Source organism: Drosophila grimshawi, unplaced genomic scaffold, assembly GCF_018153295.1.
Source record: "Drosophila grimshawi isolate 15287-2541.00 unplaced genomic scaffold, ASM1815329v1 contig_311, whole genome shotgun sequence".
NCBI classification, from domain to species: Eukaryota; Metazoa; Arthropoda; class Insecta; order Diptera; family Drosophilidae; genus Drosophila; species Drosophila grimshawi.
In genome coordinates, this window is record NW_025063098.1 from 21279416 (window position 1) to 21350231 (window position 70816).

A 70816-nucleotide genomic window follows, 5' to 3' on the forward strand; every position below is an offset into this window, starting at 1 on the left:
CGCAGTATCCGCAAGGATGTTTAATTAATTTGTGTGCTTAGAGTTTCTAGCGCATTAATAGTGGAAAGTTTATATTAAAACCGATACATTTATAAACATTTTGCTAGAATGACCTAATTTTAAAATGGTTGTTTGTGTTATTTGCATTATTTATTATAAGCTGCCATCCAATTAGTCTTTAGTTCCATTTTAATTCATGCCACAATGAATAAAAGTAAGCTTTAATGTTTTATACCAAATAAGTTGAAATAACCAAATTTTGTATTCAATTAATTTCACGCAACATTCTTATTTTTGTTAAACCTTGCTGATAATTATTTATTTTATAGTTCGAAATATTATGTTATTGCAGGTCACAACTTAAGTCCGCTTGAAATAGATGTATCTTTCTGATACAATATAAATACACAAATGTGAAAATTATTAGAAAACTATTTGTGTAAAACTAAAAAAATTTTAATAAATATTTGTAACAAAAATAAAATGTTAAATGACTTCCCAAGCGTGTTTAAAATGTTGAAAAATACAATAATATTTCAAACTAAGAATAAAAATTTATATGTCAGCAGATTAACTCCAGCATACAAAGCCTTAGATAAAAATTCTTTATTGTTTTTGTGTTATATATAGTTTAAATAAAACATTTTTAGTCCTCGCAACCCGTAGCTCCTTGCAGCTTTTGTATTCCTATTCATATGCATCTGTATCCTTTACTAGGCAATAAAGCAATAAATTTACAGTTACATCTGCAGCTGATGCTGATTTGATTATGCATTGATCAAAACAGAAATTCACCTAAACGCACCCACACACACACACACACAGAGAGAGCACTCCTACACACACACACATAGATTCTGTGTTCTGTTGATATTTGTGCGTGGCCTCTGCATATTAAGTAGATGTTTCATCGTTTATTGCGCACACAAAAAAGTATAAACGTATATTGCTTACATAATTTAACAAACATTTTCATTTTGTCGGCTTTGTGTGTCTTCCGAGCACTGCTCAAGTCCAACGATACAAACACACACACATGAATACCCACATGGCCACCAATGAGCCATGTTTAATGATTATTGCATTTGTTATTTTTATTTATATTTATTTATCTTGACGATGGCCGTGGGCGCATAAAAATTTCGCTGACCGCCGTTGGCTCAGCTTGTTTTTGGCCACTGCTTTTATTGCCCTGAAGGAGTCGAGGCCCAGCAGAAGGTATAGTTGATGTAGTTGTTCTTCTTCTTGTTATGTGTTGTGCGCAAATTCCATTTGTTTCTTTTTATTTTTTTTGTTGTTATTTAAACGACAGTGGGCATATTTTTGTTAGCAAGCGGCTTAACTTGTATCGGGAGAGTTACACACAGCCCAACATACTGTCCTAAGCAGTATCCGTATTTATGGTCGCCTAATGTTGTGTTGCCATTTGTTCTACACTTAAGTCAACACACATACATACATACGTACATACGTACATATGTATGTGTGTTGACATGTACATATGTACGTATGTATGTATGTGTCTGGTTGGTCCGGGAATTGATGGCCTCATCCGTTGAAGCTCTGTTTTGTGGCACAATGAACCACATGGATATAAACTGTTTGACCCAACTGAACGAACTTGGAGTGCATGTTGCTTCAGCATCATCTCCAGTTTGTAGCTTCAGCTTCAGTAAATGAGCAAAAACTGCACTTACATAAATGGCCAAACTTCCGCTTGAACATCAAAGACAGTGCCGGAAAGAGCAAGCACTGGCAACTTGGTCTGCCCAAACATGTCGCCAGCATGCTGGCACTCAAAAAACAAATGCCAAACAAAAAGTGTGCACAGTCATATATTGCTTTCACTCGCTCAATCCAATTTTCTATCTATAAGTAACAAACACACAAACAGAATGCACACAATTTACAGAATGTAGAAGATGTGGGGGATTTTAATAAACCGCCTGCTGTTGGAGTTCTTGTTGCCTCTGGTTTTCATCTCCTCTAAATATAATACATGTGCACTTTTTAATTAACATAAACCACACAGCATCCATACTCTTAATACTACTGATTAATAGTACTCCTAGTCTTTCTGTCTGCAATTAAGATATAACATATTATAATTTTATCGCATTCTTTTCTTAACGAGTAGCCCTCAGATCGTGTTTTCCATACACGCTAACCTTTTTCTCCCAATTTCTGATCTCATTCAATAAACACACTTTCTTAGTGTTTATTTATAATCTAAAATGAAAGTTCTGTACAAATTAAATTGTTCTAGCCCTTACAACTAAAGCTAGGCTTTGTTCAAAAGATTAGTTTTATTTTGCAATCAATCGTTAAAAATATGTTTTTAAAGAGTATGTACAATTCGATGTCTTTTTTAGCATCGTGTTTTGTGTTTTTCTTCTCTGTCATTCCCAGTCAAAATTGGCTTAAACTATTCAAGTTCATAAAACAAACAGCAAAATTTGAGAAGTTGCAAGTGGCAGCAGCAGCAAAAACTTTGCCATTGTCTGCAATGACGTTGCATGAACTTGAAATTTACGTTAGTTAAATTATCAACTTTAGCGCCGTGATGACTTACCCCAAAGTTTTCAAACAGAATGCAGTTTTCTTTTTTTCCGCCGAAGCTTCTAATGTTGGCCGAACGACTCCAATCATAAGACTCGAAATGTGGTGCACATCATGTTGTAAAGAAATCAATTTTTATGCCAATCAAGTAGTTGCAATTTTCCAAATCTTTCTTGCCGATTTAAATGTGACTCATTCGAATATATTACAATAGAAAATTACAATTCACCAAAAGCTGTCAGCAATAGATTTAAATGTTGAATATTTTCGATTATATATAAATAACTATATATATATATATGTATATATATATATGTACGTTCTTGCTCCTTTTTATTAATTTACAAACATATTAATTTACTTGTTTCAATATCTTGTTTATCATTGTTATGACTATCGGCTAGTTTATAATATTAATGAATACATAACAAAACAAATTATCAATTAATTTGAATTCGCGAGTTTGATGTGTTCTATGATGCCAATAAATTTGTTGACCAACTTCGATTAAGGACGGGGACGTCAATCGGGGAAAGCAGTGTCGGCAAATACTTTTTAAGCTGTGCACTAGTTATGGTTTGAGCCCTTGTTTTGGGTTGGGCCGAAGGGGTCAGGGGGGTTGGTGGTTGGCTTCAAGGATTTGAACGTACATTTGTACGGTAGACGACAACTGCGAGCAGAGCGAAAAGTTACTAATTTTAAATAAACTATATTAAATATACATACGCATATACATCATACTCATATATAAATATATAGAGGCTATTTAGTACTGATTGCTTACAATTTAATTCTATTCCTGATTCAGGTTCTTGATCACGTAATTAACAATGAGCGCAAATATTGCAAAACAGATTATAATCACTAGATTCGAATAGATCGACTGCCAATTTAAATAGGAATTACGTGCGCTATTCTTAAGCGCTGCTGCACCGCTTCCGCTACCACCGTTGGCCAGATCCGCACCAGAGCCAGCGCCATCCACCACCAGCCCATCGTTGCTGCCACCATCCGCTGGCAAGTGCAGCTGCCCATTGGCACTACTGGCATTTAAATGATGAGTGTCTGTGGCAACGGCACTGCCGTTAGCCACACCATTGGAGCGCTTTGAAGAGCTGGAGCCGGACTTGGCATCGTTTGCCGCCGCTTGGCTACCCAAGCGCAGATTGATCTCGCTCACAATATCGGGAAACAGCTCGCAGAAGTTGGCATTGCGCAGGTTAAATGCAAGCGATTTCTGGGCATAGAGCTGCTTGTCATAGTTTGACGATTCAATGGAGCCCAGTGTGGGTGTGCTTTCCAGCTACAAAAAAAGGAAACAAAGAAATCTCAGTTAAACATCCAACAGAAGACAGTTGTAAGTGGAAGCCTTACCATAAAACTCAAGAGGCCTGTGAGTATCGTGCCCACGCACCAAGTCGGATTCCATGTGTCTGGATGAAAATCTGCAGTATATAAATACAATGAGTATAACAAATGGAAATGGAAAGAGAGCTAAGGTCCAATTGGAATTGTGCAAATATTCCGATTCAAATCAGAACTAGTGGAGATGATTTTAAAAAACTATATTTTCAATGCATTTAAATCGTGACAAATGCATTGAGAACGATCATTCTTATTAGTTTAGTTTGGGGGCTACCTGAAATGCTTAAACACAGTCTGGTATTTGTTTTGAAGCGTCCATTCGGCGTCAGCATGTATATGGATGGCGGCTTGAAGGGGAACTCGCGGGGAAAGAGCAATGTGCCGTGATAGTAGCCTCCGTAGTATGGCGAATCTTCGGGTCCCTTCACACAATAATGCCATTCCAGAATGTTATTGGGCAGTGGCTCCGCCGTAATGTACGGCAATGGATCACGCTTGAGTCGCATATAATCCTGTTTCATGCGCGAAACAGCCGTGGGCTGTTTACGGGCGGCGGACCCTGACGCCGTCGACGAGGACATTTTTGTTAAAACAATTGTTGAACAGGCTGCTGCTGCTGCTGCTGTTGAACGAAATGATACTGTTAAAATACAAACGAAAACAAAATTGTAATTTATACATTGACATTTATCACACACGTATGCTGATAAACATTTCAAAATATAACTAACTGATAAGCGTTGTGTATATTGGTGCCAAGAAACAATTACACGTGGCCAAATGCCATTTGGGGGTTGAGAGTGGGTCTCCCCTCCTGAAAGCTCTGACGAGTAACTCAACCCACGCCAAATTGGCAAATATTAAAAAGTACATTGTTAGTTGTCTGTTTTTCGATTGTTTACTGTATGATTTGGGGCTACGTTTGAGCGTCGTCAGTTTGTTTAGCTTACGAACCTTGAAAATTTGTTGTTGCTTGTTTGTTGCTGTTGCTGTGGTTGCTATTTGCTGCAAGTGGCAATTTACAGCTAGGTCACAGCTGCCCAGCGAAAATGTGTGTGTGGAAACAACACAAACACAAACACAGCCAGCAAATGCAAATTGCATTCGACTTTGTTCTGCCTTGGCTGCTGCTGCTATCAACCCTCTGATATTCGTTAGTGTGTGTGTGCTGTCGTTTGTGCTTTGGTCGAACGTGTATTTGGCTTAATTATCAATTAGACGAATGGAAGTTAATTTGAAGTGCGTAAGACTGCAATTTGTATTGTAAAAAATTTCTCTCGACGACGTTCTAAGTGAATAATGTTGTAAAGCGCTGAAAAATAGTGTCTATTAAATGTCGCTGCGTTGCTTTTCGATAAAACGTTTCTCTTTCTTTTTTGGTATTTATTTTTCGTATTTTGTGGCGCTGCCAACTGGTTGACAAATTTAAAATTTAAGCGCATTTATTTAAAATGGTTTAACGTATTTGTTATTGTTTAACAAAACAAATGAGTCTGATTTGTGAGACAAAGGTGCACAGATTACAATTACGTCAATTAAACAGCTGTCATTAAAAGTAAATTCATGTAGTTCAACGACGTTGTTGGTGTTGTCCCTCTTTCATCATTGCCAACTGATAAGTCTGTGAAAAATACAAGCACACAAATGATAAGAACCTAATGCGAACGACATCAAACTGTAAATGGTTAGAAAGAGGGGAAGGGTGCAGGGGAGTGGCAGTGGGCGATTACGACGCATTTGGGAAAGAACAGATTGCTTATCGTCAGACGAATTTAAAACAGTTGCTGCTACAACAGCGAACGATTGAGTTGTAATTCTTTCATATGGGGTCCATTGGCAAAATTGGTTTCCTTGGCGGTGGCAATATAGGCAAAGCCTTGGCCAATGGCTTCATTTCTGCAGGTGAACTCAGTGCACAATATTCGTATTTCCATTTCTTAACACACTCAAAGGTCTGACCAAGCCCAGCGGCATCATTGCCAGCGTTCATCCGGCCGATAAGCAATCACTGCAATCCTTTCAAGCGTTGGGCATTGAAACGCTCGTGGAGAACGCACCCGTTGTGCAGAAATCGGATATTGTGTTTGTGTCCGTTAAGCCACAAGTGGTGCCAAAAGTGCTGGCTGAGATCAAACCGTTGAGCGACAATAAGCTCTTCCTTTCCGTAGCCATGGGCGTCACTTTGAAGAGCCTTGAATCGAGTTTATCGCCACAGTCGCGAGTAATCCGCGTCATGCCCAATACACCGGCTCTGGTCCGTTCCGGCTGTTCGGTTTATGTGCGCGGCAGCAAGGCTAACGATTCGGATGCACAGATTACCCAGAGACTGCTCGAGGCCGTCGGCACCTGCGAGATGTGTGACGAGTCCCAGCTGGACATTGTGACAGCACTGAGTGGTAGTGGACCCGCCTATGTGTTTGTCATGATCGAAGCACTGGCCGATGGCGCCGTTCACATGGGCATGCCCCGAGATCTGGCCTATCGCCTCGCCGCCCAGACAGTCCTCGGCGCTGGACAAATGGTGCGCGACACCGCTACACATCCCGGCCTGCTAAAAGACAGAGTCACCAGTCCGGCTGGCTCAACGGCAGCGGCCTTAAGGCATCTGGAGCAATCAGGTATGTTGCAGATGACGTCGCACATCGATCAAAGACCAAAACCAGCTTATCTCTGTGAACTTTGCAGGTTTTCGTTCAGCCGTCGCTGGAGCTGTCGAGACGGCAACGCTGCGCTGTCGTCAGATCTCCGACAATCAGACATAAACATTATATATTATAAGACATACATATATAAATAGACAGCCGTTAATACATTTTATGTTTTTGTTTATATTTTCGTGATTATTAAAGTTTTCTACACAAGTCGTTTTAACACTTTTTGCACACAGCTGCGAGGTTTTAGAACTTTTTGCGCTTCTTGGCGCGCGCCAATTCATTGAGCTCGCCCTGCTGCATGGAGGCCTCCTGGTAGATGCGTTTGACCTTCTCGTGGCGCTCCTTATCACTGTAATGGAAAATTTCACAAATTGAGCAAACATTACATTGCTTTGCGCATACAAATATTGACTGTCAGCATTCTAAATTGTTGCGTGAGGGGATATTTAAAAATTTAATTTGTGAAGCGCTTTAAAAATGAGTTGAAGCCGATCAGACAATAAGTAAACTATTGAAATATAGATCTCTAAATATGCTCAATAGTAGTAAAAATTAATTTTGAATCATTTGTTCCATTTTAGTCACAAAAAAGCTTGCATTCAACCGATATTCACCCAACCAACAAACTGTTTACTTTTTCTTTTGGACAGTTATAGTAACTAATAAATCAGGTTCCTCGCATTAAAAATGCCCATCAATCAGTCAGTCAATCAATCAATATCACTCACCTTTGTATCTGTTGCTTGAGCTTGAGGTCCTGCACAAAGGCCGTGTCGCGGCGTATTTCCCGTATGGCGCCCTTCTTCTCGCGCTTAATCTTGTGCAGCAGCTTGGCCCGCTCCTCCTTCTGCTTGGACATCTTGGGCCGCCGCTTGTCGTCGTAGACCACTTCGAAGCGGGGCTCAAGCAGACGCAAAGCCTTCGGCTTCTTGTCAGCAGGCGCCAGCCGTTTCATTTTCTGTGCCGACACTTGCTGCAGAGCTGACTTTGCTGCTGCATGGTGTTCTTGCACGTGCTCGGGATAATGCTTGAGGGGGAGGCGTTCGAGCAGCGGTAGAAAGGGATTGGCTAAGTAGCAGGCACCAATATGCTCGCCGACGAGCTCCTCAAAGATATTCTTGATCAGACGCAGCGTCGCGTCCACAGCTCGCACCTTGAAATCCAATGTAAACGTATGCGTCACCAGATCAGCAGCCTGCAGTTGCTGCGGCTCAAGCGCCTGGCTCTCCTTCGTGGCTGGAATGGCGAGCAGTTTGCTGAAGGGTCCATCTCGCTCAAAGGGTGGCACAATATCATACTGATCCTCCGTCTGTCGCTTGGGTATGACCATATGAAGGATGCCCAACAGAAAGTTGAAAACGGCAGGCAACAGACGCTTGGAACGCGATCCAAACTCCATGGCGATGTTGACTAAGAACAGACCCATTGCAATGTCTTGGCGTGTGCGGATGCGCGCCCTCGACAGAATGTGCTGCATAAAGATGTAAGTGGGCGTGGCCACAGGATGACGAAAGTCCGATGTGGAGTACAGATTTGAGACGAGCTTAAAGTAGATGAGTGTGTCCAGCGATGGATAAACCTTGTGGTTCTTGCGATACTCGGCATACTTTTCCTTGATCACGTCCAGCAACGTGTTGGACATGCGCTCCGGATTTAGCTGGGTCAGATCATACATATGCGGCATTAGCTGCGCCAGCAGCTGGAAATGTGAGAGAATATCCTGCTCGCTGGCATCCTCGAACATGTCCTTAATGAACTGCAACAGGAACGCATACAGCTTGACAACATTCTCACGATTGACGCCCTCCAGCTTGGGATGATTGCACTTGATGATGCGCTCCACAACAGTGGCCTGCTGTGCTGGCGAATACTTGGAGAGCAGCTCGCCGAAATCCTCATATGTCTTGGGCATCTTGATAGTGAAGGGTATACTGGTGTCCATGGATGCAGTAGTTTGTTGCTGCTTTTGCCGTTTGGATTTTACTTGAGTTTGTTGCGCAGTTTCTTCAGCCTCTGACTCGCTGTCCGACTCCTTGAGATCACTCAAGTTATCCAACTCTGAGTCGGACTCCTCTTCTTCTTCGTCTTCATCATCATCATCCTCATCCTCATTACCTTCCTCATCCAATTTGGTATTGCTCTGTTCAGTTTCCTTTTTGCTGCTCAGATGTGTGCCCAGATTGCCATCCAAATCGTAAGCAAGCACATCATCGCCTTCCTCTTCTTCGTTGCCAGCCACAAAGTAGCCGTCATCCAAGTCATCAGCCGAACGATGTGGGATATGTACATTGGTCTCCTGCTCTTCGCCATCAAATTTCATGCGACGCAATCTTTCGTTCTCCAGCTTTTCCAGGCGAGCGGCTTCCTGTTTGGCCAACTCTTCAGGCTTTATCAGCTTGTCTGTGACACTGCCGCGCGGCTCGAAGATCATCTCCTTGAGCAACTTGTCGTATGCGTCCGCCGGTGGCTTCTCGTGCTGCTCATCCTTGGTTGCCTGCGCCACCAGCGACAACAGCTGCTTGTAGTTGGCATCCAGTTTCTCAGTCAGATCGTTGACTTCGTCTTTATCCTTTGCTATTTCATTTTTACGACGTTTCTGCTCAGTGATCATTTCCTCAATTGCCGTCTGGCGATCCTGGGGTGCGTCGCCATCGCCACCGAAATGAGCCGCAGACGTGAACTCAGCTGTAAGGTTCACATTTATATAAATTGTGGACAAGAATAAGTATATGTGAATACTCACCATCTAGACCCTCATCGTCCAGGTCCTCGTCATCAGATCGCTCGTCTCTGTACTGTTCAATCTCTTCGAGTGTTTGACCCCTGTGCGTGAGCAGCTCGTCGTCATTCAGATTGAACTTCTCGGCCTTGTTGGATGCACGCACCTGGGACAGTTTCTCGGCCAGGTAGCGAGCATTCATCACAGATTCGGTCAGCTGGTCGCCGCTGAGATGTTTCCCAATGCGCTTGTCCACGAATGTGTTCGTCTTGTTCTTGACGGCGTATTGTTTGCCAATTGTTTGGGCGCGCTTCTCCAGTGCCTTGGCCCGGGAAACACCCGGCATGCCTCGGTCATGTTTGCAGATGCGTCCCAGAATCTTAAATTTCTCCTTGTTCACATGCACATCGAATGGATTTAATCGCTTGGCCGTTTGAGCTATAGCATTGTCGAAGGGATTGCTGCTCTTTGTTGATTTCTTAGTGTATACTGCATCGGCACTTGACTTTTTATTCTTCGCACCCATTTTGCTGGACTACAAATGAAAACAAATGCAACACACGTGCGCCTTTGGTATCGATACTGACAAATGTGATAAAGCGATAAGTTTCAAAATATCGATATTATTATTGCTTTTAAATTTCCGTTACGCGGTTAATGTTTTCTAAGTCTCTGGTGCTGGTGCAGTTATGAAATGTGCAAGTTATTAAATTTGGTATGAAGCAGCCGCAATATTTATAGTTTAGTTTGTTTAGTTTTTTTGTGCGCTATAAATATGTCGAGTGAAGCACTCCTCGATTCATCGTTATAGTTTTCACAACCCTAACGCTAATAACAACCCTGTTTTAATATGTACGTCTGTGCGTAAGATTTTCGCCGAAAACCAACTTCCACAATTATTGGTTTTTGTTTGTAATAACGCGCTTCATATGTGGAATTTGTGAAAAATACTTGACCAAAACAAGTAACATTGCAAACAAGTAAACGTTAGCATAAGTTTGCAGCTAAACGTTGCATTCAACTGTCAAAGTTTGCCACGAAATTGTACTTTGCAAGTGTATTGGTGGCATTGGTATTGGTGAGCGTGTCTTTGTGGCATGGTGATAATTTGTAATTTTATGTAAACCGTACATAAAACTGTGTCACATTGTCTAACTAACAATATAAATAGTCGCATCACAATGAGTGCAACGCCACCAGAGTTGCTGCAACTATCGGTGCCCGATGGGGCAGGCAGAGAGAAAGAAGCCAACGGCGGCAACGACAACGATTATCGAAGTCGTGGCGCCGACAAGGAACGTTCCCGTTCCAGGGATCGAGGCAGGGACAAGGACAAGGATAGGGAACGCGAGAAGAAGCGCAGGTGAGTGTATTAAAGAGAAACAAGTAATTCCCCGTTGCCAATCAAGTAATTCATTTATTAATTTCCAGAGATCGTGATCGTGGCAGCAAGGATCGCGAGAGTCGTCGCCGCGACAGTCGCGAGCGTGACAGGGATAGAGATCGTGACCGCGACCGGGAGCGTGAACGGGATCGGGATTCCCGTTCGCATCGCAGTCGCTCGCGCAACCACGATGACCCGGACAGGCGTAAGAAACGCTCGCGCAGCAAGGATCGGGATCGCAGACGCGATCGGGATCGCGACTCGCGGTCCAGACGCAGTGGTTCGCGTGGCGGCGGAGGAGCTCGTGGGGATGATTACGATCGCAGTAGTCGCAGGCGTCGCTCGAACAGTCGCAGCTATGACAGGCGTCGCAATGAACGCAGCAACGAATCGCATCGGAATAGCCGCGAACGGAGCAGTCGGGAGCGCAGCAGTCGGGAACGCGCCTATGTGAATCCATTTGACACGAGCAATCGGAACTCTCTGCATGAGCCGGAGTCACGCATACCGTCGCTTTTTGAGCGTCACCATCAGCAGCCGCAGCTGGAGTCCATTCGGGAGGAGAATAATTCACGTTTTGATCTCTCACAGACCATACAGGATCTGATGAGCAATGTGGGCGGCAACAAGAGTTTTGCAGCACTATTCAGCAGTCAGAACAGCAATGATTCAATAAGCAATGGTTTTTACGAGAACTCAAGTATGTGTTTTATTGATTCACAAGTAATTAATATTATTATTATCATTAATATTAATATTATTATTATTATTAATATTAATATTAATATTAATATTAATATTATTATTATTATTATTTTCTCTCAGTGGATGCGGCTGAGCGCAAGCGAAAGCGAAAGTCTCGTTGGGGCGGCACCGAAAAGGACAAGACATTTATACCGGGCATGCCGACAATTTTACCGTCAACACTGGATCCGGCCCAGCAGGAGGCCTACTTAGGTATTTCAGTTGAATCCTTAGTAATTAGTAGTTAGTATGTAACTAAGTTAGAGTTAAGCCTAGCCATAAGTCTAATGACAACTAATGAGCAAAACGAACACAGCCACAAAATAGTCGCGGGGAGATCACAGAGATCCCAAAGAGATCACAGTAAGCGTTACAGTTACACCCATCCACAGTTTAGACGTCCAATTCAGACGGCCGGGACGTGTGCGAGCACAAGCGTAAACCAACAACAAAATTGCATTGAGCAAACAATAATAATTTCTCGTTCTCTTTTTGAAGGGATTCCGGCGTGTGACACTAAACGACACGAGTTCCAAGCAGGCTTTGATAATATAACCTTATCGTATAGCCCAAGAGAAATCCATGAACCAAACTAATCAACAACCAAATCAATCGAACAATAATCAATCTTAATTAATTGTAACGCTCACAAATTTTCAGTTAGTTTAGGCACGCGTCGGCGCTGTCGTCTGTAAAATGGAAACACAAATAGAGAAAATATGTTACGGTCTCCCCATAGCCCCATCACTTAATGATATATATCAATACATATATATATATATATATATATAAATATATATATATATATATATATATGCAACATATATAACTGTTTCTCCAATTCTCTCTTTCTCTCGTACAGCAATTAGCATTTAACATTTACTAATATCGAGGTTGCGCTCGATTTTCTTTCTTCTTCTCTAACGACTTCTAATTACAGTTCAATTTCAAATCGAGGAGATTAGCCGCAAGCTGCGCACAGGCGATTTGGGCATCACGCAGACACCGGAAGAAAGGTTTGAAACTGTTTATTCTCACACCACACTCTCATAATCTTCCCCCAAGAAACCAAAGTGAGCTTGATTCCGGATATGGATTCCGGATTTATGATCTGTGGAATCACACAACACGTTCAACGTCATGGTGATATGTGTACACGTTTACTGCAGCAGCCTGCCTGCTCACTCAAGACAAGAAACAAAAATACTTGTTTTTATTTTTAACTTTATATCAATTCCAAATCCTTGCTTATGTATTGAAATATTTTTAATTTTATTTTGAACACAGTGGTCGCTCGCATTTAATGAAGAGTATGTTTATGTTATCTTCATTATATGCATAATTAAATATACTAGTTAATAATAATTTATCTTTGTAAAAAGTAAGTTCTAAAAATTAGAATCATTTTCAAATTCGAAAAGAGCGGCCACTGTTTATTTTTTGTTTACCATCTTTTCATCATTTAATGTTCGCGATTGTAAATGCTTTTAAATTTCGGTAAAAATAATTTGTAGTTTAACGACCTTGCTCCACGGTTCAAAGGTCATTCACACAATCTGCTGATTGCACCTGTCGGTTGTCGGTAATGAAATAATGAAGGGGGCTATTTGAAGGGGAAAACTTAACGTATGGTGTTCTCTTTGTAGGCAACATTCTTATTTATTAATTTCGTTTATTAACTAATGCTAGTCTTAATTAATAATGTTAAACTTTTGAAGGGTTATCGTTTGGTGCGAGACTGCGTTTTAGATTCGGCGACCGAGAAGTGTAAGCGTCTGGCTGGCAATAATCAAATCAGATTTTACATTATAATAATGCCATTTCTTCTCTTCCACAAAGCCGTGAGCGTCCCATACTTAAATGCACGCTTTTGCAGAAATATGAGGCACTTTTACAGAAGGGTGCTCCCAAGCAACAGCAGACCCAGCCACAAACTGAAATCCAATCAAATTATTGAATGAATTAATCAAAATTCTTCTTTTCTTAATTCACCAGCGAATTTTTCTAATTAAAACTTGCTAATGATGCTAATGATTAATGAATGACAATTTGCAAATTATTACAGGATCTATGACATAATCGATATTAAATACAATACAATAATGTAGTACATACAATAAGATTTCATTAAGTTTAGCCAGTTGTATACCGTGCCTCACTGAACACATCCATTTCAAAGCCGCCATCTTCTCGTTTGTTTCATTCATTCCCAGATCACCCTCACCGGAGCCCATTTACAGTTCTGATGGCAAGCGTTTGAATACGCGCGAGTTTCGCTATCGCAAGCGCCTGGAGGAGCAGCGTCATCAGCTGATTGTCAAGATGCAAGCTGTTAATCCTGAATTCAAGCCTCCAGCTGATTATAAGTAAGTCGCTAGCCGACAACTATATGCATTCCAATGCTAATCTCTTTCTATTGTAGGCCTCCGGTTACGCGCGTCAGCGACAAGGTGCTGATTCCGCAGGAGCAACATCCAGACATTAACTTTGTCGGCCTGCTGATTGGACCACGTGGCAATACGCTGAAGGCCATGGAGAAAGACACCGGGGCCAAGATCATTATTCGCGGCAAGGGATCGGTGAAGGAGGGCAAAGTCGGCCGCAAAGATGGTCAGCCGTTGCCTGGTGAAGATGAGCCGCTGCACGCGTTCATCACAGCTCCCAATCCCGAGGCGGTTCGCAAGGCCGTCGACAAGATCAAGGACGTCATTCGGCAGGGCATTGAGGTGCCCGAGGGCCACAACGATCTGCGGCGCATGCAGCTCCGCGAACTTGCTCAGCTCAATGGCACGTTGCGCGAGAATGACATTCAGCGCTGCACCTGCGGCTCAACGGACCACAAGTCCTGGCAGTGTCCCGATAAGCCGATCATCACCAACACCATTGTGTGCACCTCATGCGGCGGCACTGGTCACTTGACCAAGGATTGTCGAAACAAGCGTCCGGGCTCCGGTGCACCGGGCATGGCCTGTGAGGATTCCCAGAACAAGATCGATGAGGAGTACATGAGTTTGATGGCAGAGCTGGGTGAGGGCCCCCCGCCGTCAGCCTCCAAGCCCGAGGCACCAGTTGCCCCACAGCTGCATCGCGCCACCTACAGCATCTTCGATAAGAAGCCATCCCAGATGCAGGCCATACAATCGCCGACAAGCGCCTCGCCGCGGGATCATCAGCGTGAGATGGGCGGTAGTAGTAATGGTGGTGGTAATAGTGGTGGTGGCGGCGGCGTTGGTGGCGGTGGCTGGGGAGGACCACCGCATGAGCATCAAATGGGCATGGATCACGGCATGGGCATGGATCATGGCATGGGCATGTCGCCATATGTCCCAGCACCGTCAGTGACGCAGGCACCGCCACCGATGCCGCCACCATTGATGCCCTGGATGAGTGCACCGCAGCCGCCACCGCCGGCCGCCGAGTCCATGAATCCGCCCATACCGGGTACATTGCCGCCGCTAATACCGCCGCCGCCTGGTACCAGTGCACCACCAATGCCACCGTGGGCCAGTGGCTATCCAGGCTGGGGCACAGGCTATGCACCGCCGCCACCACCGCCGTGTGCGCCACCACCTTCACTGGGCTTGTCACAGCCGCCACCGCCTCCGCCGCCATCCAATTGATCTTTACTGCATGGTCCACACAATACTTACTTTTAGTCTCTGACACTTCTATAATCCTAAAATCCAAAACCTCAATTAACCATGTAACTACGTAATTTGTATTTTATGCTTTAAAGGATTGACAAAATAATTTGTGGCGTTTTTTTGTTGGGGTCTCTGTTTGAGTTGAATGTTGAAGGTTTTTAATGGCAGTCTTAGCCATGCTTGCTGAAGTATTGCTTGGATTCATCCACATCGGGCTTGATGGTAGCCGGGTTAGTCTTTGGATTCCAGTTGGCTGGGCACACCTCGCCGTGCTCTTCGACAAACTGGAAGGCCTTGATTAGACGCAACACCTCATCGACGGATCGGCCCACGGGCAAATCGTTGATCGAGTACTGACGCAAGACACCTTTCGGATCAATGATGAATGTGCCGCGCAGCGAGATGCCTTCGTTGTCGAGCAGCACATCATAATCAGCGGATATCTTCTTGGTAATGTCCGAAAGCAATGGATATTTCAGCTTGCCAACGCCGCCATTCTTGCGATCTACATTGCACCAGGTCAGATGGCTAAAATGCGAGTCCACCGAGACGCCGACAACTTCGGCATTGATGTCCTGGAACTCGTTAATGCGTTCGCTAAATGCAACTATTTCCGTTGGACAAACAAAGGTGCTGTACGAATAGATTCCAAAAAAATATATATATTAAAGCAACTGTTACTAATCAGTGTACGATGATAGTGGCTTACAAGTCTAACGGGTAGAAAAACAGCACCAGATATTTGCCTCTGTAGTCTTCCAGTTTGATCTCCTGGAAGTCATTGCCGATCACAGCCAATCCCTTGAAATCTGGAGCCGGCTGTTGAACGCGCACCGCGCACAGTGGAGCAGCTGCCGAGTGGAAGGACGGAAAACTTGTGTTGAAGAATACACAAATTTGCATGCATACTTACTCTGATGCAACAGACGCGTCGTTGTCTGTTTGTATTGACCACAAACAATACCTTTGCCCTGCAATGAATGCAAATTAATCGTGTCACCACAATTACGTAATCACAATGTGCATGTTTTCGAATCTGTGCTGCACCCTTAACAAATACTTACATTACGCAGCAATGCACGTCCAATAAACGACATATTTAAGCTAATATATTTTTTTAAATGTAAGTTATGGGCAAATTAGTAACCGATTATCTGTCGTTGACCTAAGGCGAACGATGAATGACAACGAACCGGCAAGGCAGCTCATAAAATGGCAAATACAAAAACAAAACTAACGACAAAGCTTTTCGCTGGGTTGGCATCTCCACCAAAGCTATCGTCGACATATTCTTATCGAAAGCAGCATCGATAGACTGAGAATATTGAGCTCAAATTTTGATTGTGATTACCAAAAGTTTTAATCATGGTTGTAATAGAAATAAATATGTGCATATGTATGAATATTTAATTTGTGCATAAATGAGCAATGGGATTATTCTTATCGAGTTCAAAGTATATGCCGCGTGTCTTAATGCCAAGATCCGCTAAGAGATAGTTGCTTCGAATACTGCATATACTGCAAACAAAGACCTATTTTTCAAGCAAAACATAATGGAAATTGTAGCAAAATATTTATCACGCACTCCGCACCCCATACAATGGTAATGAGCCATAAAACGTTGGACAGTACACATACTTCATACATATACATATACATATATTGTTGTTGCCGCTTTGTTTCTTAATCTAGTAATGCCCAAATAGCTGATGCCTGAGCCTGAGCCTCAGCCGTATCAGCAAAAATAACAAAAGCGGTCCACACATGAACACGGCTAACAAAGCAAATCGCAGTGCAGAAGAGCATTGAGATGCTTGGCTTTGGTCTTTGGTTTGTGGTAAGAACGGTGCCAACTGGCAGAATAACAATGTTGGCCTCACTCATTCCTAATCTTGATACATTTCCATACTCGATGAAAACAATGGCAGCTGTCAAGCAACGCACTATTTTTGCATATGGAAAATGTTGGCAAAACATTTGCAGCACTTTCCAGTTGAGCAACCATTTACTGTAATTTTGCATGTACCCAAAATGGGGCCTGGAGCATTGATGACAGGTGTTCCCAATATCTGATCCTCAATTAATCAGTACCAATTGCGAAAAGTACACTGCCAAGCTTTAAAAATAAGTTTGATGGCAATCCAGAAAAATGGAATTAGCTGCATAGAGGGAATAATAATGATGCACCAGTAAATTAAGCGCTCAGTGAAGATTTTGTTTTTTGTTGTATGCATACTTAAACCTAGTTATAATTAAACAACAAAAATTTCTACCCTAGTGGGAAATTATGTGCATGAACCAGTGACATAAATGTAGGTTAATGCATTGGCTAAATGGCCAAAAGCAAACAAAGCATACTTTTAGGGGCAGAAAATAAACTTTTTCTTAGTGAATCGAGGATCCATAAGTAAAACGCTTAGTTTACTGCTATAATTTTGTTAAGTTAGTAGTTCTTGACATCATAAGTAAAGCTAAGCAATTGTATTCTGCGTGATATAAGACTTCAGGGCATGCCTTGGAGCAGCAGCCATATCCCTAGGAGACAACAGAAAGCAGTTGGGCCAATAATGCGGGAGATATCCGCACCAAGGTCGAAATTGCCAATGATGAAAGAACTAACGCAGGATGAATCTGGTTTAATGACGCTGCTATATAATATATAGAATAGATAAAGAAACTTTTAAGATACTGTTTAAATATTATAGCTACTTATGATACACAATGCGACTGTTGAATTTTTCGGACAGATTAAAATACTAAAAGATCATATTTAATGTTAAACAAAAACTTAAGTAATATTATTTAATGCTTAGGCAAAAAAAAGATCTATTTTAAAATTTGTATTCGTTAAGAAAGTTTAAGGCTTTTACTATATTAGGTTTTATTGTTCATCTGTATTACTAGTGGGAGGCTAAATAGTTTTGTGCAACTATTCGTGTAAAAGGTCATATTAGCTGTCCTTAGATTTTTTCTGCGAATTTCTTACGTACGCATACCAAACTCTGAGCCCTGCACTTATTCTGGCTGTTGAGCCTGTTGTTGAGCATACATACGTTTACCAATTAAAATGTACGTCGCTTTGTCTGCGAAGTTCGATGATCGGCGCACGCCAAAGTCTGCTCCTATCGTTTGCAATCCCCGAATGCCCGTTGGATTTGGCAGAGATTTGCATAATTTGAACAAACAGCACTTGAAGCTTAGGCATTAGCCTGCCATCTTCGCATTTGTGTTGTGTGTGTGTTTTGTTTACCTTGCGAATAAGGATCGCGTTCAGGGCTCAAGGACTGTATTGAGGCGTTGTCAACGTTCACACGCACCGGGCGGACTCAGGTGCCGCTCTGTCTCAGACCCTGCTTGCCTGCGGCCCATTGTTGAACAGATGCCGTCATATTAGCACAAATCTGCTTACCTTTTGTTGACGCTCGAGTGCCGAGATTGGCCTAGATTTCGAGGCCGGCGTGCTCTTGATTCGTGACAATTGTCACAGCACCATCGGGATTTTGGGCAGAGAGGTGAGAGAGGGCCTCGTTTTGCACCTACTTCTGCCGCAACGCGTAATCCCGATGCAAATCTAGCTAATGTGATTCATATCGTTCCAAGATATAGCTGTGTATTTCATTTTTTGTTTGCTGTTCTTTTAACACTTTGTACTGAAACTTGAGCACACTGCCAGTTAATTAAGAACAAATTTGCGGCGATCCTTTGTGGATATATTACATCTGCCTTAAGGTATCGCATTATGGCCCATTTTCCCTTTTTGCGTGAGAATCCATTTTCATTAAATGGCCCCTCCACCGGAATTCATTGTGTTCTGTTCAGAAAACAATCACTCGATAAATTCCACTGTTGCTATTTTCCATTTATTTGATTGCAAATACCTGTTAAGCTTTTAAGCAATTATTGCGTCGCATTCATTTGCACAAAGTGTGTAATAACAGTAACTGAATGCCAATTAAAGGCCTAAAGGCCGCATTAGCTTCCAAATTCAACTGTATTGCAATGATCAACTGAAATGCTCGCTTAATTGGTAAATCTGATAGACTCCAAGGTGTCCATACCACACCTGAGAATCCACTCAATCATCGGATTTATTGTGAGCTCTATAAGAAGCCTGTAAGATATGCATGTATGTATGTATATTCCCACATTTTATCCTCATTGCGCAGCTATATCATAAAGCTTTTTGCTCTTTGACAGAGCATAAAAAATGAGAATATATATATATAATATATATGTTTGTCTCAAATGCGCCATTGTGTCGTTTTTTCCTCTTTCTTTGCAGAGTTGTTGTTGAACATTAAAATGGCGTGAAAATTATTGCCATTGATTTATGTTTGCTTTACCAATTAGCATTGTTGGTTTGAATGGCTTTTGTTGTATTTGTTGTCGAGGGCCATTGCACAATTTGCGCAACAATTTGCGTACATTTATAAAAAGCGCTTTCGACCATTAATAATAATTGCTGTGATTTAAATTTTAATGGCAATCGCTGGCAAACAATTGCTCACCCAACATCATACATTGTGTTCTATGGGCGTGAAAAGACTGTGGCAAATGTATTGTATATTTGTTGTTTATATTTGTTTTATATATATGTACATCATTTTTATTTATGACAATTGGAAATTGTTTGCCTTCGATTTGCGTGCAAACAATAAACAAATGCATATGAATAATAATCCCAAATAAATGAGTGAATGTATTTCTGAAGACGAACAAAGAAAACCAACTGCAAATTGCTTTTTTTAAGCATAGTCTATAAATGCTCTAATGCTGCAGCTTATATTCAACTGCCGGCAATTTTAATTTAATTTCAATTCAATTCAAATTGCTTTCAGACATTGCACACTTTTCTGAAAGCAATCGCAACAATTCAATCACTTTGATGTTTTGATGCCCACAAAAAAGCGTCAACACCGCCGCCCATACACCATGCTATGACACGCCTCTCTACCCCCTCCCCTTAAATACGCCCAACACGACAGTTAAGCGCTATAGTCGGTACTTTTTTTTTTTTTTTTTATTTTTTCAACATCAATGCGATTGCATTCAGTGTCCCGCGCACCACACTCGACACTCGCAATGGGAGTCAGGAGCGAGCAGCATGTAATTTCTTTAATGGTTTTCCACACCTCGCCCACAGCCCAACGAGAATGCCAAAAATCATGAAAGCCAAATAAGGTGCAAAATTTATATATGTGTGCACAAAAGGTTGTTCATAGAATGTTGCGTGTGACGAAAAAGTTTCAACACTGTTCTAGTTGTTCTTTCCGGCTTGTCTATTGGAGATGCTTCACCTACGTATGAATTATCTATAGTTTTTCGACTTGGAGTATTAATTAGTTCTCAATATTCAGGATATATGAAAACAGAAATATATCTTAGAAATAAATATGCTTCCTCTAACTATGAGTTGCTTACAGTTTGTGTTGGCAAAGCAATACGAAGTTTTAGTATTTACCATTGCTCATTATCCTTATATGGTTCAAGAATCCAAAATCATAATAATCGAATACAGAAATAGCTCTTAAAAATGGTTTTTTATTTTGTCTTCTGAATATGAAGAAGACATAATGTAAATAGATGTGAAAAATGTGAGAGATGGATTTAGTTAAGCTTATTTGTGATCGTACAAAAGCAAATCAATTGATTTCCATCAATATATCGATTAACAAGGTGAAAGTACAAGATGTGTGTTAACATAGATTGCTTCCACTTGTCATAGATGTGCATACCCATCAGACCACGTCTCTGACAAACGATCTATTTTGCTAAAAGCATTTGAAATAAGTTTTTTTGTTTTTAAATTTTAGTAGAGGTACTTTGGATAAGAAGAATATGTAACTCAAATATGGGTTCACTTCATATAATATCCTCATCTCATTTAAGTTGAAAATTAACAGCAACTTGTACACATTTTAATTACATTTAGCTGGAGGGCTTTTTATTGGGCAACTTGCGTAACTACTACTACTTCAGCTACCGGTGTGCCGTGTGCTTATAATATTTGTGTGTATGGCCTAAACGCATTAAAACACTTCATTATGCCTAATCCTATGTGATAACAAAAGCCACACACACACGCATGCTCGCCCCAGCAGAACATATGGCAATGAAATACACTTGAGCAACTTTATTACCAGAGTGAATCCGGGCATGGGCTGATGAGGAGGCATTGAAAGCAATGTTGGGCGACTGCCGCCACTGAGAAGGGCTCGCTTTAATGGAACGGGCTGCATTTGCATTAGGGAATGGGAGTGGGTATGGGAATGGGAATGGGAATGGGAACGGGGTTCGCTTAACAAGTTTTATACAAATCACGGCACGTCAGAAACCATAAAGTGTATAAATACCAGACATAAACTATTTACCCTCGCCCATACCATTTATGTGCTCGTATCCTTGACATTAGGAGTGCGTGCACGTGACGGAAGGCTTTCAACCACTTTGATTTCGCGTTGTTTGCTGTAAATTTTACGCCTGATTACAGCTAGAGACCGCCTCTGATTGATAAAAATCTCACGGCCAAAATTAGGGGCGGTCTCATGCTGCTCACAAACATTTGGCATTTACATTTGTTACAGTTTGCCATGGCTGCACTTTGGCAAAGTGCACAGCTCTGATGTTTGATGTTTGGCCAACACAACGCAAACCTTCAATTGGCCACTTGGTCGGCACAACTGGGTTCATCGCGATCGGTAGCGATCTATAGCCAAATCTGAGCACATAATTATTTGGCCGGTAGTTGCATGGTTTTGATCATGATCTTGGCTTAAACCGGCGCCAGGCGACTCAGACTTGCCATAGGCACGTATTTTTAGACAGTAATAATTGTTGCCTTGCATGGAAGGGTAAACGTTAGTCTAATCTTAAGCCGATCTAATGCGCCCCAGGTAGGTATCAGAGGCATTGCTACCGGCGGACGGCCGCCGCATGGTTGCTTATTGTGTGTGTATGTGTCTGTTTTGACTACAAATTGGATTACAATTAAATTGCATTTACATACGCCGCTCCGCATGCCGCATTGTTTGGTAGCGTTGCCTCAATTAAAAATTGCCATGTTTTCAGTTTGATAAGTCTTGTCCCGTCCCGATGTCCAGCTGGGCACGTTTTGTATTGCCAGTTGAGATTCACCAGATAATTGGAACCAAGATATGCCAAACTTTAAATATGAAAAATGAACTAAACAGATGGAATAGATCAAAAATGGCTGCCTTTTCAAAACGCATCTTAAATAAATTTGAGTGTTTTGTAATTGTAATAGTAATTCGAAGCAATCCAACTTGATACACGTTCGCAGATGTTGCTGTCAAAATAGGGATATACAGAACCAACATCTTCTATAGGATGATAAAGCTAAAAAATTGACAAAAGTAGATCTGAAGGAGTGTTCGTGATTGGCTTAAAACCTGGAATCGTTTTATGCTTTATGTGACTGTTGTAATTGCTATACTCGCTAAATATTTCTGCAAGGAGGCATTTGTTAACGATGGCATGATTCCATTTCAATTCCAAAATGCCAGCCACATTACCATAGCAATAGCAGCAGTTGGGAGCTGAGCCGAGTGATTGATGATGCGATTGAACTGTGGGACGAAGACAACGCTCAGCCAGTCGGGATCGCTGCATAGCATGTTGAAGACGGACCCTCGAGGGAGATCTCCTGTTTGTGATCGGTGTAGCAAATCTTATACAAATACTGTATCGAGGGCGACAATCCGTCATATACGCAGAATATCGTGCCATTGATGATGGGTAACAGCCGTACTTGCGCATAGTTGAACCGATACACCTGAAGGATCTGGTGCAAATCGTGAATTGGATTGTGCACCTTAAGCGCTAGTAGCTGCAAGAATATCTTGGAGCTGTAATAGCCACAATACACAAAATCAACCATAAACAGATAGTTCCTCTGAGGGAACAGCTCCTTGATGTCATTGTGTCTATGGATGACGGGGCTGCAAATTGCCCTACTCGACGAGCATCGCGCACAGGTCTTCCGTGATGATCCGATTCAGCTGCTCAATCTGGCTATCACATTGCTGAATTCAGAAGGTAACCAATTAACCAGTCGATTAAAGTTTCGATGGGTTTCAGTTTACATGAAACTCGATTCACTAACTTTAAGGGCATAAACGTGTGCAATGTAACTAGTGAATGAGGCTAGAGACCTGTGTGGATATATATATTCAGCCATAATGCATCATCATTAGCCAGTAGCAATTCATGTGCTCTCTGTGATTGTGATTGTGTTGGTCTGGCTTTTAACACTCGCCCAAAAAATAATTGAATTGTTCTTCATTATTTATTTTATTATTTTGCTTGTCTCTTATTATCGGTCAGCTTATGCCGGCATTGTGGCAAGCTATTGCTGGAACTCACTATCATCGGGTCTGGGCCCATTGTTTCAATGTGCTCAGTGCTGGGTGGATGTGAAGCACTTTTGCGCCATCGCAGTCGCCATTGCCATCAACGTGGAGCGTCATAAAATACGCGAATTGCATTTGCCATTTACGATATGTACTTCTTCTTTGTTTCTGTTTTCTTTTTTTTTTCAGTCCAGCCCAGCTTTGTTATTGTGCTTCTTGGCCGGGATTTCTGTGGGTGGTGCCGCGAACCGGACGAGCTGATTCCTTTGGGGATTTTGCGCACAAAGCAGTGCCAAATTGAATGTGGGATTTGACAAAGATATAGACGCAACCCCAACTGGGTAGAGGCAAGATGGGTGTAATTTTATTGCGCTGCCTTTTATGATGTGGCGACAAATTGATATTTCCTTCAGCAGGGACTCAACGCGTCTGCAAAGGCAATTTAGATATACTCGTACCCACACTCTGGTTCACACACACACACACACACACATAAGCAGTAAGAAGTAACCGCAAATCGGCAGGACGCGCTCACTGGGCGGTCCACATCCCGCCCGCTGCGCTGTTGTTGTTATTGTTGCTGTTGCTGTTGTTGGTGTGCCTTATAAAATAATTAAGTCTTAGCTGCTGTTTGTTGTCTGTCGGCTGTTTGTTTGTTGTCTTTGTGCCTATGCGACTACGCGCATCCTAGCGGCATTAAGGACTTTAGCACGATTTTCGCAGGGTTGCTTTTGTGCGAGCCGCCGTCTCTTATCGCAAAGGATCCCTTTGCAGTTGAATTTGAAACTTTTCCTACTTATTTTCATTTTCATTCAATGCTTCATTTCTTCGTGCTCCCTTTATGCTGAAATCAACTGTAAGTTAATCGCATTAATCCGCGATCGATTTTCAAGTGGAACCTTGCTCTGCATAGTAGCTTGTGATCCTTTTGCTGCGACGCATTCAGTTGCAAAATTAGGCGGCACACAAAGGATCGCACCAAGTAGGGGTATACGATTAAGGGTAGGGTTCATTTTGGGACGAGGAGTGGCTCAAATCAATAAATTAAAATCACACAATGAGCCAAATTTCAAATACTTAAATGCTTCTACAAATCCAAGTCAACATGACGTATGTGTCATATTTATGCCAGTCCAATGTATTTTGTCTGACTATTTTTATATACAACAGTTTTAACTACAGTAATCAACACATTAGCTTTGGAAAAGGACAAAGTCATTAAGCCTCAAAATAATTTATGTATTCTCTTTTTTAATGTTTTATTTTGAATATAAATAAATAGTCAAAGATGATTGTTTCTCCATTATGAAGCCTGTGAAAATGCAGTGACATCAAACTTCGATCACATTTTTAAAGTTCGCATACAAATTTAATGAATTATAAATCAGGTAATAATTATACGCTGCCCTGGCTATACAGACATATCGTATTTTATGGGTGCTCATCACGCGTTTTCACTCTCTCTTTTTGATGTCCCTTTTTTTAAATGCACCTCCAAAAGCATTTTCAGAAAATAGTATTCAATTTACTCAACAATCGGTCGACGTTGGCTCATCCCAGTTATTCCGCTTTGTTCAAATTGCATCTCTGCTATGACTCTTCTGCTCCCCTTGCTCTTCCTCTCTTTCCACATCTCTCTCTATACTGCTTTTGTGGCTATAACAAATTGGTAATTTTATACTGTTGGCGGTGCTTTGGTTGATGACCGACAATTCATTCTTCCTCTGTTTCTGTTTTTCTATTTTTTTTTTTTTTGTACAAATTATATCAATAGTTGTTAACGAACCAAAATGATTTGCCATTGTTTGTATTATGTATTTATTTATACTTAATTTGAGTGCATGATTTGAAACCTTAACCCATCAGTTTTAGCATTTAACTAACAATTCTGCAAAAACCATATAGGTTTGCGAAAGTCAAAATTTAAATCGGATGCATAATAAATATAAAATTGCGTCTCCTGTTGTAATGAAAAACTATGCAGTTTTCAATAAATTTTCAGTGTGATCTCAGAGAATGAAAGTAAAGCCGAACAAATGAAAAGTAAATCAAAGATGATCAGTTATTTAAGGCAGGCAGAAAATTAGATACATTTGCAGACCCAAGTAAGTCGGTTGATATCTTAATTTTAATTTTGAGTTTGATATATTATGTTTTTGCGCAAAAATTTAATTTAAAAAATCTATATATCTCAATTTTTCATATAACATCTTTCTTTTGATTCCACTTTTGAGGTTTGAGTTTGAATTGATTATTCTACATTGCTGTAGTTATATTTTTTTCGTGGTAACTGTCCACTGATGTCCACTGACAGCTCGATAGTGCATACAAGTTGTGCTCTACAAAAACATAATATTTCGAACACTCGAATTCAACTTATATATCATTTAATGCGGACTAAGTTTGGCAAACTTCCGTCTTAAGAAGATTCTGTGTATAATTTGTTTGTGTATATATAAGAAGATACAAATACAAATATTACTATATCATTTAAAAACTGGCAATCAATATAAGCCTTTATTTTATAAAGTTCGACTACACACAGATTACAATTAGACATAATATATTAATTTGTGTGACAAAACGACGCACTAATTATGATTTAAGACTTAAAATGCATATACTTTAACTAAAATACCTTTGTGAATTAGCACAAGGATCTGCTTTCAGACCAGACAGCGAAATGAGGTCAGAGCCATGTAATTTTATTTTTATATGCACACACTTAGCATGTCTGTCGCCGAAAAGCAGTTTAACGACTTGCTGCACTTATGTGGCATACAATTTATGATGCAGGAATAGCACTCAATCAGGCAGGATGTCATTGTCCTGGCCTTAAAAAAGTAAGTCATTTGAAAAACGCACAAGAAATTCGATTCGAATCGAGGGCCACGCGAAACTGTTGAAATGATAAAATATGAGCGTTCGTAATACAATTTATTTAAATCAAAGTCTAAAGCGTTATTTATGAGCGCAGCGAGAGGGGAACGCGCAGGTTGCGTGTGTTTCTCTATATATATTTCTAAAGACATTCTTACCTTGTTTTCCCACTCTCTCTCTCTCTCTCCCTCTCTGTCTCTCTCTCTCTCTTTCTGTGTGAGTGTATGTGTGGGAGGGTTATATATTTTATTCAACCATTGTCTGCATTTGAATGAAGACAAAAGCCAAGCCCAAAAAGCGCGTCACAAATTTACACGACTAATAGCCAAAATAGACGCAAACGGTAGACGAGAGGGGAATACAACTCCATTTGCTTTTAACCATACCATGCGATTCCATGCAGTTTATTGTTTAGCATGCTTTTCGCCTATTATATAAATGTTAATAGCAAACAAAAGCCGCAGCCATTTGCCTAATGTGTCCGATAACGAAATGGAGCGTCCGCTTTCGACGTGCCACAGGAGCCGCAGGAGATTTCGACAAAATACTCTTGAATTTATGTTGTTATTGTGCCCAGTGCTATGCCGCTAACAGCATTGAACAACGTCAATTGCCAAATTAATTGCAGTTAAGTCGAGCAAGCGTAGCCAGCCTGAGGCATCTACACTATGCTTGTATATATATATATATATATATATATATACATGTATGTGTGTGTGTGTGTTTATCGTAGGTGAGTATCTACAGAGTCAGAAGAGTTGGTTTCGGAGGCCGATCAAAAGCATCTGAGTCCCGAGCGGAACCTCAGCGTTGCTATGCAAAGACAGCCCACTCCAAGCAAATCCAAGCCAAGGCGTGCAAAGTGGGCGCCCAACTGCCAGCTAAAGTGGAGTCAATGAAAATTGCAACTCCCACTTTGCTCGTACGTCAATTAAGGCTTGTTTTTCTTGTTTGCCATTGCCACACACACATACACAGATGTAACACATGTATATATACATATACACATACATATATATATATATCTATATGTATATAGCAAGCACAGAAACATCGAAAAGCTTTGCAGCTTGTCTGCGTTGCTTTTGGATTTGGCTTTGGTTTCACTCCTCGCTTTCGCACTAACACACCAACTGCTCTCTCGCTTACTCAGCCCAACACACACACACTCACACACACATAGTATACATATATACACACTCTTTTATTGCAGTGCAATTTGTTGTAGAATCGTTTTGTCCGACAGTTGAACAGTTTGTTATTTCTTTTAAATGTTCCAAGTAAAGAGCTTTGGTCGTTTGCTTTCGGAATTTTTGTGGCTTGGCTTTGCCCCCTGGCCAGCGGTCAGGGATTGAGTTTAATGTGCTTGGGTAGGCTAAGAGCAAAGGTGCTGAAATTTTAGCTTCAGTTTTGGGATTGCGAATTAAGGTTGGATAATTTGGACTACATATCGAAATATCCTGAGCTAGTTTTGTGAGTAAGCGAAACACTTTCATTAACTTCATGTGTTTTGGTGAGATATTAATTTGTTTATGCATCCATTCAAATTAGCATTAGCATCCTTTTTGACGTGCCAATGTCAATTTGGCTAATTAATGCCGGCAAATAATGGTTGTAGTAGACCCAACAGAACTCAAATCAAATCTGATTTCGAAATCGAAAACTGAAACAGAAATGAAATTGTTTCACACACACACACACACACAGATAGTATTATTGGGCACTAAGAGTGCCCAAATGACATTGACGAGGCGATAAGTGACGCCCTCTGCCCTCTGCCCAGGCCCAGACCCAGACCCAGCCAACCCCCTTTATAAGAGAAGTAACGCGATTTCCATTTGTGCATTCAGCTCAAATTAAAGTGGGGCAGCGCCTAAGTGTCAACACCTTTTGAACTAAACGTCGTCGCTGCTGTACTCTCTGAAATCGTTCCGGGCTGCTTTTCAATGGGATGTTCTTATTGCGGAATCTAACATGAAAACGAATCAAAAACAAGCAAAGCGTAGAGGGAAATTATATAAAAATATGTTACGCTGCAATGCCAGCAGGTGGAAAAACTCTCAGCACCTCTCCCCACGACACACACACGCACACACACACACACACACAGATACACACACAAGTATATGGTGTGTATTTGTTGGGGGGGAGAAACAGCGCCAAAATTTGCGGTGGCTGGCAGCTCTTCCAGACGCACTTTGGCAAAGCAATCTTCTAAACAGGATAAATGTAATTGCGCATGAATTTCTACGCATTTTTCTGTGCCGCCGTTGCCGTCTTGGTGGCAAATGTTTTTAGTTATTTGCCGGCGGTGTCAGCTGAGCGGTAGTGGTGGCCGCGGACAGTTCCCATTGGCTTGCCAGCGACACGCCCACTCTCAACAAATTGAGTATCGCTCTACACACACGCACACACTCGCTCTCTTTCTCTCTCTCTCTCTCTCTCTCTTGCTCAGTCTGTCTCTCTCTCTTTTGGTGGCTGTGTCTCTCTCAGTTGCCAGTTTGCTATGTGTGCAATTGCCTCGCATAACGTTTTTTTTTTGTCTTGTGCAAATTGCTTGCAACACTTTTTGAATGCCTCGTGGTCGTCTCAGTCGAAAGCATTTAAAAATTCAATTTACCTCATTCTCTCTCTCTCCCTCTCCCTCTCTTTCTCTTTCTGTCTCTTTCGCTTCCTCTTGCTCTCGTTTGTCTGCAAAGTTTGCTCAGCTTTTGTAAAAATGGCTGCCTCTGTGCTCTGTGGGGGTTGTTCGCAAACCGGAAACATTTTGGAATAGAACATGAGTGTGCCGTGATTTCAATCCGCTGCGCTGTTGTATTGGTTTCACAGAATTATGCTGAGATTTCAATATTTATTAAATAAATCACAGATGTGATAAATATTTCGAAATTTAAATAAATAATATGCAGCGATTTTATCATTCAACTTTATTTAGTCCTAGTCGTAATAATAAAATCAGCTAAAATAAATAAATAGAAAGAATTTATAGATTTCTATAAAATACTTTTGCGTGACTCAAAAAGTAGTATTTAAATATCATAAATGAATACTGATTAACTATCTTTATCTTGTGAACGGTATTTTACAGCTACTTATATTAGTCTTGTGCGATTAGCTAACGATAAAGCCTTTCACACAGACAACTGGCTTGTTTTGGTTGTTAAATATGGCCAAGTAAATGTTCAACTTAAGCCTTTTCTAATACGCAGCTCAATTCACCCGAACGGAACCTTTCAACTGCCATCAATTAAGATGGTTTGCACACTTTGGAGCAATAGAACTGCACACAGAGCAGCACTTGACCCTTGTTGGGTGCCAATTGATTGATTTTATATTGGCATTTCAATGGATGCCCACCACACATACACACAAATACACACACATACACACACACACACATTCGTTTAGGTGCACGAAGGCTAAGCGCGCCCCACTTGGACATGTTTCAATTGCCAAGTGTTTCAGGCTCATATTGAAACTTTCTGCTCGTGATTTTTGTTTTGCTTTTTTTTTTTTATTTTTATTGTCACAATTTACGAAGAGCGACAAAAAAAAGAAGAATATTCGCAAAGTGACTGTCGATGCGGTTGCAGCGCAATTGTCGAAATAAGCGAACAGAAACGCAACTCAGCAAATGGAATGGAAATCGAAACAGACCAGAACAAAAAAAAAAAAAAGAAAGAAGAGCGCTGAGAGAGCCACCCCTGTGAGAAAGAGCGCGCATGATTAAAAGAGAGAGCGCCAGAAACACACACACACACACACAGACACTCTTATATATACATGCATGTAGACACCCTCCCATCTTAATGGAATAGCTATCTCTGCTTCACCCTCTAGGTGTGCGTGTGTGTGTGTGTGTGTGTAAACTTGCGGAAAACCATTTAGCGCAACGACCAAAAGAATTTCACAGCCAACAGAGGCAGGCAGACAGGCAGGCAGCCAACCAACCATCCGAGCTGAGTTCAGTTGTGTTTAGCACATTTTCAGTTTCAGTTTCAGTTGAGTGCCGCAGCAGGCAGTCGGCGCACACGCTCTACGATACGACCGGGGGTTAAAAATCCAGAGACTTAAACAATAAAATTACTAAACGATCGCTTACACATACACGTGCACACATACACAAACTGAGGAGACATTAGAGAGAGAGAGAGTGAGATAAAGAGAGAGAGAGAGAAAGACAGAGAGAGAGTGCGAGAGTGAGAGAGGTCGAGAGGCAGGCAGACGCGTCGAGGACTTTGCGCCTGTTAACAGCAAACATTTGAATTTAAATGCGAATCGTTGATCAAACGGTGCAGACGTCCCGGTTGCCACCTGAGTAAATTAAAGTCCTGTGCTAGATGCTCGTCATTCAGTGCTCAACTCGCACCCAATGAGCCAATTGACCACCTGAGCCCAGTGTCTGAATCGAAACATTTAGAAAACATTGTGAAACAATTGCAAATATTGAAAATTGAAAGTGAATATAGAAAAAGTGCTTTTGTGCGAAATGTCTTCCTCTGAGGCCGAAGTTGATATCAGTGTGGTGTCCAGTCCGGAGCCGAGTCCGTTAGGTGCCGCCGGCATGAGCAATGGTCGCGAGAGTCCCCTGGCGCGCTCCGTTGATGGCAGCTCGCCACCAGCGACGCCGACGCACCGCTCCACGCCCAACACGACCGCTGGCACGCCCACATCAACGTCAGCCATCGCGGTTCCACACTATCATCACAGTCCCAATGGCGCTGTGCCGCCGGCGGTGCTCCATCATCATCTGCAGCATCATCTCAGCTCGCTCAGCGGCCATCCTGTCGCGCTGCATCATGCCCTACACAGTTTTGGACATCTGCATCCGGCTCATGCGGCACAGCATCCCGCGCTGCTGCAACATGCTGTGGCGCCCACACATCTGGCAGATCGATTAAGTTCACCGCCCGCACTGGCCGCAATGGCACCCAAGTCTCCGGAACTGGACCGCAATGGCAGCGCCAGCGAGGAGCTCGGCCACAGTTTGAATAACAACAACAGCAAGATGGTGAACCACAATAGCACATGTGCCTCAGCGGCAGCAGCCGCAGTGGCAGCAGCAGCGGCTTCCGTTGGCGCCAACAGCAATGATAGCAATACGAGCAGCAATGGCAACAAGGCCAGCACCGGCTCCAACGGTTTCACCAGCTTCTCCATCTCCAGCATATTGAGTCGCAGCGAGCCGGCGAGAAAGAATGGCGCCACAGCGCTGATAACGCCCACGCCACAATTGCCGCATGGAGGCGGCGCGGGCGGACCACAGGATGCGGCCATGCTCTCAAGGTGAGTTTGCTACTGTTTCTAGTGTTCGACAGCTACTCAGGTGCACTTGTAGAGCTGTTTAGACCCGGCTTAAGAGCCAAGAGTGCTGCTCTTTGTTTTCCCATCCAAAAAGTCAAGCGTTCCCTCAGTTTTCAATGAGCCTAAGCGGCTACAATTTCACCTGATTTTGTTTCGATTCTTTGCTCCTTGAAAATATTGAACAAATTTTGTGTAATCCTTAAGGTATTCAAAAACAATAGCATTGGGTTCGAGTTGTCTGAAGGTGACGCAAATCTGTTCTGTGGAAAAACACACGCATACTGTCTAACAACGAGGAGTAGTTGAAGTTGTTGTTTGAGCTGATTGCCAAGATAGAAATTTTAATGGAAATGCAGCTAGATTGAAAAGTGAATGTCACAGGACACCCTAAGTGATTGCCGAGATGAGTGGCTGGCGATAAAAAGGATGCAAAAGGTTGCCTTACTTAGTATGACTTATAATTTACCCAATTGATGAGGTTTCAAATGCACAATTTTAAGTAGCGTATTGTCTGAAAGTAAAGTAAATGTATATTTGCTACCATTTAGTCTACTGTTGATAATCATCACAATCAGCTTAATTGACATATAATCATATTGTGCATAACTAAAATCCTTCTAACGATTGCAATTAATTTCAAAAAGTTGTGATACGTATCATTCAGAATACGATTTTGAATTGAAAAAATAATAACAAACATTCCAGCTCTGATACTTTATCAGTTATATAAGATTTGAATTTTGCCATTAGTATATATTGAGTCAGAAATTTTGACTGGTGAGATCCTCTTGTGTTGCACAATAAGAGATATTTTAATCGTATCGCTTCCGCTTCAAACTGACCATTGGACGCATAATGAATACTATTATAAATCGATACCGGTTCCTTTAATTTGGCTATGCAATTTACGAAAGTATCAAATTTCGCAACATTTGCAAATGAAATTCAATGCAATATCCTAAAACATATACATATGCATAACTGTCTGGAAATATTCCGGCATGTAAAAATGTATGAATACAACTTTGTACTGAATAAATGAATGAACCCTCACTGAACTGACCTACATACGTGTGTGTATGTGTGTGTGTGTGTGTTTGTGTGTGTAGACAGTCATTGAGGGCCGCCTACATTTGAGAATGCAGCTCATCGATAAGTTGATATGTATGAAAAGTAAACGGTGTCCTGCTAACCCCAGTTAGCCGGCATTTAAATGCGCATAAAAAGGACATGAGTCGAGTGATCAAATTTCGAATTGCTCGATTAAAGCATGTGTTGAATTAAAAAAATGTTGCACTTTTTTTTATTATTAATTTTTTTCATTTTTTTGTTATGAGCTGAACTCCCCGACTTTTTATGCGCTCGCCGGACACATGCAAAGCAGACAGTTTTTTTCTTCTTTTTTTTTGGTTCTTGTCAGCTTTCCTGTGCGTTTCTTTTATTCTTTTCATTTTAATAATGATCATTTTCATTTCATTTACGCATGCGCTCACCGATCGATGCAGCGATAAGGGAGTCCGCTCGCGAGGGTCGCGTGCTGGTTACCCCAATTAAGAGCGAGGATCGCCCTCGCTCTTGGGCCAAGTGTTGACTCCTGCTGTTTGGCGCTTACAGCTGACGTGTGGCTGGCTATGTGACGGGCTTATCACTTGATCATCGAAGTTGGTTGCTCTTTCTCTGTCTCTCGAATGATTAATGCAAGCGCACCAAAAATGCTGAGTGATCGTTTAATACAAATACCTATACTTAAATACTATACTGATGAGGGACTTTCACCTGGGCCACCTTTTTTTGTGTGATACAAACGCGTATTTTGACATTGGCATTACGTTTTTTAATTAGTGGTCAGCTACTGTCGAAGTTGCGCTGCTCTGCAACTGCGGTTTAATTATGGCGCAGCAAAGAACGCAGTTAAGCGCTGTAACTGTAACCTGATATGCTTGTGAGTGCGCCCAACAAAGGGACTACTCAGCTAACGGAAGGGGTGCTCAAGTCCAGGAAACGTATGTACTATTTAGTACGTGTGTGTCTATTGTGCGCTGCTCTTTTTACTCTTCATATATATATATATATATTTTTTTTTGTTTTTTTTTGTTCATGTACAAGGATAACGAGAATAAATGGCATGACAATATAATTATATAGTGGAGTAATTACAATCCAATTTCAGTCCCATTGCATTGCGCGCGGTTTTGTGATATCTAATCTATCACAAAAGGGATTAACTGAAGCGGCATTTAGTGGTGAAGTGGTCTGCGATTTGTGACGTTTTTATCTAGATGTAATGTCGGGCACACTTTGTTTCCATTTAATGAAAACATATTCGCAGTGCATCATGCACTGATTTCACATCTAGATTTGAGGCTTGACTTTGGCTTTGGGCTTTGGACTCCTTTTTGGGCGCGTGTCATTTGTGCGACTTCCTGTGGCGTAACCAAAAAACTAATTTTGCGCTCACCACAAATGTCACCATTTTTCAAGTGGCAGTCTTAGCCTAAGCCGCTCCACGCCATCGAATATAATATTGTACATGCATACATATATATTTGACAATATTTTCATGCTAATCCCGTTTAATGACAAAAGTAAGCCAACCGGGTTAGCTACTGATTCAGCTTCAGCCCCTCTTCTGCCCAGTCAACTGTGAGCTGCTGTTCAATATTTTGGCTACTTTGTGGTCGGGTCGAGTGCCCGCACCGTTGACACCCGTTCAAAATGTCACAAATACCAAATATAATGTGGTTAGGCAATGCATTTTTACCGATTTCGGGGCCTTCATGCAGCCAATTAGCGTGTGCAAATCTTTTATACATGAGCGAATCCTAAGCGGTTTAGGCCTGTGCACACACACACACAAACACACACACAATATACACACAGACACACACGAACTCATTGTTAACATTTAAATTTATTTATTTAAATTAATTTTTTGTGCGACAATTGTCGTTTTGCATGTGATATGCTTTTCGGGCGGTTTTCACTTAAGTGGCTTCGCTGACCTGGTTAAGGCAGCTGTCGGGTCGAATAATCTAAGCAAAGAGCATTGAAGTGTTGAAATCTGCGGGCACTTGAAGAAGTTAAGCTTATGAAGCAATTGAAGTGATTCGGCTTCTGCGCCACTAAGTAAGGAAATTATTGAGTTAAACATGCAATATTCTCAAATGAGCAGATTAAATGAAAAGTAAATGGAAATAATAAAGGATAACCATGCATTTTGCTCAAATGCTGATTTGGAATTGTTAGACTATTAGTTGAGAAATTTTGTACAAATAAAATCGGTATCTGTGCTAGATGTTAATAAATTTAACTCAGTGTCAAATTCAAATTCTTTTTCAAATTCTGTAATCAATTGGTTTAAATATATATTGTTGTCTTGGTCATTTGACTTTCGTTCTATAAGTTTGAAATAGGTTTTTTAAAATATTTATACAATTAGCTTCTTTGATTAAAATAGTGAATGGGGTTTACTTAATTGTTTTCATAAACTTTTTAGAAAAATCTCTTTTCTTTGAAACTCAACCATTATATCATATTGAGTTGGGACCTTCTACCCATGCCTAACCATGCAAAACATCAAAGCTCTTTAAGACCCAAAGTAGACCCAAGCTTGCAAGGACCTTTCGGTAAAATAGCAAAACAAGGCGTAGAACCCATGTAGACTGCCATGTTGAACAACTCAATTGCATAGCACACTTTTATCCTAGCACAAAAGGCCCCCAAGAAGAATTATGACAGCGACGTGGAAGAAGCCCAAAGCAAGAACCGCAAACAATTCATTAAACGAGAAATAACAGCCATGCATCAACTTGAGCTGGAACAGGCATTTGTTGGCTTGAGAAGTGAGGGGAGGGCGCTGTTGGGTCGCTCCACGTTGACTTCTGACAGATCCGGGGGCGGTTTGCTGTAGCGCACCCACTCCGTTGAATTTTAAACATGGTCATCCACTTCCGCCACAAAGTGACACCAATGAAAACGGAGATAGAGACGTGCTGTGAGTCTGTGGTAGCCGCGGGCGATGGAATGTTGTATTTATTTCATTGCTGGGCGGAAAACAAATGCCTCGGACTTGGGTCGGGGAGCCTTTGATTTGGATAATTAGTAAAGCAAATAGCTACAAGCTGTTTGCAATTCATTGGGGCCCCTTCCGTTGACAGCATTCAACGAGCACCATTTTCGCGCAGTAATTGAGGTAATTTCTTCTCGTTTTTTTTTCATTTTTAATTTCTTGTTTCATTTGAGCTGCTTGGCTGTAATTTGAGGAGTTGCTAGGGCGTCATCTTTTGGACGAGAGCAAAATCGGCTTTCTCTCAATTGACGTTGTAAACATGAAGCCCATTAGAAGTGATTTGAGCCGTCAGCTTGCCAAGCAGCCAAATAGCCAGTTAGCCAGTTGGGGAAGCCTTTGAAGCGTCGCTTGCGGAGGGAGTGGTTCATAATTTAGCAGCGGGCGGGGGCAAAAGGTAAATTTAATTGAAAAAAACATTACTTACAAAACGTAGAAGAGGAAAGGAGAGAGTAAAAGAGAGAGAGATTGAGACAGAAAGAGTAAGAGAGATAGAGAGAGAGAGAAAGAGCTTGACAACTATTGATTTACACACCTGCACCTTGGCCGTTGAGAAAGAGGTCAGCTAAATGTTAATGTCACACACAACTTGGCCAGCACATTGTCTGTCTGTCTGAAGGGTGGTTGGGCGACTTTTTGGGGGGGTGGCTGTGTTCAAAATGAAATCACAGTCTGCTGCTTGGCCACGGGTCACTTGCAAAACGGTCAAAGGGTTTAACAAGCACGAAAACAAACCAAACAAAACAATACCAAAAGCAAACTTGGGCTCGTATTGTGTTCAGCCATTGGTATTTTAGACTGGTGGGAATGTACTGCAGTGCAACTGCAACTGTAGCTGTAACTGTGGCTGCGGCTGGTCCCGCGCGCATTGTTAAACAGCAAAGTTCATTGAGTGCGTGGGAAGCTTAAGAACACCGGAGAGACTTTTAAACATATCAATAAATCAATCAAATTGCCCAGCCGGACTGCTTGAGTGGTGGTGGTCGTCGTGGTGGTTGTGCGGTGGCTACAAGAAAAGCTCTTAAGTGCCACAACCAGGCAATAACTCTCCACCAACCCCACATCCACAGATGTGCTACCCCTCGGTAAAACAAAAGCAGCTTTCTTCCAATTACCTCTTGCATTAGCTTCTGCCTGAATGATTTGACTTGAAAACTTTGATTTAGCACAATAAGCCCCCAAAACCACCCCCCGCACACACACACACACACACATATATATATAAATATATATATATATCTCGTATATGGAACACATTATAACGTAAACGCCAAAAAGTGTTTCTCGTCTTTCAAACTTTGCTGCGTCTAACATAAATAAATAAATGTATTTATAAAGATGCTTTTAAGCAAGCAACCTAACAAGGTTACATGGACGCCGGCATTTATACACACACACACACACACACACACCCACACAGGCATACATACAAACATTTATATATATTTTATATGTATATTATATTAAATATGTGAGTTATTTAGGGGAGCAAAATTCGCAGCAGCTGTTGCCAGTTATGGCGGTTATCTGGTGTGGGGTTGCTTAGCATTTAAGGGTCGCTCTTTCTTTGATACTTTTCTAGCTTATCTCAGTTTGCCAGCAACTTTTTTGCCGTCGGCATCAGGCTATATATATTAAATGTTCATGTTAATGGTCTAAATACCGTACAGCTGAAATTACGGCAATTATAAATCTGCATAATTTATGGCATTTACTAACCTTTGCTTTTTGCATCATTGTTGTTTCTATTTATTTTCAGATTGGGTTTCATCTCCCAATGGGGCGCTCTGGCTGGACGTTATGCTGCTCTATGCCCACCTGGCTGGCCCTGGGCACCACAGCGAATGCCCTTCCATAGTCCAACACATGGTAAGTTCCTTTTTGCTCGAATACAATCAACTTATTAAAGTTACACAGTTGAAGTATTTATGAAATTGGATAGATGCAAGTGAAAGTTTAAGGAATAGGAATTTGTAATATTTTCAAGAGTACTGGATTAGAATACGGAACAGATTTCAAAGAAATTAATAGATAAATTGGAGCCTTAAATATTTAGATACAAGATATTGTAGATGGATCAGCTGATAGACCTGGCTGAAGCATTAGCTTTAAAAGTGCATTTGACTATTTATTTATGTCGCTTAATTAAATTTCATGTCATTCCATTCCCAATCGCATTTTGCTGCCGATAATTCGCAGCTTAGCTAATTTCCCCTAAGAGGGCTACAGAAATAACTAGAATTCTTGAGTAAGGAATGTGCATTGGCTGGCATTCTTTAAAGCATTACATTTAATTTGCATAGTTGGTGGCGCAAACTTGACTAATGCGCACAAGAATTCGAGCAATGCATTTCGCACTAAGTGCGCCCTGAGGCAGGCAACACATTGTACAAAAGACCCCCACACACACACGAGTGGATGGGTTAGCATAGTCCCAAGATGTGGCATGCCACTTGGGGCAGAGTGTCCGCTATTCAGAAATACACGGCTGCAGTAATCGCCATTTTCAATTAATTGCAATTTGTAATCGAGTATCGAGTTACGAATGCGGGGCACATAGTACAAAGTGTTTGACAAGCTCGCCTTCCCTTTGTTGGGTATTAAGTGCGCGAGGTATTCGCCACTAGTGGGCTTGGAGGCTATTATATGCCACTATGCTGCTTAAAGCCCACTTGATTGGGCCTGTAGCATTAGAAGTCAATGCAATTGCATTTGCTCATGTAAATTGGCCTTAAGTTTTGCACCCCGCGAGGCTTCGGAATTTAGTTAATTCAACTCAGAGTTTTCTAGTCAAGTTTGAAGTGAACAAATTGTTCTTGTATGCTATGCTTGTATGGTGAGGGGCATTGGAAGGGTCGTTAAATGCATATGGAGCAAAGTACAGCAATTTAAACTTTGCAAATAGGTTCCAAACTAAAAGCTCAATAAAAATAGAATTGCTCACCTGACTGACAGCCATTTTAAATGGTAATTTAACACACACACACAAATACTCAGAGTTGTATGTAGCCATATATGTTGTGTGGTTGGGGGGAGTGGGAGTTGTGCGAGGACAATTGCTCTCCGCGTCTGCGCGCTAACTGGATTGCAGGCACACACACACACACACACAAATATAATAACAAAAGAAAGGAAGAAACAAGACGAAGGCAAGTGTGAGGTTAAGTGTTGCAGCTTAAATCTGTGCAGCAGCACACACACACACAGACACATACCGCGTCTTAAACAACCCTTAAAGCAGCCACCCTCGCCTCCATACTCATACGCGGAAATACGACAACACCCACCCAACCACACATACACACACACACACACACATGTGCAGGCAGGCAGGCAGTTAAATTAACTAAAAAATATTGCACAGGCCAAGCGCTCTCTCTTTCTCTCTCTATCCCTCCATCTCTCTCTATATACTCGAGTCATGCTCTGTCACTCATGCGCTCTCTCTTGCTCTCTCTCTCTCTCTTTTGACTCTCTGCAGACAGTTCCTCTACAAATACCACGGAAAATCCACCATCGCCCACATCCCTAAGTCCCAGCAGCGGCAACAATAACAACAATAGTAACAACAATAACAACGACAACAACAACAGCACTGCCAATGCGAACAGCAATAATGCGGGCAATGGACACGCCAGCAAATCACCACCACCCGGCTTGGCTGGATCGCACCACAACACACATCACCCACTCTACCAGCAGCAGCAGCAACAGCATCCACATGCTGCCCAGCAGCAGCATTTACAGCATCCACATCAGCCCAGCACGCCCACCAGTAGCAGCAGCGCCGGCGGGCTCTCCCATCATGGACATCATCTGTCGGGCTCTCATACGAGCGCCGGCTACATGCTGCCCACCAGCTCCAACGAGTCAGACGATGATGGCGAGGAAATCATTGAGGAAGACGATGGCACCGATGGCCCATCCGACAGTTCATCACCGCACGGCGACGGCAGCAATTCCAAGCGTAAGAAGAAAACGCGTACGGTCTTCTCACGCGCCCAGGTATTCCAACTGGAGTCCACGTTCGACATGAAACGCTACCTCAGCTCATCGGAGCGTGCGGGACTCGCAGCCTCACTGCGTCTGACCGAGACGCAGGTGAAGATCTGGTTTCAGAATCGACGCAACAAATGGAAACGCCAATTGGCCGCCGAGCTGGAAGCCGCCAACATGGCCAACATGGCACATGCTGCCCAGCGGCTGGTGCGTGTGCCTGTCCTCTATCATGATGGGACCACAGCTGGATTTGTGCCACCACCGCCGCCGCATCATCATCCGATGCAGTATTATGCATCGGCAGTTGCCCGCAACAATAGCCCACCGCGACCGCCGCTGTCGTCGCTGGTATAGAACGTGGGTTGCCTGGCGGCGCCAATGACGCTGCTGAAGCCGCCACTGCCAACGGGGATGCTGTCAATGCCGCAGCGAATACCTGCGCTCCAGTTGAGACTCTGCTCTCTCGAAACGGACTCCGATGGCGAGCAGGAGCCGCAAGCCACGGGCACAGACGACGACGATGCGGCCATCGATGTGGAGGCCGATGAGGAGCTCGATTCGGAGCAGCATCAGCAGCAAATGCTCGCAAATAACTGTGTCGGCTCAACGCTATCAGCAATTGCGACACCGCCGCCTTCCTCCTCCAGCACTTTTGAGCTGCGCACAAAAAACAACAGCAACAACAACAACAATTGCGTGGAACGCAAAGATGGTGCGAGTCAGGCTGCGACTCCCACTGCTGCTGTGGATAAATCGATAATCCACAAGGCGCACTCCTACTGAGCAGCTGGTCCAGTGATGGCTGCCAGCCCATGCCGCCCACTCCCAGTTGCATTGTAAATTTCTATTGAAAAGTTTGCCAAAAGGATTAGCGGCTAAGTGCACATCAATTGGTTTCAATGCTATCCACAAAGGCAACAACAACAAAAGAAAACGAGAGTAAAAAACAAAAACGAAATGGAGGACGGCTCACTGTGCCTCATAAACATAATCGATGAAAAGCTGTAAAGTTTTGAATAGTTTGTTCCTGAAGCTTTTGTATATATATATATATATATATATATATATATATATATATATATATATATATATATACGTACTTATTGTAGGGGCTCGCTTATCTAAATATGTAGGTATGGGGGTGGTGGTTAGGGTGCTTCAATCTCAAGCTCTGCAGCTTGGCATAAGCTACTTATAAATATTTAAACTTATACCCTATCTTCAATCACTCTCTCACCGTTCTCATTGTAAATGCCCCACTTGCTCAATAACTTTTAAGCCATTTTATCAATTTAGTTTATTGTAAATATCCAATTGAAGCTAACTTAATATAATTCGGTTTTAGTTTGCTTTAATTTATCATTGCTGGTCAAATGTATGTTAATATCAAATAGTTATGTATGATAATCGTAACAATAATAAGCTGTTGGTTTCCATAAGCAGGCAATTAAATATATATAATAAAAACATAATCAATCGATGTACACTGTATAAGCCATGGTTAATAAACAACTGGCATATATATATATAGATATGTATGTATTTGTATGTACTATATCAAGCAATTACCAAATAACTAGTTAAATCATTACTTCAATGTATTAAAAACACAGCGCAACCTAAATTTAAAATAAGATCAAAAGAAAAATACACAAAAACATGCTTATATAAAAATTAAAATTATGAATAAAACCCAATAAAAAATTATGTAATTAAAAGAAGACATTCTCTTTCTTGTTCATCATAGACTAAGATTTGGAACATGGTGAGTAAAATATTGGGTGATTAATCATGTGAACAAGTGCAGATATTTCAAAATCAATTTGAAAAAAAGCATCTGAGTCTACTTATTGAGTATCATCTTAGTATTAAATTGATTCTACATTTTACATATTGGAACAAATTCAATTGTGAATCTTAAAATGAGAGCTAAAATCTTGTGCTTATACAAATAGTTGATAGTTGATTGAAAATGTCGAATAAAAAAGGTGAAAAATGTACCTAATGGAATATTAATAGCAGACTAGGCAACAACTCACGTAGCAGTTACGCGGAGCAAAAAAGCAAATAAAATAAGAGATTGTTTTAGCAATAGCACAATCTGTACAGTTCGGATGCAATGCTCTTATTCTTTCTGATATTGCTACAACTACAAATAATCCAATGATAATTTGTTTGCTCAGAGTAAAGCTGAGTGAAAGAGCACTCATTTGTTCTGCTATTGACTCTGCTATTGCTATGTAATTGCTCCTGCTTCAATCTGCAGTCGTGAATTCGATTTCGCATGGCAATTTGCCGGCATTTTAAATAAACATTTGTATTTTTATTTCAGCAATTTTCAAATGAGCTTTGGAAGTGCTATTCCCCAACGGGAGTGGCCTGAAATCCTTCTTTATGTTTAATTGCCAACGCACACATTCATCTACATACATATGCATTTGTGTATGTATATTTATGAATTAAACTGTAGATATGGTGGTATGTTTGCAAGCGACAACAACAATTGATGGCAGTTGTTGTGCATCTGATGCTGTTTGTTGTTGGGCGATTTAAGTTACCATTTATTGTGCACTTTGTTGTTGTTGTTGTTAAGTCGCACCAGGCGCGCTGAATATTGTATGTTCAATGTTTATGTTTTTTTTTTTTTATTTCTTATTTTCACTGTGCATTTTGTCTATGCACCCACGCTCGCAGTCCCTACGGCTGCATTGCGCGGCGTGTTAAATTGCAAAAATAAATTGCAAATTGTGCGCTGCGAATAAATGGCAATAAAAATGCATAAATGGTTTCGGTTATGCACTACAAACGATTGCGATATAGTTTGAATAACGAGAAGGATACAAGCCGTATGGATGTGCGTGTTGCTGCAAAATGCACATTTCCACATTTGCACATTTCACAAACATGTTTGTTAGATAAAACGCAACTGTGCACGATTTGAATAATAGCTAATTAATCGAGGTGTTGTATTTCACTCGTCAGACAGACATTTAAACGATTTGTTTTAATGCTCATTTTAAAAACAATTATTTGCATTGTCAAGAAAATATACATTTTATTTGCATTGTAAATTTAAATTGAAATTTAAGACCAATCAATATTAAGTTATTTAAATATATTGCAATTGTTAGCTGCTTAACTGTCTAAATTGAGGATTTTATGCACATGACATTAATTACATTTTAACCACAATCGAGACAATTTTAACAATGGCTTTGGATATCATTTGTTAAATATAAATATATAATATATATTGAGGGTACTTACTCTATTTGGTATTTGATTTACATAGAAGCCATCTGAACAAATTAGACTGCCTTTTATGTGCGATACTCTTCCCTTTACTTGCATATTTTATTTTATTTTATTTCATTTTTCGACTGCGCCAACCAGACTTTTTTCTATGGATGCAGTCAAGTGCTTGAGCATTTTATTTAAGCGCATGAATGGATTTGATGGCTTTACTTACTTTTTCTCGCTTTTTTGACTTTTTTTTTGTCCGTTTTTTGTTTGTCGAAGGAAATGCGAGCCAAAAAAAAAGAAGAGAGCAAAAATTTCAATTCATTTCATAAAATGGTTGAAAATTGTAGAGAAATTATGAAAATTGCCCGCCCTGCCTGCCGGGGCACTTTGAATGCTGGCTTTTTGACTGCTTTTCATAATTTCAGTTTTGGTTTTTTGTTTGCTTTTTGCTTTAGGTTTTTTATTTTATTTTTTTGGTTGCTTTGGAGCACATTTGCTCATATGTAAAGTGAATTGTCTGAGTGGGAGTCGGCGTGTGTCTGGTTGCTGGATTATGTAAGCTACTTTTTTTTAGCAGGGCGACATCCTTATGGAGCAGCATATAAGTTTAAATAGTGAACTTACAAGACAAATTCGGCAATTTATAATATAAATACATATGATTTTATACTTACGATAGCTGTAAACCAAGCTTAGACAAAACCGAAAATGATTTAAAATATTTTAATCTAGATCCTACTAGATCATATATGCGAAAGTCAAAGAGTCAATCATTTGATAAAATACTTCATTTTAACATAGGTATTAGATATGGTAATTAGTGGAAATTATTCTTAATTAAGGAAGCCTTAGCTATAAGTAAATTTAAGATCTAAGAATGTGAAATATATGCAAATTATGACTATTAGTTAAATCATTCCAAGATACCTCATTTAAATATTGTAATTCACTGATTGTTCACCTAATGCAGCTCATTGATGCTTCGGCTTATGCCAATCAGTTTCGGATTGGCCTTGTTTTTTGTTCTTTTTTTTTTTGTTAATATCATTTTTCGTTCTCATACATACTTATATTGAATGGCTTTTCGGTAATGGCGGTGGCGTCAGCGCGGTTGTGGGTGGTGCTGGGGCTGGCAGGGGTGTATGTGGGTGCTGTTTTGCCTGCAGTAATTTCTTAATTAGCTTGCGAACACAATGTGCTTATATACCCATATATACAGGCTTATATCCAAATTGCTCTTTGTATGTGTTAGAGCTTTGAGTAACTTTTTTGGGTGTTGCTGTTGTATATACATACACACATACACACCACACAAACACATACACTTTTAAATCTGCGAGCAACGTGGCAGCCAAACAGCGAAGTACTTATTTTAATTGCAACCTTTTTTGGGCATGAAGTGCAGCAGCTTAGCGCAAACTTGGCTATTGTTTTGGCAGTCTCTGTTTCCACTAAATACATATATATATATATATATATACAAAATTGTATACACTGTTAGACGGTAAAAGCAACAGCGTTGACCAGATCTGACTATTTATGCTAATAGCTGATACGCGAGTACAAACGGAATTCGTGATTTGCTGCCTTGTCAAAATGTCACATGCAATAAAAGAAAAAACTGCGAAGGTCCATTGCCTGTAGTGTGCTATTATGTTTATCTAAATATATATATATATATATATATATAATTTTTTTTGTGTGTGTGACAGTTCAATTAAGTACAATGGCCACACCAGTTAAATTACGCTTAAAAAAGACGTCTATGCGCAGCGTTTGTTGTTTTTTGGGCAATTTCAGTTTTGTTGGTTGTCGAGTGTCTGAGTGGCCATTATGACTGTCGCTCTCTGTATTTTATTATCCATTTAGCACATTTATTTTTATTTCACAACTGACTGCTCACACATTATCCCCGTCATTATGACAACGACTCTGTGTATGTGTGTTGGTCAGCCTGATAATGTTGCGATTTTTTTGCAGTGCTCCCTTTTATGACGGCCTCCTTATGTACTTTATTTTTTAGCCATTGCGGTTGGCGCTTCGTTTATGGACAGTATTTTAGTGCGTAGAGCGCGTGCCTTTTTTATTTTTTGGTGCGAATGATTGCTTGGAGGGGTGGTTATAGCTATGTGTGTGTTTCTCTGTGTTTGTGTGTATCTATGGGCAATTGCAATTGCGTCAGTTGCTGCTTCTTTTGTTGTTATTGTCTGTAATAGACTCATCAGCGTTGCGTTGTGGCTTGTTCATTTCGCTTTTTATTGTTGTTGTGTTTGAGGTGCATTAATCAACTTACATTTGATGTCTGTCTGCTGTCCCTGCTGTTGTCCATTTTTTATGGCTCTGCCGGCAGTTTATTTCGACCTTATGGCTTGTTGATTTTCCTGTTTAATGCAACTATTCTGCTTATTTTATGACAGACGCATGTACTGTTTTTCAAATGGGTTAAATGACACCAAGATACCAAGAGTATTCCTAGTATTTGTTACGATTAAGCATTCTTGGCATAACCTATTGTTTTGATTGAAATTTTCCCAAATCGATTAATAATACTTGTGTAAAGAAATTTAAAAGAAGTTGTCAAGTGGCTCAATCATCTATATAAAAGTGCTAACCGGCCATATATATTTTACTATTCTGATTGTAATGGCTAATTTAATGTCATCTTTTATTAATATATTTTGTATTTTTCGGTTTTGGTCTGATTGAGATTTTTCTCTGTTTTCCCCATGCCATAATTTAACATTATTCTGTGCAGACTGATATTAGTTGACATTAAATAAATAAATATTAGCAAATTTTTGAAAATATTGTATTTGTTGTATTAAGCTCCAATTCGAATTTAAATTGTAATGTTACGCCCAGCACTGAAGCGCACTGATTGTAGCTGAATGATGAGATATACGACTCCTTTTGAATGGGCAATATGAGTCTAAGCTATTTAAAACGCTCGTATAATTACAACTATTAACACAAAGGGGCACTCAGGATTCGGCGAGTCCTGCCCGGGAGGATTACAATGGCGTAATCAAATTCAGGCTCATTACGCACCATAGTGTAGTGAATTAATGCAATAACACAAACAATGCACAAACATTGAACTCAAATTACACAATGGGAAAGCAAACACACACAGACACACACACACACATGTTTACACTTGCAGAATATACAATTGTAATTAACATCAATCGAATTTGGGCTTATTGAGGCCAGAACTGTGAATCGAAGATCAAGTCGCCGGCTAATCAAATGCGAGCTCAGCTCATATTTCGCTGGCGATCACCGAGGAGGCGGGCAGCAGGGAGTAGGGAGCAAGGAGCTGGAAACTTCCTGTTTGTGAGGCGTCAATTGTCACACGAACTGCCGCTGTCGTTGTAAATTCGAATCCAATTGAATGACAATAAAAATGCACTCGGTTGTTGGCAGTTGGGCGTCAGGGATCGTGAATCGGCAGTCCTTTGCTGCAAATGTTATTTGATGCGCTTCATTGTTTGCCGCCGTGGTTGAGTGTACCTACAAATTACGGAGCCAGCGGCTTTATGTAGGCCTCACCATTGCTCAGCTCCGTCTCTGGGTAAAAACAGGAAGTCAACAATGTTCAGCAACGAGCTATGCTGCCACAGGACGTGCACAGGATACACTGTGCAAGCTGTTGTAAAACACTTTGCCAGCGACTACTGCGCAACATTTTCCAAATCGTAGCACTACACTCTGTGCGTTGATTGTTTGCCAGTCTCTCTGCCTCCTCCTCATCCATCGCTCCCTCCCCCCTTCTACTCTCACTTCATGTTGTTATAGTCGTTATGTAATTTAATGTCATTTAGCCTGCGGCCAAATAAACCAACGATAGACCCCTTTGTGCTATTTGCAATCCTGCTGAATGTCCTCACAACGAAGTTAGCTCAGCATGCAATATGCTCTTGTTATTGTTTGCTTGTTGTTGTTGCTGTTGCTGTTGTTTTTGCTGTTGTTGTTGCTGTTTTAACTCCTGCCTGTTGTCATGAAAGCCGGAAAAGAGAGTTCTGACTAGTTACATAGGTGTGCACTTTGATTTGTCACGGAACTCAAATTAAAGTTAATTTACGGGAATTGCTATGCCTAAAGCAAAAGCTTTACATAAGCTTTGCACAACGACTAACAATAGGCTTATAAATATATATATAAGTTATTTCTACTACATTTCACTGCACATAAATACACTTCAACTTCAGGAATCAGAACCGCATGCTTACCGATTGAAATTCAGAATCGAAAACAGAGCCTAAACTCAAATTCAGTAACTCCCATTATATGTCTCGAAAAGAAAATGCTTGAAAGCTCCTTGCCAACTGCTATCAACTCGTATTATACTGGACCCAGAGCATTTCGCAGTTAGTTACGCCCGACTGGAACGTTCTCACTTAATTTTTCGTTACCCCTCTGGTAGTTTTCCCTTAAAAGTCAAGGTAATACCTAACTGGTTAATGTAAACAAATTTAAAAAGATACCGGAATCTACAGGAGTTCTTACACATAATCAAAATTATATTGTGACTCTTCTTAAGAATCGGTTTAGTATTGAACTTATGCGATTTTATAGGGTAGCATACCAACATACAGAACTATGGCGGAATTTCCAAAATCAGTAAATCACGTTTGCATTCAAAATTCTTTTTCAAAATTTGTTACTTACAGACTCGCTACTCTTGCAGCCAATGGTCTACAATAACTTCATTATGGGTATATCCATTTGTTGAATTGATGCCTTGACAACCGCTGAAAGGGCTTCATTAAAACGCTACCAAACGTTGGTCCGCTCTACCATTTCAGTTGCTGGGCTTGTTGCATATCCCCATTCCCAGGCAAGTGCTGGCCAGCAGCTGAGACTCAGTTGGGTGTCATGTGAACAAAATCATTTTAATTGCAAAAAATTGAACAAAGTTTTGTCCCGCAGCACTCGCCTGATTGAAACATCATTTGTTGAGAGAACAAAACAAACGTGCACTACAAGTTTTTTTGTTTGTTTGCTGAGGCTGACGCTGACGCTGACAGTTCCTGCGTCCCGGTTAACAGCAAGTGGGTATCATAGCAGCGCCTTAATGGCGGCGACCCCATGGCGAAGGAACAAACCATATTTATATGAAACTGCCGCAAGCGCACATTTCATTAAACGCCCAGCGAAAACATTGAATGGAATTGCAAATGAATAAATAAATGACACAAAAATTTCAACATCATATGAGGCGGAGGTAGAGGTGTGAATGGTGTGAAAATTACAGGTTATGCGACATGCCAAACAATTTTCGAAAATTGACTTTTGTAGGGGTTAGGCGGACAAGGGTAAGGGTTAAGGGTAGCTGTTAAACGGCAAGTTAAATGGGTTGCATGCGGTGTGTAATTTACTCTACCAAAAGCAAAAAAATAAAAAAACGGAACTCTGGCTCCATTTAGCTGTCACTTTTTCCGGCCTCACAATATCAAATCACAAGCGCAACCAAACGCGTCCAAGTGCGAAATTGAAATGCAAAAATTATCTGAAATGTTTTACTGCTGTCATTTTAACTGACACTTTTTGTTGGCAGTTAAATTAAGGCAGAACCAAAATATGATTGTATAATTCCCAAGAGCACACTGTCCCATTGTATGCTAATATAATTTATTATAATAAGTAATCAAAACACTTGAGCTGTGCCATGAATAATATCCGAGAATCTTGCCTCGAAAGATGCCAGTAGTGTTTTTTTTATTTCTATGTATTTTTTTTTTTTTTGTGCTCAAAGGGTATTTATCTGAACGTAAAAATCTGTGCGGTTTAAAATTACCAATTTTCCAACACATCAATTGGCATTTAACCGATTTACAGATGCCGCCTAGCGTCCCCAAGCGCAGATCCCAAGTTCCGAGCTCGAACCCGAACCCGAATCCAACAAGCAACCCACTTATCATATTAAACTATACACCAAACCCACTTCGACCATTTAGCAAATCTTTACTTCAGCAACGACAACAATAGCTACAGCAAGCAGCAAACAGCAACCCCCTCAAGTTGCAAGTGGGTCTTTGGGTGGGTTGAGCTGGCACACAGTACAACCCAATTACGACTACTGCCGGAGCCGCAGAAGCAGCAGCAGTAACGAAGTCAGTCAAAACAAAATCAAGATAAAAGCGAAATTCAATCTGTCAAAAATAGATTACAGACCAATTATGTGCTCTTTAAGAGTACCCCACCGTACAGGGAACACAGTACACAGGACTGCAGCAGGGTTGGTTTTTATATTCGTTTCTTTTTTTTGCCTGCCATCCATCCATCTCTGTACGGCCATCAGGCACAATTTTGTGTGCTCAGTTTCTAGTTGTTTGCTGTTGTTTGTGCAATGTTTTTAGGGTCTGCGGCGTGTAATTGTGCCCGCTGTGCTCGGGGCGAGGTCGATGCGGCGTCTGCTTTTAGGGGTAGGGGTTTGTCTGATTGGACTGCGTTGAGCGGCGGGAGAGCGTTCATTTAATCGACACCAAACAAGATGCGAGGCAGTTAGTTGACATTTAATGGCAAGACAAGTTTTGTCATTTCCTTGCTAATACGAAATGACAGGCCCTTTGGAAAGTGGCTTGTAGTTGGTCCAATGAAAAAGTCCTCATATGCCGACAGTTCACTTCATTTCAAATAGCTACCGTAGCTCAAACAAAAGATAGCTTTTAAATATCCACTTTTTTTATTTACTATTTCGATGACATTAGTATATATAGATACTAGCTCTTTTATCGGTCTGCTCTTTAATACCAGCTTACAAGTACCCCATAAGTATCCCCCAGCCGAAACTGAACAATCAGTACCAAAAGTTAAGCAAATATGTACAAAGCAAACTAATCTACGAGATATTCCATTGTTGTAGCAACATTTCCCTGACCACGATTTAAATGATATCAGCATGAATAAAAAAACAACTCTCTCACACAGACAGACACACACATTGACACCAGCCAGGATCATCCGGTAGCTGAGTGCAACTAGGACTACCTTTCAGTTTTGCTGGTTGTTGGTCGGAGTTCGGATTGCGGGGCTGTGTTCAGGGTAACAGTTCAATTCCATTCAATGCATGACATTCTTTGTGTGTGTAAAGTACCATTTAAGGGTGATAATCGCTCGCTGTTTGAGGGTGCAAAATGGAAAATCATTGAAAGCGAACATCGAATGGGAGGGAGAGTGGGCGAAAGATAGAGAGAGAGAGAGAGAGAGGGGGAGAGGCAGCCAAGATTAAAAGTGCATTTAATAATAGAGTTGTGCTCGGGGGACACTGGTGCTGTTGGTGATGATGAACTTCTTGCTTGCGCTTGGCTGGTGCTTTAGTGCTTCGGGGAATACTCGACTTACATTCATGCAACATGCATTGGCCCGTAGCAAGCTTAGAGTGGATTATAATGAACAGCAAGTTAAACTAAATGTCCCAATCGAAGCAGCCGAGACAGCATACGATTGGATAGCAAGAAAAAAATGGCCCAGCCCTGCAAGCAAAAAAAAAAACCTAATGATTTCGAATTATTTGATTGCGTGGGCGTTTTGTTGGTTTGGCGGTTCGTTGGCTGGCTGCTGAATGAGCCACCCCAGTGGCAGTTAGCGACATATGTCTGGACATCCTTTGCTGGCTGACTTATGTCGCTATTACGTGTAAAATTGTTATATGTCTTGCGGTTGCCACACGTTCAATTGTTTGCCTACTTCTCCACTGTAATGAAATGAATTTTAAAGCATCTTTAGGGGTTGTTTCTATGGCTCAATTAATTATCAGTGATTGTACATTTTGCAGATAATTCATGGGTCGAATGTATTTATATATTTGACAAGCTTATCACTGTTTTCTTTCTGGATAGTACAATGTCTATTATTAAACTTGCCTTTTGTTCGACTGACAAATTACTTGTCCACACAAAGCTGCAAGCTGTGCTGCAACTGTATTTTGATAGTGTTGTGGATAAGCTTGCATACATATGTAATTCACAGTTGGCTATATGGACTTTGTTTAACGCACCTGCCTAAATCACTCAGTACATGCTGCGCATATGGGGCGAGGGTGCTGACGGATTTATCAAAGCATTTCCCCTCGCTCTGAAACCAATTCTTCCCTCGAGATTTGACTACAAAAGCTTCAAATCATGCGGCGAAATGGCAGGCACAAAGGCGCAGGTCCACACACAAATGACATTTTGATTTTTGCGCACTTTTTGATTGATGACAGGCAGTAGCAGCAGCAGCACCAGGAGCAGCAGCGGCAGCAAGTCCTGGCAGCAGCGCACATATCCTAATGATAAATAAAAGCTATCAAAAGCGAGGCAGCATTCAGAAAAGTGTGCGCCTTTTTGTTCGATTGGAAGGCGCTCGCCCGCCCAAAAAGGAATCAAAAGATATTTGCGCGCCTTTTGGCGCACTTGGAACACTTAAACAAAGCACACAAAGCAGGGTAGAAAAGGCACAGCTGGGCAGGACTCGGGTTGCCTTCAATTGTTCGCTGCTTCAATGGAGCAGCCGAATGCAAATTTCGATCAGAGCGAAATGCGTTAAACAAAAGGCTTTGCTCGACACACATAAGCAGACACACACACACACACACACGTGGGCGCATTTTAGTCTAATGAGATGGCTGTCCAAAGGAAACTATGTTCGCAGCAGCAAGGACAATAACTACATGTCCTGAGCACCACTTGTCGAGTGGCGCTGAGCCGTGTAGCTCTCGAAGCGTCGAGGCTGCCACTTTTCGCTGTCATTAAGTAATAAGAATGAGACGCCTGAAGGAGATGCCCAGATAGGGCCAATGTAGGCGTCGTTGCCTAAGTGATTAAAACGCCGCACAAGTGCAATTTTGCCAGCATTCTACAAATGTGCCCCCCACCCCCCAACTCCCCATTTCTTGGCGCTGATTGTGCACCTTTTTTCGCGCTAAAGCAACTGAAAAACCACTTTGGCCAAATTGACAACAGCAGTCAGCAGGATGTCCGGATAACAACATTTTCCATGACACCCAGATGGCATCCCACACGCGCTTAAAACCGGCGAGCAAAACGCGAGTGCGAATACTTCACTTCGATGCGCCGCGTTGTGGTTTTTTGTTAGCTCAAATCCATTAAAAAATTTGCAAAGTTACTAAGCCAGGTAGCCCCGAGGTCTGGTAAACAATGCATCTGCCGCATAATAGCCGAAGCGAACAAAAACATGGTAAGAATGCTGCCAACGAGTCGACTTGACTGCCAAATACTTTTTAGTCAGTTTTCTTTGCGTTTACTCGATGAATGATTTGTTTTTACCGCGTCAGCCTTTATTTAATAATTTATTTTTATTTTGTTTTTATAATATTGCATATTTTAAATCAAACAGATTATTGCAGAATAATTTCAAAACTTCTGCTTGCTTCTCCAATATCCAAAATCGTTGTGCCTGAAAGTATACTATGTGTGTAAATTATGAATATTAATATGACTAGTTACATTCAATACGGAAATTTTAAATAGAAAAATACAATAGTGAATTTTACGCATTGATAATGACCTGATTACATATTTAACTTATGTCTGGACTTAACCTACCTTGTGCGAGAGTAACTTAAACAGGATACAAAGAGCCACCCGTTTAGGGATTGTTTCTGTTGACTTGGGCACAACAGTTGCTTGCCATTTTGCTGCCGTACTCAATTAATTTGCCTTTGCAGGCTTTGAGTCAAATGTGCATTGTTTGTCATTGTATATTTGTCATTGGCAGGCAGCGGATTTTTTTGAATACGCATACGCCGCGTGTGTCAGTGTAAATAACCAAATACCTAGCCTAGGTGTTTGTGTTCATTAGTAGTCCTTTGACTGCCAGCACAGTCAGATAAATTCCTAAATTAATAAGTGTAAAGAGGACGAGCAACAAAAGTTTTTACACGACTTTTCGCTTTGAAATATTGTAAGCTGACACGCCCGGCCACCTGCTCAACGTATGATTTTTATTTTTGGGCACAACGTTGTTTTTTATTTGTTTTTCTTTTTTTTTCATTTGGCTTTGCTTTGATTTGGGCGACTGCATTGCGCCATTGCTCTGGTTGGCAGCCATGCTTTTGGGGCTTTTACCAGCTTACCTTCATCAATGGCATTTTGCCATTTTTCAAAATTTTCGCTGACAGTTGGGCGCACAACGGCAAAAAAAAGGTGAGTGAGAAGCAGAAAAATGTTAGACATAATATGAAACACATAGATCGCCCCGTGGATGCTGAGCGGTCTGCGACGAAACGGACTTGATGTATGTTCCTGCACTCGTATGAATATGTACATGCACAGTACAAAGCCAGTCACGAGGCCTAGTCTAGGTGAATGCTCTTGATAGACGTCAAATTGAAACATGTAACAAGATGATAAAGCAGCTAGCTAGTAAGCTGCCCAGATGGGGTTGAACTACGACAGGACCCACAAATTATTTAGTAAATTTCAGTGTTTTTTTTTCTACTATTGCTACCTCCAATGCATTCCATATTCATTTGGCTGCTGGTTCGTTGACATGCATGAAAACCCTATTTTGCATAGCTATTTTTTCCATATATGTGCCAAGCTCAATTTTGGTATACTTTTTTTTAGCTCCAGGTTTTTTTTTTGCGCTTGACGAACCAATAATAATTCATATTCATGACACATGCCCATTTCTATGCAAACCCATACCCCAACAAGAAGCCCCGAAACAGCACCAAAACTCAACACAACTCATCTCTCTGGCTGACATTCGAATCTAATGGCATTTTTTTGGGCTGCTATGAATATTTTTATTTTTTGTTTTTGGCCCGATTACAATTCATTCTGTTCAATTTTAATTAGAGCCCGTTTTCAGCGGCGGCAATTCCAGTGACATATGATAGGTTATTGTGATTAATATGTTATACGTTATGAGTCATCGTACTTTAGACGTTATGAAAATCGATGATATGGTCAAAATTTGTGTATGTGAATGGGCCAAATAAATCAAAAATAAGTAAAGCCCCTCTATATCCAGCTGAAAATTACGCAAAAAATGTTTGATAGTTTTCCTAAACTTATACAATAATAATGGAATACAAATGTATGCAAATACCATTGTGTCCTCCCTGTCTCTTTTCAACGGTAAGCTTGTGAATAAATTAAATAAATTTTTACTCATGAAATGAGTATTCTATCATAACTGTATGATATTAATTGCAAATATGTTGCTTATAGTTTTTAAAGTTTCGCTTGTACATCAAAGCAGACTAGATCAAGACCTAATAAGCAATAATTTTCAAATTATTAAGTTTTTGTAAATCATTATCATAAATATGTATCGTAGTTATAGCGATTTATTATCATAGCATTAAGGAATAGATTTTAAAAAAATATAAGTATATACGAAGTAGATTCTTTTGGTTCAGTTTTAACATACAAATCTAGTTTAAGGACTTTCTGTGAATTATATTAATGCGCAAAGTTCCCAAATAATGTTGTTTAACAAAGTACTAAAAATAGTGTAATAACCTAATAGAGCTCAATTTTAAGATTTTTCTTATAAATGCAAAGCATTTTTAATAATTTTTAAGGCCAATGAGAATAGTACTGCCCATTTCCAGGAGACCTTGGTTATGTTAATTGTTTTGTTACCTTACTTGTATAAATTTGTTGCCACTTAATTGCAAATTACTTCCTAAAAGATTACTTCATCAAAAAAATAAGACTTTCAACAAGCAAAGAAGAAATCATATAAATTTTATATTATTTTAATTTCTTCGAACATTATTCTGAGGGCAGCTAACAAAAACATAAATTTTTAGAGGAAAGCTGCTAATCTATAAAACTACTCCCTCTCGATAAGTAGAAGGTTCTGTTTCGCACAGGCAACACAGCCACTTAGCTTGCTCTCTGCGCATGGTCACCAAAGCATCAAGTGCCCATTAAGAGCTTAAGACCAAAGAACTAAACCATTAGACATAACCTCCATAATCAACGGATTTTTGACGCGTTCGCCGCGTGCCAAATCGAAGAATCCATTGGGTGTTATTGCTGTTGTTGTTGTTATTACTGCTGTTGGCTGTCATCGGGTACACATCACTGGGCCACGCCCATTTATTACATTTTGCAACAATTTGTAGGCAGCGGCGCACAACTCAAAAGAATTGAAAGGTTGACAGGGTTGCCGTTTTGCGTGTGCACGCGCCCACAAGCGTGTGATAATTACTTGCATGTTGCAGTTTCGCATGCGCGGCACGTGGCCGAACAGGACCAACAGGACCTGCGGCGGACTCTACAAGTATCCATATCCGTTTCGGGTTGCGCTCGCATAATTGCGGCAAGCGTTTAGCAAGATATCGGTACCAATATTTTGAGCAAACACAGAATACAAACAACGTCAGGGTACTTGGCGAGGCAAATATGTTTTTTTTTCTGAAGTGGTACTCAAGTTAAGGACTCTCGTCTCACTGCTCACGGCTCTGGGCGAGAGAGAGAGAGAGACTCTCTTGTTTTCAGGTGAATGAACGAGCCTTTTTGTTGTTTGATAATTGCATTAATGTGCGTTATTTATAATCAAGTGTGTGCGAGCCTGAGCTGAAGAAGTGTGCGAACTTTTTGCCCTACTTTGGGCTGTTTATTTGCCCTAGCAAAAACATGCGCCCGGGCAATAATGCTAAAAGTGCCAAACAGAGACTCGTAAATTGTGGTCTCGCACTCTCAGACCATTTGGCTCGGCGCCATTTTGGGGCAGTCAAACCAGGGCCAGGCCAAACGGACTCGTCGCGTCGGAGCCAAAATACGGATATCCAATCCAATTCCCTGCTGCAAGTTGGCTAAAGACCCCGGCTAATAGCAGTTACTGACAACGCCGCATTGGCCCCCAGGGACCAGACAATTTCAATAAATATTTCACTGCATTAGCTCTCGACTCTGGCATGTCAATGGGGTGGTGCTGGTGGGGTTGGAGAGGAACATCACAGCGACGGGGGAATGCTGGGATTGGATTGGCGTGGCCTGAGCAAATCCAAAACGCAAATTGCCTTTTTGCTCCTGGCCAGCAATAACGTGCATTAAATGTTTGGCCATTATCATTTTAGGCATTTGCGAGCATATTTTCCATTAGCCACTGGCTTTCCTTAGCCATCGACTCTACGCTTAAGCTACCAAACACCACCTCCCTCGAGCTTCTTCGACGTATATTGAGCTACAAATCGACAGCAATTTCAATGACAAAGAAAATGCAGCTAAACAATTGCTGTACGACCAGAAACAGAACTCTTTGCTTAGACATAAGAAAACCCTATAATAGGTGCTCCCTTAGATAGAGAGAAAAGAGACTGAAAACAACAAAGAATCACCTTGATTGCCTTGTTAGTTGGCTGCTCTACCTAACTAACACTAACCGCAGACCAGACTAAAGCTGCAGCTGCCAAGCGCTTTTCTTCATTTTCTGACAATAAATTTTCATTTTCTTGGTAAATGGTCCGTTGTTGTTGGCCTTGCTGCTGCTGCTACTGCTGCACTTGCTTCTTGATGGCTGCGTTGTTCTGGTGTTGTCGATTGGCTCTTTGCACATATGCCCGCATTTTTGCACCACAACAATTTGGCAGGCACCGCTCATTGTCTTTTGCCACAGCCACAGTAGCAGCCGCAGCCGCAGCCGCATTGCAGTTGCAATTGCTCACAAGTTATCCCAAGTGGAAATTTTTTCTGTTGTTCTTCGGTGTGCGGTTGTTTTTGTTGTTGCTGTTGTTGTTGTTGTTGACTGAGTCAGGGCTGGCAAATCGCAATAAAACAAAAGTGATTGTCAAGTGAATACGCTTATTCCCGCACTCATATACATATCCACCGTAAAAGCACTCGCAGGATAACAAGGATACGCCGTCATAATATGCAATTCATCATGTGCGCTCTTCTGCGTAATTCGGAATGATTAAAATGGTTATTCATATCCACATGATTGATGGATAGAACGGAATATAATCGCTGATATTCAGACTGATTTCTCGTAAATGGGAGATGTGAGCATAAATTGTAAGAGTGTTAAAATAACGGTATTAATTGGATATGATATGAATATTTAAATTATATTTGATTTCAACTTTATATAATCCGACTGAAAGCAAACACATTTATTCAGTATCATTTTTTTTTATTAGAATCGGAACAAGCTTTGTCACGCTTATTAAATGCTTAATAAACATAATTTCGGTTAGGCAATTTCCTTCAATCTACTCGTAAGTCACAAAACCAAAAACAAACAAAAAACCGGACACACACGCAAATTTGGCCACTTTGAAAACATAAACAAGTTGGCCAACAGTCAGTTTTGGGCCTGACGCGGGGCATGTTGTTAAATGTGGTAACACGCACGCACGCAGGCAGTTAATTAAGGGTGTGAACTGGTTGAGTTATGCGTGAAGAAGTCGGAGTTAACGTATCAACCCCCCCGAAAGCAGGCATCAAGCAAGGACATGAAGGACATGCTGGACAGCAAAATGGGCAGTAAATAATTCATTAGCGGCTTTTAACAATAAATTTTTGTAGGACAGCCAGTGGCTAACAGACTAACTGGCTGGCTGATCAGCAGAGCTGAGCTCAGCTGTGAGAATGCGAGCTGCTTTTGTTTTCTCTGTGGTTTCCGCTCGGAGGGCACTCATTTTAATGAAGTGACCCATTCGCTGGCGGCAGCAGCTAATTAGCCGGCGGTTTGAACTTTGAACTGCACTTCATTAGAGCTGGAATTTGCCGTGTCCTAACAGCGTTTAAATTGCTGCCACGATAAGGATAAGACCACAGATCCATTGAACCAATGCACCAATGCAGCACCTGCACATGTTTTGCCACGTTGCGCAGCGGCTGCCAAATTAAAATGCAATAATTCTTCATTTGCGCAAAACAAACCAAGCAAAAAAAAAAAAAAAAGTGAAGAGAAGAAGAAGGCATAAAGTCAGCGCGCACGGGCAAAAGGCCAAAAGCCAAAGGCAGGAAATGTGCTATAATTGAAAAATGTGGTAACAAGACTCTACGTGGCGGGCCTAATGAATGCCACGTTTTTTGCATGGCTCCGCCACAACACGTCGCGACACGCAAGCCTAAAGAAGTTGTTGATGTTTTGCGACTCGGCATAAATGTGAGCGGGAGAGGGAGAGGGAGAGCCAAAGGGAAAGACAGCGAGAGGGTGATAAATGCTCATCAGGCTTTAACGCAGCGCTGGCAATTAACTTTTACAATGTTGTTGAAACGTAATCAAGTTGTCAGCAGCGTCAGAGTCAGCGCCAGTCAAGTCAAAGATCTGCCTCGCCGTTTCGCAAATGATACTCCTAATTACACAAAGTTTCAGGCGATATTCCCAGGCCAGCGCCTAACTGTCAACAAATGGCTGCTTAAGACCCGGCACCCCACATTTTCGTTTGGATTGAGGTGGATGCTCGGGTTGCTAATCCTGCGGGATCCATTTGCCTAATGCTCTGCAACAATTTCATAGTCATCATCGTTGTCGTCGTCATCGTCGTCGTCGTCCGTAAGCATCTCCACACTTGTGCGCACTTTTCAAATGTCTTTCAGTTGTCATAACAAACTTTGTTGGCGCCCAAGTTGTGTTCCAGGGGAGCATTAGCCGCCTTAAGTCTTGAGTTACAGGCCCAAGGAATTGACAATAAGCGGCATAAATTTTAAAATTTCATTTTTATCGCATTACAATTTTCTCAACAGTTTTTTATTCCTCGTCATATTCGTTTCTTTTTTTTTTTAAGCCACATTTAAGTAAGATGCTTGGCTGGCATTATTGACTTTTGAGTTGATAAAGTGCCATAAATATCACCCCATTAAAACAGACAACAACGCCAATAACAACAACAACAACAACAACAAGATCAGAGAGTATAAAAGCAACGGTAGCATGAGGCAACAACGTCGCAAATGTAAAGGTAAAAAGCGCGTTGAGTTACCGACTCCTGGGGGTTGCTTGCCAGGATAATGCGCCTCAACTCAATTGGGAATTTTAAAAGTAAAGTTGAATTTCATGTTTGGCTGCGGCAATTGTCACAGATGGTTTAATTGAAGTAATTACATACGAAATCCGTCAGGATTTGCACCAGGGCCACCGCGTTTCAACCTTCAAATGATGACACTTTTTGCTTATTATTTTATTATTACTTACTAAGCCAAGAGCAAGAGCAACAGCAAGAGCAACAGCAACAGCAGCAGCATCAGTAGCAGCCGCGGGGCAAGTGGGTTTCCCCTCGGAAAGGGTTAATGGCGTTGTTTGACTTTGGTTATTCTGGCATCACAGTCCGTGCAGCTCGCAGCGCTTCTAATGTTAATGAGCTAATGACTGCTGCGTGTAATTACCAACCGCCGAAAAGGTGTCATAATTATTTATGGTCGTATCTCGCATTTTTGTTATTATTTTGAATAAATTGTTACTTTTTTCTGCGTATCATATTTTATGTTACAAGCCGCATTCAACCGGCTCAACGGCTTTTACATAGCTAATGCAGAGCGGATGCTGCTCAGAGCAAGTTTATCTCTTAGTCAAAATGAAATGTTCTGCCTGTGGTAATTATTAATATTTATATTCACTCACTTGGCTGACTCACCTTAACATTGTAATGGTAGCTCATAAATATAAATATTTGCTTAGCTTGCGTGCTAAGCAACTGTATAAATAATAATGTTTAATATGCTTATGTTTAGATTCAGATGAGACTCACTATCTTCTGTTTGCCAGCATGTTTCGAGTAGGTGGTTAAGATACACTTATATTAAAATTTAGCATATATATAGTATAGTAATATATAGTATTCGCATCGGGTAATAAGTCAACTACTAATTTCTGATTTGAAAGACCTTTTATTAAGTTTCTAGCTCATCAGCAATATTTAGGTTTATTCAAAAATTAAGTTTGAACCTTTTACACTTAATTGTAAGCTTTTTGACTAACAACATTTATTTAAACAATAACAATTTATTAACTGTGAAGTAAAGCACCATTTACATGGAATTGCAAGTTCAGAACTTTTAATCTAGATTTACAAATTTGTGTTATGTGTAAACATTTTTAAAACACCTGAACAATGTTTTTATAAACAAACAAATAATTATTTTGAATGTTGGGGTCAAGCTCTTCAGAATGATCAATTTACATATAAGGTACTCAGTAGGCAGTGAGCGATTGGAAGATACCCTGTTCCCAAAAGAACTTAAGTAATTAAAGACATAAAGAAGACTTTCTTAAATCTCAATATATCTACAACTTTTAAGCAGCCGCTTCAAGTAAACTATTAAAAATGCCAGTAATGAATATTCTTATACAGTTGATATTATAATTTCAATATTTAATACAGAAGCTGCCAGCTCAAGTAAACTGGCAAAAATGACTGACCATCCAACTGATATGAATAAGCTCGCAAAAGAAAGCGTCGAAAAAATATATATTTAAAAATGGCATATGACAGCTTTGACTTTAAAGAAAAACAATATTCCAAAAATATCCGCCAAGACAACTGCTCAAACAGTAGCATGTCAAGTGTTTAGTCTATAAAAGGTCGCAGGGTTTCTGCAGAGTTAAACAGTTGCAATACATTCGATCCGGGAACACCTTCTACCGATTATAATGTTTAACCTTAAAGCTTTGATACTGTTCGCTGTTGTCCTTTGCGCAACCCTAGAATGCGTTCTTGCCAAGCCCGAGTCAGTTCTGCCATTCAATATAAGCAAAATAAATCCTGGAAATGGTCCTGATTGCGGATGCAATTGCAATTGTGGGCGTTCTTGCGGTTGCGGTTGCCCCTGTTGACCTCTGATATAACTCAAATAATGGGTGATTAATTCGACTTCAAACTCACGCAAAATTCTTACAAATTCTATTTATTTTCAGCATAAATACCGAGGTTATTCGCTGTGCGCCCGAAAAGTTATGTTTGCACTTGTTATTACTTCTCTTCATTAAAATCGTTGTAACCTTTGAGCCTAAGTGTTTTCTTTTATATATTGTTTGTCGGTGTCTCACTCGTCTTTGCTTAGGATTGCTTTGCACATCGTTCTTAATGCCACACTTTGTGCGCTCAATTGTAAAGCGCAGGATGCTACAATGCACAGACAATCATTTTCATTGCATTGATCACTTGTTTATTCATATCCATTCATTCGTTGGCAAAGTAATTCCTTTGCTCTTTCTGCTCTACGGTTTCTTGACTTCACAGCGACAATCAGAAACAAAAGCAAAAGTAATCATGCCCTGCACCTTCTTTTGCATCACTTCAGCCACGGTCTTTTCCTTTGTATACTCTGAGTACAATGCGCTAACGGGTATATTCGGTTGATATCAGCACATAGTTCTAATAATAATATTGCACAATAATAAAAAAAAAATCGGAGAACATATTGTCAATCATATCTGAATTACACTAATCCTTAAAAAATATCCTTAATCTAGTTTCTTTTATTCGCATTTGCAAAAGTCACGATTTATTTGAATGACTGCCGGCCACAACCTTATTGGCGCTACAGGACATGTGGCATCTCCACCTAATAACCTTAAAAGCCTTATCGAGTCATTTAATATAAAAACAAGCAATTAAAATGATGAATATGCAATAAATGTGTATACACACATTAAAAAGGACAATTCGCTGCCCCTGCTGCCCGTCCATACATTTTATATGCTAATGAGCAGCCCAATTTTTTTTTTATCTAAAAAGCAAAAAAAGAAAAAAAAAAAGAAATGCGGACACACATTTGCCTAATGAAAATAGCGCCATTAAAATGAGAAAAACAACTTTAGATACCGAAATTCGAAACATGCCGAGTTTCGGCAATTAAAATGCTACGAGCATAAGGTCCTGTCAACTTCGTTGCGACCCGCTGGCTCTCTCTCTCTCTCTCTCTCTCTCTCTATATATATATATATATATATATATATATATATAAATATATATATATGTGTATGCATGTGTATAAAAACGGGTGCCAAGGGTTATACATTTGGCTAAGAATATGTCTGCACGTATGTATGCCAACGATCGTCTAGCAAATTAGAGATTAGCACGCATGTGTCATCCTTTTTGGAAACTTTTGGTTCATTGACCGTCATTCGGCAATAAAACAACTTAAATGTCGAAAATTTTTAACTGAGTGCCAAAGTCGCGGCCAGTTTTATAACTTTACGAATTAGAGCAATTTGATCAAACTATAAAAATGTCAAACCGCACAAATGTGCCGAAAATGTTTAGAATTGTTGTCTTTGGCTCGTGCTCTTTGATACTCAGGTAGATAAATCGAGGGGTTACTCCCCTCGTCTCTTATCTGAATGTGTGTTCAATAAGGTATGACGAGCGCGGGCCACGCACATTAGAAGTGCAGCTAGTCGAGGCGAGAGAGAATCGTGCAGGAGCCACGTCAGTGGAAAATTAAGTGAACTGGCCATAATAGAATGAGAGGGGGATACCTTTTTATTGGGTGTGTCCGTTCATATTTCTGTTGCATCCCGCAATGCCAACATATTAATTAAACTGCCCACGAGCCTATGCGCCTGTCAGTTTGTCTGCCATCCTGCTGTCAGTCGCGGGTCAACTTCGGTCAGCAGCTTAATTATATTGCCGGCGCCGTGCTTCAATTATGCTCTATAATTATACATATGTATATAACTTTTGCATTTTAAAACTTTTTTTTTTATATTTGCTTCCAGCTCCTCTTAATTTGATAATTGCAATTACGTGTGCAGCTTGAATGCGACTGAACGCATTAGCGTAGGCCCCTTGTTTGTCTAGCTGATGGGTTAATTGGCCTTTAATTTGTGGCAAATTGGCTGACATTGCACTTAACGCAACATATTTTGTGATTATGACATATGTATACGCACAAATGTTGATTAAAGTCTTTATTCTCTAGTTATTAAGTTCAATTCATGCATTTAAGCTGCAGTCAAAAATTGTAAACATAAAAAGATTTTGTTAGAAAAACATAGTTTAAAGCTATTCACTATTTAGAAGTAATTGGAATAAATACTCTTAATATTTAAGTCACACAGCTAAAGGCGTATGAGTTGGCATTTTAATGACCATGTCTATGTAATAGATGTTTGCACACATTAGTAAAACAATAGTATTGAAACAATTGCTGAAAATGAATTGCAATTTTAATTTTATAGGTATTTTATATTGCATTTATGTAACAAAATACGTTTTTACAAATATTGATTTAAACGCATTTCAATTGCGGAAATCAAAATATTTTTGGACAAATGCTGTTTTGTCCGTTGTTAGAGTCAAATAATATCGTTGAGTGGCATTGAGTGAAATAAAATTGATTGATGACCAAGCACAAATAAAGTATTCGAGTGGAGATATCTAACACTTTGATAGATTGCTGTGAATTGGGTGGTGTTGTTGGTGTTGTTGCTGCTAAAATCCAAACAGCAGGCAAAGTGTCAAAGTAATAAAGCCAACGTTAACGTCAACGATGCCAAAAAGCATTATCAGCTTCAACCTCATCGTTATCCTCATTGCCGAAATCAGCAGAAAATTGAAATGTTTATACATCCACGAGGCAAATATTTTGACAAAGGGGTGTGTGCCGGGGAGAAGGGGGGGAGCCGGGTTCGGGCGACTTCTGTGTCAAGCCTATGGCCGAAACGAGATACAAATGTAGCGCACCATGTAAATGCTCGAAAATTGCTGTGTCTGTTGGCTTATTGACATTAATGTAACAATTGTCAACGGATTTATTAAGGGTCGATCCATCCGAAAGGGGTGCCGCACAACAAGCTCGAAATTGCCACTCAAACCGCATACAATATTAGTGGTTAAATCCATACAGTGCGTGTGTGTGTGTGTTTGTGTTATCAATCATTTGATTGATATTAATGATCTAAAATTTGCATTATTTTATGATGAACATACGACGGAAGCTGTGTGCCTCTTTCTCCTGTTTGGTGTGGTTTATGTACGGCTCGAATATTTGCAAAATGTTTGCATATATTTCAAGGGTAATTAACTTCATTCGACACGGTTTTGCATTAGCAGCACATTAATGAAATTCAATTTAATTGGCGGTATGCCAATAAGAATAAAGAACCCAACTAGCAGTATTCCATTACTGTTGATTGTCAAGTAACTGGAAAATATGTGTTATTTATTAAATAGGAGAACAACATTTTCTTTTAATAAAATAAGTTAGTGCAAATTAAATTCTTCCAATTGTCTATAAATAAAATGGATACTCATACGCACTGTTTCCTTTTCCATATTTCGATTATAATTCACAAAAAAAGTAGAAAAACAAAAACCCTAAAGCGTAAAGCGCAAAGAGGAGAAATCAGCACGACAAGAGGATCAACAATAAACCCACAAGTATACAAATTACCAGAACACAAAATACCACAAATACTGCCAGCAAAAAATGCATACACACACACTGACACACACACACACACATACAGTCATATAAATGTACAGTTTGTGGCGCATATAAAAACGGAAAGCAAATTTGAATTTTTAAATTAGTTTTTGTTAACTTTTGCTGCTGTCGTTGCGCGTGTTGTTGTAGTAGTTGTTGTTGTTGTTATTATTGTTGTTGCCAGCATAGCCTGGAAATGTTTAACGACTCGTAAGGAAATTGCAAAGTAAAATGTCTTCAGGAATTTCAACATTTTTATGCAGGAAGCAGAAGCAGAGGCAGACGCAGCAAATGTAATAAAAAGCAAGCAAAACAGCAGCTGCAACAACAACAACCACAACAGGAACTGAAAAGGAAACCACAAGATGGCGGTGAGGTGAGTTGCTGGGTGGCCAGGATGCTCGGTGGGTGGTTTTGGTGGATTGCTGAATTTGCTCACTTGGGTGGCTTTGGCTGCCACAAAATGGCGAATTAAATTTGAAATTGCTAGAAAGAAAGGACCACAGCGCATAGGAAAGAAATGTCACGACAAGTTGTGGCAAAACTTGTGCCTGGGCGGTGTAAAATATTGAAAAATGTCTCCGACTGCCTGCCAGATAATATGCGGCAAGGTGTGCGACTGTTACTGCTTATGCATACCAAATATGAATGTGGCAGCCACAGGGGGCGGTGCCGAGGCGGCATCTTCCCATATGAAAAGGTAGCAAGTTTATTTGTTTTGTCAGTTACGCAATCTGCCTCCACACCCCAAGCCCCCCAATTGAGTAACCTTTGCGAATGCCAATGAGCCTGTCAATATCCAATATCTGTCAGTTAAATATATATATATATACATATATATATATATGTATATATATACATATATATATATATGTATATATATATTTATATGAGCTTTCATATTATGCCTTTTGTTTTCCAATTATGCTTGATGCAACAGAGATAATCACATTTGATATTCAAAACGGCACTTTCACTAAATCATAAATATGTTAATTATGGTTTGTGGCAGGCTTATCAGATTGTTATCAGATATATTTCCGCTGGCGCTGACAAATGGCCAAAACTACTTGTGCAAATGAGAGCAAATAAAACGTAAATTGTGGCCAATAAGCTCAAAGAAAACACACACACAACATGCCACACATACACACACGAGTACAACACACATACATGCTACAAAGAGCTCAAAGTAAAATGGGCTGTTGGAGTGGGGGGGCGTGGCTGTAGACAGCATACAGCAAAGGCAAATGAATGCTGCAGAAACTTTGTGCAATTTATTTGGCCAAGTAAAATTACTTGTCGCTCCTGGCGAGAAACTACAACTAATACACTCATGTGCTTGTGTGTGTGTGTGTGTGTAGGTGAATGTATGTGTGTGTGTGTATAAATTAGACAACAAAAGCGACGATGACAGCAGCGTTGAATTCAAAGTGAGCCACGTCACGAAAAATATTAAAATTAGCATTAACATTTTTCGTTTGTGTTGCAGTTGTTGCAGTTGTTGCCGTTTTGTGGGTATGCTGCATGATGCTGTTGCTGCCGTTGCCTGTGGTGCGAAATGTTGCAATCAACAATTTTTGCTGACGAAGGGACATCAGATACCACACCACTTGCAACTACAGCCACCCACTCAAAAGATAAAAGGCCGCTGCTCTCGAGCAACAGCAGCAACCACAAGAAAAACAACAACAGCATGTTGGATGAGCGGGAAAACTTTTGATACTGTTTTGTTGCTGACTTTTCACATTTTGTTTGCAGCTTCATCCAATACATTGAGCGTCCCTTTTGGCTGTTTGTTTTTGTGCAACTTACTGGCTGGATTCCACTTTGATTTCAGTTTCAGTTGCGTCTCTTTTCACTGTGTGTGTGTGTGTGTGTTTGTGTGCGAGTGTTTGTGTGCGTATTTATGTTGTTATGCAACTTGTGTCCTTGCGCCAGTCAATATCGTCATATTCCACTTGATAACAACTCTGATTGGATTTTTTTATATATATAATTTGCATATTTATGAAATTATTTCAACTTCAGTTGACAGTCAAGGAATCAAAAGTTTTTAATTTGAAAATTTGTGTTCATGATCAGCATTGAGATGTGCAAGGTTAAAACTAATTAAATTCAGTACGCTGGCAGGTTGTTCTTTCTATTTCTATTTCTATTTCTATTTGTATTTCTATTTGTATTTCTATCTCTATTCCTATTTCATTTGGAGCTGGCACAGATTCGTCCGACAGCTTGACAAATGAATGTGGATGTCAAACAGCTCTGATAACTTGCCAGCAATGGCGCCGCTGCTTGAAACAAATGGCGCAGCCAATTTTTGAGGTGTGGCCTAGACACCGCCTCAGTGTTGTGCCCTGGTGCTGTGTGGTGGGTTGAAATTGGGAGACCAAGCCAAGCAAAAAGTACTACAAACTAATTTCCATGCTTGGCACGCGCACAAATACGTGGAAAATCATTTGAGTGTCGTCGTGGGGTGGTTGAATCGTTCATAGCATATTAGAGTAATTAAATGGCAAACGGAAACTTGCTTAATTGAAGCGGCCATTTGAGTGGCTCGTCGCAACCTGAACCAACTACATACGTATGAGTGTGTGTGCGAGCGAGCGAGCGAGCTGGCAATAAAATAAAAAAAAGCTCATAATAAAACTTAACTTGAATGACGGCCATTTTGCAAGCGTTGCATAGTGCGTGCCTATTTATTTAACAAATTAGCATAATTGTTCACAAAATAAAATTCAACTTAAGTACAAATGATGGTGCGACAACCCGACTCTTGTCTGACTGGCCAACTGACTGACGAACTAACCGATCGACTGACTGACTGACTGACTGTCTGTCCGGCCGTATAGCTGTTAATTAACATGTGGGTGCAGGACGCATCCCGTGGCGCAAATTAGTTTGTACGCCATGCTAATTGCGGAATGGCGTGTCAGACTACACTGAAAGCACGCCATGTCGCAGTGGTGTATCTGCTATTTTTGCTGTTGCTGTTGCCTGGAAAATATATGAAAATTGTTTTGACTTTAGATAAGCGACAAACGAGGACGAGTCAAGCGGCTTCGGATCCGCGCACAATGTGTGTGTGTGTGTGCCGTGATAGACGCGACGCTAGAAGCGAAACGACAATCAATTTTATGACTTTCAGTTGAAGACAGTTGCTGGCCACTTAAAAGCCACTTGGCCACTTTAATTACTTTGTCAAAGTTTCAAAAAGCAAACAGCTGCTCTAGTAGTGTCCGCATCTATACTACTCGATATGATCTCGATCTCTTCTCTTTGAGAACTCATCACCCCTTTGACTGATTGACTGAGTTTGGCTGAGTTTGACTGACTGAGTGACTGACTGAGTGACTGACTGCTGAGTGACTGCTGAGTTCGCCGTGTGCAGTGTGCAGGACAAAGGACTTTGTCTGCAGCATTTGTGTTTGTCCATCTGAGATAAGCTTTGTCGCCAGTTTGTTGACAACACGCAATGACAACTTAGCCAACTTAGCCAACTTCGCGCTACCTATGAAGTTGTCATTCTCGTGTTATTGTTGCTTTGTGCGATTTTGAGTGCTACTCGGACTCTCTCATATACGATTATAAAAGCAATTTCGAGCAGCAACATCAGCAACACAATGACAAGTGAGCTGCCATCATTTGAACGAACGTCCAGTTCGGGGTGTGTCTACGCCTCTTTTCTCTCCTATCTCATTTTTAGATGGCAGTTTTCATTGTTTAAAGTGTTGGCCGGCACACAATTCGCATTGTTGTTACTACAAAAACCGCTTATGTTTGCGCAAGCTTATCGGGCAAAGCAATTCAACAAATGGCTAATATGATTGAGCCAGATAATTGCAGCATGTGTGATATAAATAAATACACAATGGTTATATATATATTTGTATATATATACTTCAGATTATTGAAAATGGCATTACCTTTCCTTCAGCTGCTTAGTGCAATTTATCTGATTATTCACATAATTATTGTCGTCTACAAATCTTTGCTTGATTCAGTCGAGTGTGTTAAAGATTTCATTGCTTTTGTTATCTGTTAATTTATTTATCTTTTGGCAAAATTAAGCTGAGCATACTTATAGTTATTGGCTTAGATGGCAGTTGAGGCACTTGGTCTGTTTCTAAAAAGAGCAACACGAAATGACTGATGGCAATGCCTTTAGGCAGTGCTTGAGTTATTTTCATAAACGGATTACTTGGCTAAAAAACTAGCAACAACATTTTGTTTTAAAAGAATGCTGAATAACAACAGCTGAATACTTGCGCGAAATCAGCAAGGACGACAACCACCAACGAGCTTTAATGCTCGCTAAAGCTCAAGCGAAGCTTTCACGCCTACCTGATGAGTTCACAATTGAACCACCCCTGAAGCAGGCAGGCAAATATATGTGTGTGTGTGTGTGTGTGTACACACATCTGTGTGAGCACACAAATAATGTGTAAATGTTGTGTGTGCGTAAAAACACACACATTAATCTGCCTGCTCGCTTATGTGTGTTGTCCTTGGAACGCAGCGAAGCTGGCAGCGTTTCATGTGCGCCTATTCCAAAATCTACCACGAAAGAATGTGTGCAAGTGTGTGGACAGGCAAAGGTGTGTCTGTGTGCGAGTTTGACGCAACACACACGCACATAAGACGTCCATACAAGGCAGGGGCACACACGTGTGAGCTGCTGAGCGCGTGAGTGTGTGCGCAAGGACACGCAAGGACAAGGGGCATGCAAGCAAGCAGTGGTGACCTTGAGGCGTTAACCAACACACACACACACACACAGAGCGAGACAGAGGCAGAGACAGACGAACACATTGAGAGACTGCAATCGAGCAACCCCTAATTTGACAATGTAACAACGTAGTAATGGATGGCAGCCCTATGCTAGCTGTTCGCCTGCTACACTAAGGCTGCTCATAGTTACGACGTAACTGTTAACCGGTTTGGGCCATCGGCTGCACTGCTCTCGCCCGTTGTGCGTCTTATGTTATGCAACGCGGGCCAAGCCAGTGGTGATGTCAGTGCTAACGTCAAACCAGACCCACACCCAGACCCCGCCGCCAGCTGGGCGCAAAACCGGGCGGACGCTCGGCCTTTACTCCGCCCCCTTGAGCACGCCCCAGCGACATGCGCATTGCCCGCTCGGCAGCACAGATGCCAGCTGACGGTGCTGTTCGCCTGGTAATCCTTGGGCGGGCGTTACCTTAAGAAGGGTTAAAGCGCTGATGGACACGTGTCGGTTTTTGAATGCGCCGCACCCACAGCAGCGCACCCGTGTTGTTGCTACAGCTGCTGCTAGTGCTGCTACTGCTGGTTGTGCAGAGGTTCTTTGGTTTGGTGATTGTCTCTTGCGAAAAAATGCAAAGAGCCAGTCGTTGTCGTCGGACGATTTGAGCTCGGTGGTGTTGAGTGCCACACCCAGATGCTCATTATTGGACTATCTGGACGGCGTTAAGGTTGCGTGTGACCCACCCACTGGGCGGGCAGAGTCGCGACTCGCGGTTCCTCGCCTGCGAGTCAGCTGTGAGCATTTTGCAGTGGCGTCGCACAACGAACTGTATCCGACACTGCCGACACAGCGACGTCCCTGTACGTCAAAAAAAGAAATAGAAAAAAAACCCACCCCTAAGTAACTGACAAATTTGAAGTGAACACACCCCTCGCATTCACATACACACAGGCACACACACAACATACACACACACAAACACACACAGTTAGACTTTCGCTTTTGATATACTCGCAACATTTGCCGCCGCATGATTCAGCTGGCGGATGACGCGCATTGGAATGCGATTTCCACGCTGCTCGGCGATTCTGTGCGCCTGGCTGAAAACTTCAAGCGGAATTTCCTTTCGTTTGACTGTGGAGATTGAATGCAAACGAACACGGTTTCCGTTCCCGTTCCCATTCCAGTGTATATATAATATTTTTATTTTTAATATAATATACAAAACAAATTTGTGTTTCTTATTTAACTTTCAATAATAATTTAATAATTTCCATTTAATTTTGAAGTGTATAAATCTTAACAATTCCTGCAAATAAATGCATTTTTTATAAATGTATTCCCTTCTCTACCTTTTCTTGTTTTTGTATAAGAAGTATTTAAGAATCTAAAAGTAGTTCATTAAACTACAATTATCAAAATATATATTTGTGATCAAATTGACCAGAATTTCAGTTGCAGCAACCCTTAAAAGTTGTCCTCAGCTGACTTGCAGCACTAAGCATTCAATACTCACACACGTGAGAATTGTAGCATACTTTTGGGGGAACACAAGCGACAACGGAAATACTTCACAGAGAAGGTCCTTATCTTTGCGAATTTTCGTAGGAACTGATGCGTAATGATCACAAGCGCCAGCTCTAGCAAAGTACATTAAAGTATTAAGGATTATAAACGTATATTCATTAAATGTAGTTCGATAGAATTGCATGAGCGATTTTTATCCATAACTTGGGCATATATTTAAAGATCACATCACGCATATTTTTGAGCTCGCAGGTAAAAGGAATCGGAACAGTTGTAAACATAATTC

The 70816-nt window shown here is 40.9% G+C and overlaps 6 protein-coding genes across 8 annotated transcripts; 3 read left to right on the top strand and 3 right to left on the bottom strand.

The window, feature by feature from the left end:
• Positions 1-2915: 2915 nt before the first annotated feature.
• LOC6568404 (ubiquitin-conjugating enzyme E2 J2) lies at positions 2916-5217 on the bottom strand. Of its 3 annotated transcripts, XM_032740644.2 has the most exons (5): positions 4879-5018; positions 4199-4546; positions 3934-4004; positions 3344-3862; positions 2916-3229 (listed from the first exon to the last, which is right to left on the bottom strand). In XM_032740644.2, the coding sequence occupies exons 2-4, from the start codon at positions 4503-4505 to the stop codon at positions 3353-3355; spliced, it is 888 nt and encodes a 295-aa protein (XP_032596535.1). In that variant the 5' UTR covers positions 4506-4546; positions 4879-5018; the 3' UTR covers positions 2916-3229; positions 3344-3352. The 3 variants fall into 3 exon arrangements, with proteins under 3 accessions (XP_032596535.1, XP_032596534.1, XP_001994898.1); XM_032740643.1 differs by having other exon boundaries at positions 2916-3862; positions 4199-4564; positions 4879-5217; XM_001994862.3 differs by having other exon boundaries at positions 2916-3862; positions 4879-5181.
• A 491-nt stretch (positions 5218-5708) lies between these two features.
• On the top strand, positions 5709-6785 carry LOC6568403 (pyrroline-5-carboxylate reductase 3). The gene is made up of 3 exons (XM_001994861.3): positions 5709-5826; positions 5877-6542; positions 6610-6785. Exons 1-3 carry the CDS (start codon positions 5748-5750, stop codon positions 6684-6686), a joined length of 822 nt encoding a protein of 273 aa, XP_001994897.1. The 5' UTR covers positions 5709-5747; the 3' UTR covers positions 6687-6785.
• On the bottom strand, positions 6729-9859 carry LOC6568402 (nucleolar protein 14 homolog). The gene is made up of 3 exons (XM_001994860.3): positions 9322-9859; positions 7307-9263; positions 6729-6927 (listed from the first exon to the last, which is right to left on the bottom strand). Exons 1-3 carry the CDS (start codon positions 9821-9823, stop codon positions 6822-6824), a joined length of 2565 nt encoding a protein of 854 aa, XP_001994896.1. The 5' UTR covers positions 9824-9859; the 3' UTR covers positions 6729-6821.
• Positions 9860-10127: 268 nt separating this feature from the next.
• On the top strand, positions 10128-15175 carry LOC116805826 (splicing factor 1). Its single transcript, XM_032740387.2, has 6 exons — positions 10128-10660; positions 10729-11381; positions 11507-11638; positions 12366-12441; positions 13639-13791; positions 13848-15175. The coding sequence occupies exons 1-6, from the start codon at positions 10479-10481 to the stop codon at positions 15043-15045; spliced, it is 2394 nt and encodes a 797-aa protein (XP_032596278.2). The 5' UTR covers positions 10128-10478; the 3' UTR covers positions 15046-15175.
• LOC6568401 (peroxiredoxin-2) lies at positions 15126-16304 on the bottom strand. The gene is made up of 4 exons (XM_001994859.3): positions 16134-16304; positions 15983-16040; positions 15779-15920; positions 15126-15702 (listed from the first exon to the last, which is right to left on the bottom strand). Exons 1-4 carry the CDS (start codon positions 16164-16166, stop codon positions 15240-15242), a joined length of 696 nt encoding a protein of 231 aa, XP_001994895.1. The 5' UTR covers positions 16167-16304; the 3' UTR covers positions 15126-15239.
• Positions 16305-30483: 14179 nt separating this feature from the next.
• Positions 30484-40686, top strand: LOC6568399 (homeobox protein Hmx). The gene is made up of 3 exons (XM_001994857.3): positions 30484-31604; positions 37448-37557; positions 39170-40686. Exons 1-3 carry the CDS (start codon positions 30808-30810, stop codon positions 40039-40041), a joined length of 1779 nt encoding a protein of 592 aa, XP_001994893.3. The 5' UTR covers positions 30484-30807; the 3' UTR covers positions 40042-40686.
• Positions 40687-70816: the final 30130 nt, after the last annotated feature.

What these genes read in the sequence shown, in the direction of transcription:
- LOC6568402 (XM_001994860.3), bottom strand. Translation starts at nt 9,823, where the DNA reads ATGGGTGCGAAGAATAAAAAGTCAAGTGCCGATGCAGTATACACTAAG. An exon ending in GGACGATGAGGGTCTAGATG is followed by an intron (nt 9,264 to 9,321) that starts GTGAGTATTCAC and finishes TGAACCTTACAG; the next exon opens with CTGAGTTCACGTCTGCGGCT. An exon ending in CTCAAGCAACAGATACAAAG is followed by an intron (nt 6,928 to 7,306) that starts GTGAGTGATATT and finishes TTTCCATTACAG; the next exon opens with TGATAAGGAGCGCCACGAGA.
- LOC6568399 (XM_001994857.3), top strand. Translation starts at nt 30,808, where the DNA reads ATGTCTTCCTCTGAGGCCGAAGTTGATATCAGTGTGGTGTCCAGTCCG. An exon ending in GATGCGGCCATGCTCTCAAG is followed by an intron (nt 31,605 to 37,447) that starts GTGAGTTTGCTA and finishes ATTTATTTTCAG; the next exon opens with ATTGGGTTTCATCTCCCAAT. An exon ending in CTTCCATAGTCCAACACATG is followed by an intron (nt 37,558 to 39,169) that starts GTAAGTTCCTTT and finishes GACTCTCTGCAG; the next exon opens with ACAGTTCCTCTACAAATACC.
- LOC6568403 (XM_001994861.3), top strand. Translation starts at nt 5,748, where the DNA reads ATGGGGTCCATTGGCAAAATTGGTTTCCTTGGCGGTGGCAATATAGGC. An exon ending in CAATGGCTTCATTTCTGCAG is followed by an intron (nt 5,827 to 5,876) that starts GTGAACTCAGTG and finishes ACACACTCAAAG; the next exon opens with GTCTGACCAAGCCCAGCGGC. An exon ending in AAGGCATCTGGAGCAATCAG is followed by an intron (nt 6,543 to 6,609) that starts GTATGTTGCAGA and finishes TGAACTTTGCAG; the next exon opens with GTTTTCGTTCAGCCGTCGCT.
- LOC6568404 (XM_032740643.1), bottom strand. Translation starts at nt 4,505, where the DNA reads ATGTCCTCGTCGACGGCGTCAGGGTCCGCCGCCCGTAAACAGCCCACG. An exon ending in ACTGTGTTTAAGCATTTCAG is followed by an intron (nt 4,005 to 4,198) that starts GTAGCCCCCAAA and finishes TATATACTGCAG; the next exon opens with ATTTTCATCCAGACACATGG. An exon ending in CAGGCCTCTTGAGTTTTATG is followed by an intron (nt 3,863 to 3,933) that starts GTAAGGCTTCCA and finishes CTTTTTTTGTAG; the next exon opens with CTGGAAAGCACACCCACACT.
- LOC6568401 (XM_001994859.3), bottom strand. Translation starts at nt 16,166, where the DNA reads ATGTCGTTTATTGGACGTGCATTGCTGCGTAAT. An exon ending in GACGCGTCTGTTGCATCAGA is followed by an intron (nt 15,921 to 15,982) that starts GTAAGTATGCAT and finishes TCCACTCGGCAG; the next exon opens with CTGCTCCACTGTGCGCGGTG. An exon ending in TTTTTCTACCCGTTAGACTT is followed by an intron (nt 15,703 to 15,778) that starts GTAAGCCACTAT and finishes CTATTCGTACAG; the next exon opens with CACCTTTGTTTGTCCAACGG.
- LOC116805826 (XM_032740387.2), top strand. Translation starts at nt 10,479, where the DNA reads ATGAGTGCAACGCCACCAGAGTTGCTGCAACTATCGGTGCCCGATGGG. An exon ending in CCAGCAGGAGGCCTACTTAG is followed by an intron (nt 11,639 to 12,365) that starts GTATTTCAGTTG and finishes TTCTAATTACAG; the next exon opens with TTCAATTTCAAATCGAGGAG. An exon ending in ACGCAGACACCGGAAGAAAG is followed by an intron (nt 12,442 to 13,638) that starts GTTTGAAACTGT and finishes ATTCATTCCCAG; the next exon opens with ATCACCCTCACCGGAGCCCA.